At 41.9% G+C, this 72089-nt stretch overlaps 1 protein-coding gene across 1 annotated transcript; it reads left to right on the plus strand.

Annotated features, from left to right (window-relative positions):
- Positions 1–17399: 17399 nt before the first annotated feature.
- Positions 17400–59796, plus strand: LOC124596829 (putative inorganic phosphate cotransporter). Its single transcript, XM_047135898.1, has 9 exons — positions 17400–17486; positions 20141–20371; positions 34789–34876; positions 37700–37923; positions 38051–38200; positions 43727–43859; positions 57202–57446; positions 58956–59091; positions 59183–59796. Exons 1-9 carry the CDS (start codon positions 17400–17402, stop codon positions 59215–59217), a joined length of 1329 nt encoding a protein of 442 aa, XP_046991854.1. The 3' UTR covers positions 59218–59796.
- The last annotated feature ends 12293 nt before the right edge of the window (positions 59797–72089 follow it).

Below are 72089 nucleotides of genomic sequence, written 5' to 3' on the forward strand. Positions count from 1 at the left end.
ATCGTAAAGCTACAAATGATCATAGTTCTGTACTACTGAATCCTGTCGAAACAAACGTAGATCAAAATAAGATCCTTTGCCCCATTGCAAGCTTCGGAAATTTTACATTCAAGAAAATATATTTACTTGATCCATTTTATCATCGAAACTTACCCAACCCCCTTACAATGAACTCGTTTCTTTTATTTTCGTTTGAGATCGTTACTGCAAATGTGAACTAATTTACATGTGTAAATGTCCAACTGTTGCCAGTCATTAGTTTATAGTAGTTTTCAACGAAAGGTATTCTAAACAAGAAACAATATAGCTTCATACATCGAAAATACTGCTCAGCTTAAACTTTTTTAAACACGCACATTAGAAAAGATAAATTCCCCTCTTGCAACTGAAAGGAGAAACTTTGTAAGATAAAAAAATTTTATTTGATAAAACAAGTACCTCTTTTGCCTCTTCTTCTGTCCCCCACCCCCTCCCCCAACGTGTACAATTGCAAGATATTTTATTAACATTCAGTGCTCCTTACCCCATAGTCAACCAAGATACCTAAAGATCATCACCAATATGTTCAGTTTCTTGTAAAAGCAACCCAGTACAAACGTAACTTCCTCAGATTTACAAATAAGGTAAAGAAGCACGAATTCTGTTGCTGCTGGACCATGAAGTTGTTTTTGTATACCAATCCTTAACAGGTGGAAATTTAAGTTCAGGAGTACACTATTTGTTAAGAAGTGTAATGAACTGATTGCAGAAATCTCTCAGAACAATGTGTGTTGGTCAACTACCGCAAATAGTTTCACATTTTCCTGTGTCAGAGGGAGACACCACCATTATGCGTATGCCTGCAACAGACCTGGCGTTCGCCGTGCCTAGCTGACGTGACGTCACGAACAAGCTCCGAGACCTTCCTTTGAGTCGGTGTTGGCCAGATGCCGCCCCAAGATCATAATATCTGTTCTTCTGCAAGAAAGTTTGACACTATTCTAAAAGACTGCCGTAGGAACTCTTCCGCCATAACTAAAAAGACACTGTTTGAATGGAGACACACTCGTCGACAGCACTCGAAGGGACTCGTCTCTGTCCCTGGACGAGGACCCAACAGTCAGTCAGTAAACGTACTGCTTGTATAAGATACATGCTAATATTCCCGCAGGAGTTGCTCCGAGTGAATACAAGCGTTACTCATCGTTAGAGCTAGTAAATGTATTTTAACTGCGGATGTTACGAAAAGTGACGTCTGGCGTTAGAGACTGTAAACTTCTCACAAAGAGGTGTAGTGTATCATGTTTCAGGCAGATCGCGACGGGGTTGACTGAGCGCAGACAGTAGCTGGAGGCGATCCAACCTCTTTGGCACACTAAGATGAATTGATAGATCATCTGATGCTGCAGAGTCAAATGTCTACCAGTACGTCACTTCCTGTGCGGTTTTATAAGTTCACCGGCCGGAGTGGCCGAGCGGTTCTAGGCGCTACAGACCGGAACCGCGCGACCGCTACGGTCGCAGGTTCGAATCCTGCCTCGGGCATGGATGTATGTGATGTCCTTAGGTTCGTTAGGTTTAAGTAGTTCTAAGTTATAGGGGACTGATGACCTCAGAAGGTAAGTCCCATAGTGCTCAGAGCCATTTGAACCGTTTTACAAGTTATATTTTGAATGGTGACAATACATACAGACTTAGACATCTTCAGCGCAGATGAACAAAGCTTATGTCGATCTCCTGGGTCATGTCTCACCTGCACTAGCATGTAGAGCAATGCTCGTTGTCTTGTGCAATGTATTCTGTGTTGTAGATAATTTGCAGATACATTATGGTCGCGACTGAATTGGAAAACGTAATAGTAGAGAACCATCTTACTGTGAACGGTACTCCACAGTATTTTAAATATACTGGCGTTTGGTATACGAAGTCCCACGTGGCAGAATATTTTGTTCAGACTTCACTGTGTGTGTGTGGGGGGGGGGGGGGGGGGGGGGCGCGGCGGCATAATGATTTCCTGTTCGGTTATCTCCCACTGGCGAAAATTGTTCGCAGAGTACGATGAGCAGACGAATTCCCGAAATTACTGGCTGCTTCGAAGTCTCATCGAATTCTGGTGGGGCATACACGTACCATTGATTCTAAATGGTACTTACGTATACCAACTTAATTGGAGGACATACAGCCTCAGAAATACAGTCCGTTTCCGCCAGACGTTTTGTGTGCTGATTTTCTGGCCTACGAACTCTTCCCTGGCCTATCATTTCATGCAAAGTATACTCATGTGCCACCAGTGGGAGTGCAGCGTCAGAATTGGGGCGGTGAAGGAGGCAGGTGGGATTTGCAGGTCACAGCATCGTTGATGTATGTAGACTTCCACAAACAAACAGGTGTGCCTTAGTGTGTGATTGTGGGTGCCTGCAGTGTGGAGACTTCATTTGTAGTGACGCTGGGGGGTGCTGCGCTTTCCACCTACCTTGTAGAATTCGATGCAGTATTAAGAGGGGTCATTAACTTCCTTCAGGGGCTTGTGCTTATCTACCCTCGAGATTCGTTAACCTTTAAACGAAGACCACCCCTCAGTAGAGTTTTCTAACGGTCACCCCTCGGGGTCACGTCGTCAGTGGGTTTAGATGGTGGACAGGTCAGGCGGTGACGCGACGAGCGTCATACGCCGAGCTCCATGTGCTGGTGACTTTCACTCCGACACCCTATAACGGATCTTCACTTTCGGATAATTGAAATAATTAATTAATCAATGTTTCTAATGTCACTGTCCGAGGAAAAAGCATCAGTTCCGAAGAACACAAAAATAAAAAAATGTAGAGTCAATTACAACAATCATTACTGCGCGAGTACTGCTACGCAATAAGGAGCGAAAGAATTCTGACAAATAATAAAAACAGCAAATTAGTTACTGAAATTTCAGATAATGAAGTTAAATACTTTTTTAGTTCCGACTGCAATGGTTATAGAAGACTGTCACCTGCTCACGGTGTGAGCTAGCGATATTGTAAAGTTCTTAATCAATTTGGAAAAATTTTTACTTAATAATTAATGCAAGACAATCAGCAGGGAACGGCCACAACAACACGGATTCAAAAGCACAGCTAGCAACCTCAAATTTAATCGTGAAATATGTAAAGCATATTGCGCTAAGTATAGGCACCTGGCTGCTAAAAGTTAGGCACTTACCTTATATATTAATAGCTTAACACAGCATACCATAATGCCTACTATTAAAATTACTGTTATTGTGTTTTTAAATAAATTTTTTCTGATGGACAAAACAGGTCTTAGAGGATAACTTTCACTAAATAGCTAATAATCAACTACTGCCAAACAGTTACGTATTTTGGTAATGAGAGAAGTTGATCACAAAAATGACACTCAGATTTACAATAATCTTTAAAAACTAAATTGAATTTTTCGTAATTACTGAATATTAATACTGAGCAACAATCCATTATCTTTAACTGCCAGTCTGAATTATTTTTTACTTTTTCATAATATTCACTTTTGTAAACAAATTATCAAAATTAAATCATCTCAGCAGTTTGTCTTACCATCAACAGTGACACTCGGTTTTAATTAATAACTACAGGAGAGGACCCTACTTCAAAATTTTTCAGGTTTAAGCACCTGTAACACAGCGTTAATGTTAAGTTGGTAATTATTGTCAAAATGGAACTACTACGTTGGCTAGCCATAAACCTACAAATATTAAAATTGGTCTCGTATTACTTTAGTGAATGAATGGCTCCTGGTGCTGCGTTAGGTAATGAGCGCCGACAATGCATGGCAACAGGCTCTTCGTAGTTAGTCAGTAACTTAGTAACCGTTTCCATATATAATTTTGCTCGATAGATCGTATGGATGTGGAGCGAGTCGTCGTCACATTCACATCACACATTAATTTGTATACACGGTTACATGAATCATGGGCCTTACCGTTGGTAAGGAAGCTTCTACATCTACATCCATACTCCGCAAGCCACCTGACGGTGTGTGGCGGAGGGTACTTTGAGCACCTCTATCGGTTCTCCCTTCTATTTCAGTCTCCTATTGTTCGTGGAAAGAGATTGTCGGTGTGCCTCTGTGTGGGCTCTAATCTCTCTGATTTTATCCTCATGGTCTCTTCGCGAGATACACGTAGGAGGGAGCAATATACTGCTTGACTCCTCGGTGAAAGTATGTTCTCGAAACTTCACCAAAAGCCCGTACCGAGCTACTGAGCATCTCTCCTGCAGAGTCTTCCACTGGAGTTTATCGATGATCTCCGTAACGCTTTCGCGATAACTAAATGATCCTGTAACGAAGCGCGCTGCTCTCCGTTGGATCTTCTCTCTCTCTTCTATCAACCCTATCTGGTCCGGATCCCACACTGCTGAGCAGTATTCAAGCAGTGGGCGAATAAGCGTACTGTAACCTACTTCCTTTGTTTTCGGATTGAATTTCCTTACGATTCTTCCAATGAATTTGTCTGGCATCTGCTTTACCGACGATGAACTTTGTGATCATTCCATTTTAAATCACTCTTAATGCCTACTCCCAGATAATTTATGGAATTAACTGTTTCCATTTGCTGACCTGCTATATTGTAGCTAAATGATAAAGGATCTTTCTTTCTATGTATTCGCAGCACATTACACTTGTTTACATTGAGACTCAATTGCCGTTCCCTGCACCATGCGTCAATTCGTTGCAGATCCTCCTGCATTTAAGTACAATTTTCCATTGTTACAACCTCTCGATATACCACAGCATCATCTGCAAAAAGCCTCAGTGAACTTCCGATGTCATCCACAGGTCATCTATGTATATTGTGAATAGAAACGGTTCTACGACACTCCTCTGCGGCACACCTGAAATCGCTCTTACTTCGGAAGACCGTGGTTATTGTGGGAGGGCCAGGGAACAGCATCGACGGAGATCCTGGGTACAGTATAGAGTGTGACCTGGTAAAGATTGCGTCGGCATCGAGACACACCAATGTTGAATTTGTATCTGTCCTGAGACGCCATGACCGACCTCATTTGAACTCTTCTGTTGGGAGAGTTAATTTGGAGTTGGAACGGCTGCTTGGGTCAGGTGCGGGGGCTCATATTGGTGTGGTTCCTGTTGATTATCTCAGTAGGTGGGACTATACCAGGCACGGCCTACGTCTAAACAGGAAAGAGAAGCGGAAACTGGCTGGGGTAATAGCACGAAATTTAAGGGGGGGAGGCACTGCCATGAATGGTAAAATACCAGTGGTTACAGGTGTTGGAGCAGCACCTTTTTTAGGATAGGTAAGACAGAAAGATGTCAAGTTCTACGAGAGGTCAGGATTGAAACAAATCGTCAGTTTAGGAAAGAAATTAAACAGCACAATTCTAGCACATTTGATCACCAATCACAGCTATCAATTATAAATTTTCACCAATCACCAGAAATTTTATCTCCACCAAGTTGTATCTCAGTCCTAGGTAAGTGCATTGATGAATTAGTCACCCAACCCAGTTGACATAATCTGCCTCTCTGAACACCATGTGACCACTGACATAGGAACTAGGCCTAAGCACAATGAGAAACTCAGACAGGAGAGTACTGCAAATGTTAGAATAAGGAAAGGTTCTCATAAAAGTATAATTAAAAATAATGTAAGTATATTTCATCAAAATATTGGGAGTTTAAAGAATAAAGTAGATGACATTCTGGTTTGTTCAGATGATTTAGAAGCTGAGAATGAAATAGATATACTATGCCTGTCTGAGCATCACATTGTTACTGATACGGATAAGGTAAATGTAAGTGGTTATAAGCTCTCTGCACATGTAATGAGAGAAAATATGGACAAAGGCGGAGTTGCCATATATGTCAAAAGTTATCATTGTGCAAAAAGTATAGAAACAAAAAAGTTTTGTGTAGAGAAACATATAGAAGCATGTGCCTGTGAGCTTAATTTAAATAAAGGCACATTTATAATTGTAACTGTATATAGGTCCCCATCAGGAAATTTTCATCTATTTCTGAAAAATTTGGACTCCTTGTTGTGCTACCTGTCAGACAGGGGGAAGCAAATTATTATTTGTGGGGACTTCAATGTAGATTCTCTGAAAGAGGGTAATAGGAAAAATGACCTTGAAGTATTACTCGGTTCTTTCAATTTGACACCCGTTATTGATTTTCCTACTCGGGTGGTAAAGGATAGCAGCTCACTGATAGATAACTTCTTTATAGACCAAGATAAGTTTAACCAGATAAATGCTCAGCCTGTTGAGAATGGTCTTTCTGATCATGGTGCACAGCTAGTTACAATATATGACATAGCTCCATTCAGCAATACTAAACAGTCCTCCAAAGTAGTATGTTCAGTCAACGATTTAACAATTGCAAATTTCAGGAAAAGCCTACAGCAGTTAGACTGGGATGAGGTGTACCGTGAACCTGATGCCAATTTAAAATATAATTTATTTCATGACATTTTTGTAAATGCATTTGAAAACTGCTTCCCCAAGAAAATAGATAAATATACTCGTAAGAAACCTTGTAACAAACCATGGCTTACTAAGGGTATAAAAATATCTTGTAACCGGAAAAGGGAAATGTATCTGACAGCAAGAAAGAGTAGTGACCCAGAAACTATCAAAAATTATAAAAACTACTGTGTTATATTAAGAAAAGTTATTAAAAAATCCAGGAGTATGTGTATCATGTCTGAAATCAGCAACTCTGATAATAAAATCAAAACAATTTGGAATATTATTAAAAGAGAAACAGGTCAACCAAGAGCAGAGGAAGACAATATTACCATCAAATTGAATGAAAACTTTACGAACAAAAAGTCAGAAGTTGAAAATATTTTTAATAATCATTTTCTAAATGTTGTGGATATAGTAGGATCCAGGTGTTCATTAGAAGATGCTAGGCTGTTAATGGAAGAGGCCATGCCTATGCAATATGATACAATTGAAATCTCACCCACTTCTCCCTCTGAAATTAGGAAAATAATAAACTTGCTTAAAAGCAAAAACTCACATGGAATTGATGGCATTTCCAGCAAAATACAAAAAGCTTGTTCTCAACAGATAAGTAAGATTCTCAGCCACCTGTGTAATAGCTCTCTGGAACAGGGCATTTTCCCTGATAGACTGAAATATGCTATTGTTATACCTTTGCATAAAAAGGGGATAGTCTGATGTCAACAATTGCCGTCCAATCTCCCTTCTAACAGCTTTATCCAAAATCTTTGAGAAAGTAATGTATTCAAGAGTAGCTTCACATATCTGTAAAAATGAAGTACTAACAAAATGTCAGTTTGGTTTCCAGAAAGGTTTTTCAACAGAAAATGCCATATATGCTTTCACCAGTCAAATTTTGAATGATCTGAATAACTGAACACCACCCATTGGGATTTTTTGTGATCTCTCAAAGGCTTTTGATTGTGTAAATCATGAAATTCTGCTAGACAAGCTCAAGTATTGTGGCATGGGTGGGACAGTGAACAAATGGTTTAATTCGTACCTAACTGGAAGAGTGCAGAAAGTTGAAATAAGTAGTTCTCGTAACATGCAAAGATCAGCACATTCCTCAAACTGGGGAACTATCAAGAATGGGGTTCCACAAGGGTCAGTCTTCGGTCCTTTGTTGTTCTTATTATATATTAATGACTTGCCATTCTATATTCATGAAGAGGCAAAGTTAGTTCTCTTTGCTGATGATACAAGTATAGTAATCACACCTGAGAAACAAGAATTAACTGATGAAATTGTCAATACTGTGTTTCAGAAAATTACTAAGTGGTTCCTTGTAAACGGACTCTAACTGAATTTTGATAAGACACAGTACATACAGTTCCGTACAGTGAATGGTATGATGCCATTAATAAATATAGACCTTAATCAGAAGCATATAGCTAAGGTAGAATATTCCAAATTTTTAGGTATGTCCATTGATGAGAGATTAAATTGGAAGAAACACATTGATGATCTGCTGAAACGTTTGAGTTCAGCTACTTATGCAATAAGGGTCCTTGCAAGTTTTGGTGATAAACATCTTTGTAAATTAGCTTACTACGCCTATTTTCACTCATTGCTTTCATATGGCATCATATTTTGGGGTAATTCATCACTGAGGAATAAAGTATTTATTGCACAAAAGCGTGTAATCAGAATAATAGCTGGAGTCCACCCAAGATCATCCTGCAGACGTTTAAGGATCGAGGGATATTCACAGTAGCTTCTCGGTATATATACTCTCTTATGAAATTTGTTATTAACAACCAAACCCAATTCAAAAGTAATAGCAGTGTGCATAACTACAATACTAGGAGAAAGGACGATCTTCACTATTCAAGATTAAATCTAACTTTGGCACAGAAAGGGGTGAATTATACTGGCACTAAAGTCTTTGGTCACTTACCAAATAGTATCAAAAGTCTGACAGATAACCAACAAGTATTTAAGAAGAAATTAAAAGAATTTCTGAATGACAACTCCTTCTACTCCATAGAGGAATTTTTAGAAATAAATTAAGAAAAAAAAGAAAAAAAAACCAAAACAAAAATATTAAAAAAATAAAAAAGAATAAAAATAAAAAATAAAGAAAAACAAAAAAACACAAAAAATAAAGTTGTTATATTAACTTAAGTATGTTGTTAAATTAACCTAATTATGTCATGTATAGGAAAATTCGACTCGTTCCACATCATTACGAAATATCGTATTCATGATCCATGGAACTAGTATTAAACTAATCTAATCTAATCGCCATTGAGAATGACATGCTGCGTTCTGTTATCTAGGAACTCTTCAATCCAATCACACAATTGGTCTGATAGTCCATATGCTCTTACTTTGTTCATTAAACGACTGTGGGGAACTGTATCGAACGCCTTGCGGAAGTCAAGAAACACGGCATTTACCTGTGAACCCGTGTCTATGGCTCTCTGAGTCTCGTGGACGAATAGCGCGAGGTGGGTTGCACGCGATCGTCTTTTTCGAAACCCTTGCTGATTCCTACAGAGTAGATTTCTAGTCTCCAGAAAGTCATTATACTCGAACATAATACGTGTTCCAAAATTCTACAACTGATCGACGTTAGAGATATAGGTCTATAGTTCTGCACATCTGTTCGACGTCCCTTCTTGAAAACGGGGATGACCTGTGCGCTTTTCCAATCCTTTGGAACGCTACGCTCTTCTAGAGAGCTACGGTACACCGCTGCAAGAAGGGGGGCAAGTTCCCTCGCGTACTCTGTGTAAAATCGAACTGGTATCCCATCAGGTCCAGCGGCCTCTCCTCTTTTGAGCGATTTCAATTGTTTCTCTATCCCTCTGTCGTCTATTTCGATATCTACCATTTTGTCATCTGTGCGACAATCTAGGGAAGGAACTACAGTGCAGTCTTCCTCTGTGAAACAGCTTTGGAAAAGACATTTAGTATTTCGGCCTTTAGTCTGTCAAACTCTGTTTCAGTACCAATTTGGTCACAGTGTGTCTGGACATTTTGTTTTGATCCACCTACCACTTTGACCAAAATTTCTTGGGATTCTCTGCCAAGTCAGTACATAGAAATTTACTTCCGAATTCATTGAACGCCTGTCACATAGCCCTCCTCACACTACATTTCGCTTCGCGTAATTTTTGTTTGTCTGCAAGACTTCGGCTATGTTTATGTTTACTGTGAAGTTCCCTTTGCTTCCGCAGCAGTTTTCTAACTCGGTTGTTGTACCACGTTGGCTCTTTTCCATCTCTTAATATCTTGCTTGGCACATACTCATCTGATGCATATTGTACGATGGTTTTGAACTTTGTCCACTGATCGCCAACACTATTTGTACTTCAGACAAAACTTTTGTGTTGAGCCGTCAAGTACCCTGAAATCTGCTTTTTGTCACTTTTGCTAAACAGAAAAATCTTCCAGCAGGAATTCGATAGTACGAAAAGGAAGAGAAGGAAAAGTAGCTGGTGAATACGGAATGAAAGAGGAAGCCGCCTGGTGGAATTCTGCACAGAGCATAATTTAATCATGGCTAACACTTAGTTTAAAAATCATGAAATAAGGCTGTATATGTGGAAGAGGCCTGGGGCCACGGGAAGGTTTCAGATAGGATACATAATGGTAAGACAGGCATTTAGGAACCAGGTTTTAAACTGTAAGACATTTACAGGGGCATATGTGGACAAAAACCACAATCTGTTGGTTATGAGCGTTGGATTAAAACTGAAGAAACTGCAAAAAGATGGAAATTTAAGGAGATGGGACATTGATGAACTGAAAGAACCAGAGGTTGCAGTGTTTTTCAGAGAGAGCATAAGGCAACGATTGACAAATACGGGGGAAAGAAATACAACAGAAGAACAATGGGTAGCTTTGAGAGATGAAATATGGGAGGCAGCAGAGGAACAAGTAGGTAAAAAGACGAATGCTAGTAGAAATCCTTGGGTAACAGCAGAAATACTGAATTTAATTGATGAAAGGGGAAAACATAAAAATGCAGTAAATGAAACAGGCAAAAAGGAGTACAAACATCGCAAAAATGAGATCGACGGAAGTGCAAAATGGCTAAGCAAGGATGGGTAGAGAACACATCTATAAGAATGTAGAGCCTTATATCACTAGGAGTAAGATAGATACTGCCTACAGGAAAATTACACATTTGAAAAAAGAACCACTTCCATGAACATAAAGAGCTCAAATAGAAAACCAGTTCTAACCAAAGAAGGGAAAGGTGGAAGGGGCCTATATAAGGGCGATGTACTTGAGGACAACATAATGGAAATTGAAGAGGACGAATATGAAATGGAAGATTCGATACTGCGTGATGAGTTTGACAGCACTGAAAGACCGAAGACAAAACAAGGCCCTGGGAGTAGACAACATTCCATCAGAACTACTGATAGCCTTGGGAGAAACAGCCATGACAAAACTCTACCATCTGGTGAGCAAGATGTATGAGACAGGCGAAATACCCTCAGACTTCAAGAATAATATAATAATTACAATCCCAAAGAAAGCAGGTGCTGACAGATGTGAAAATTACCGAACTATCAGTTTAATCAGCCACGGCTGCAAAATACTAACGCGAACTGGTAGAAGCCGACCTCGGGGAAGATCACTTTGGATTCCTCAGAAATGTTGGAACATGTGAGGCAATACTGACCCTACGACTTCTCTTAGAAGCTAGATTAAGGAAAGGCAAATCTACGTTTCTAGCATTTGTAAACTTAGAGAGAGCTGTTGACAATGTTGACTGGAATACTCTTTCAAATTCTGAAGGTGGCAGGGGTAAAATACAGGGAGCGAAAGGCTATTTACAATTTGTACAGAAACCAGATGGCAGTTATAAGAGTCGAGGGACATGACAGGGAAGCTATGGTTGGGAAGGGAGTGAGACAGGGTTGTAGCCTCTCCCCAGTGTTATTCAATCTGTATATTGAACAAGTAGTAAAGGAAACAAAAGAAAAATATGGAGTAGGAATTAAAATCCATGGAGAAGAAATAAAAACTGTGAGGTTTGCCGATGACATTGTAATTCTATCAGAGACAGCAAAGGACCTGGAAGAGCGGCTGAACGGAATGGACAGTGTCTTGAAAGGAGGATGTAAGATGGAAAATCAACAAAAGCAAAACGAGGATAATGGAATGTAGTCGAATTAAATCAGGTAATGCTGAGGGAATTAGGTTAGGAAATGACACACTTACAATAGATGAGTTTTGCGATTTGGGCAGCAAAATATCTGATGGTATTCGATGTAGAGAGTATATAAAATGTAGATTAGCAATGGCAAGGAAAGCGTTTCTGAGGAAGAGAAATTTGATAACATTGAGTGTAGATTTGTCAGGAAGTCTTCCTGAAGATATTTGTGTGAGGTGTAGCTCTGTATGGAAGTGACACGTGGGCGATAAATAGTTTAGACAAGAAGAGAATGTAAGCTTTCGAATGCTGTGCTTCAGATGAGTAGATCACCTAACTAATGAGGAGGTACTGAATAGAATTGGGGAGAAGAGAAACTTGTTCACAACTTGACTAGAAGGGATCGGTTGGTTGGACATGTTCTGAGGCATCAAGGGATCATCAATTTAGTATTGTAGGGCACTGTGGAGGGTAAAAATCGTAGAGGGAGACTAAGAGATGAATAAATTAAACAGATTCAGAAGGATGTAGGTTGCAGTAGTTAGTTGGACATGAAGCTTGCACAGGATAGATTAGCATGGAGAGCTTCATCAAACCAGTGTCTGGACTAAGGACCACAACAACACGGTTACATTCTGAACGTTTCTATTTTTTTTACCAAAAAGTATATACAGCTGAGAGTTATTAATTTCTACCCACCACTCCTTACACATCGTAATAATAGAAATTCTTCTACGGAGAAGTAATTGTGAAGGAGAACCTTTCTCAGTTTGCTATCAAATTCTATTTCACTGTCAGGCATTTGATATCAGTGGGTAAATGATAATAAAATTTTCTTGCAGCATTATGCACCCCCTTTTAGTGCTAAAGACAACCTTAATGAGTAGTAACGAATGTCATTTTTCCCTTCTGATGTAGTAATTACGTACCTCACTGTTCCTCTTCAACGGTAGTGGACTATTCACAAGAAGCTTCACGAGGGAGTAAATATACTGTGAAGCAGTTGTCAGAATGCACAACTCCTTACAGATGTCTACAAGATGATCGTGAGTGAGCACAACATATTATTCTCACAGCACTTTTATTCACAATGAAGACTTTTTCTTAAAAATGAGTTACCCCAGAACTTTATTTCATGACATGGTTGAATGAAAATATGCAAAATATTTAAACTTACTGATTTGTCTTTACCCAAGACTTTCAATAATTCTAAGCGCATTTGTAGATGAACTGTTGTTTTAGGAGTTAAAAAATGATTTTTTTCCAATTTAAATTCTTATCAGTAGGGATCCCTAAGAATTTGGAGTTTCCACTCATTATTTCCTCACAAAGTGTTAAACTATCATTGGTGTTGATCCTTCTTAAATTTGAGGGCGAGCCCACTAGCGGAACGCCAGACAAAAATACTTTTAAGAACTTCGTTTACGATTTCTTCTGTTTCTGTATGCACCGTCACTTTCTAATAATCAATTTTGGGGCGCACAGTGCTCTTCCTTGAAATGAATTACTCTTGATGATTTTTACACTTTGACGTGTGGCAGAACAGACAAACCTTTTTCTAAACTATTACGTTTGTATTTAAGTTCGTAGCGTTTTAGTTTATGTCGATATCCCTGGTGCTATTAGTTTAACGATTGTCATTTTATTTGTAGCTCACAGCTGCGATTTGACTTCACATACTGTCATTTGGGGATACTGAGTAGAGCTGTGGACACTAGAAAATACAATGCGAAGTGGAAAATCGGAGCATTTCCGACATACTCTTCTGTTTGAGTTCAGTACAGGGGGATAGCAGCGGAGGCATGCAGAAACATTTGCGCCGTGTATGAGGATAATGCCAGTGTCCAGAGGACGGTAAGAAAATGGTTTAATCGTTCGAAGGATGACCGTTTCGACATTAGTGGCTCTCCGCGTTTAGGTACACCTTCAGAGTTTGAAGGTCATTTAAACGCATTTCTCCACAATGATCCACGTCAGTGTACTTTAGAACAGGGAAATGTGATGAACTGTAATCATTCCACCCCCGTGGGACATTTGGATGCAACGGGGAAGATTCAAAAACCCAAAAATCTGTGGAGGCCGTATGTGCATCTCTGCTTCCTCGTCTTCAATTGGCTCATGAACAACAGCGACCATTCCGGTCTTGTTCCGTTACTATATAGTGACGGTCTAAATGGTAACACAAGGAAAAGAAAGGAATGGTTGAGCCCAAAAAAAAGCAGCAACTTCCCGAACAATGACGTGCGTGCATTAACAGAAGATGTTATGCGTTTGGTGGAACACCAACGGTTCGATGGAATACGAATTGCTTTCCCAGGTGCAATCACCACTGCTGAGAATTATCAACAACTGAGACATCTTGCAGATGCAACCCAAGAGCAACGATCAGGAAGACTGCGTAAAGTAATGCTACTCCACGATAAGGCCTGCCGCAGCTGCTAGACTGCAAAAGGAAAGAAAAGAAAAAAAAGTTTTGGTTTGGAAGTCATTTCCCACCCACCTGATTAATCTTATCTTGCTGTCTCACATTTTCACCTTTACCGCGCTCTGTCGAACAGTCTGCAAGGAACTTCGTTTTTAGATGAAAATACGCTCCGAACATGACTCGGCGAGTTCTTCGCCTCAAACCCGAGTGATTTCTACAGTCACGGAATGCGAAAGTTACCCCAGACTGTTGTAAATAGTGAACACATTATTGATGACTAAAATCTAATCTCTCTCTCTCTCTCTCTCTCTCTCTCTCTCTCTCTCTCTCTCTCTCTCTCTCATGGGAAAACGATACGAACTTACGCACCAACCTAATAACTTTTATTCCGTATTAGCTGCTGATCTGGGTACTGTTTCCTTTGCGAGAGTCGGTGTCCCTTTAGAAATTTGACCATTCGTACTTGATAGCTAAAAAGTCAACACCAGCAGGCAGCTCTAACATCGCTCCAGACGTAATTCAATGCAGGTGCCAAAGTAACGACATTGGATGGCCTATGCCAGCCATTCTATCTCAAAGCACATTTGGGGATTATATTGAATAACGAGCCTACGGCCTTAGCCGTGTAGTGTGGGGTCACGAAACAACGCTAAAAGCCTCGTTTATCTGCTTACAAATTTCCTTGTTATGAAAATATAAGGAACTGCGTTTCTTCTCGTGAAACAGACTAAAAGAAGTGGTGCACGGTTGCAGGCGGCGCTGGTCTGGGGATCAGACACCTGCAGGTGGTGCTCATGTGTGGCGGCATCACGCTGGCCTTCATGCTGCGGGTGGACCTGTCCGTGGGCATCGTCGTCATGGCCAACAACACCGGCTCCAACCCGGACATCAAGGTGAGTGTCCACTCAGGGGCGCAAGTGTAGAATGCACCCGGCCTTCAGAAGCAAGGGCATTACAAAATTTTCTCATCTCTTGTAAGAAACTTCTTTCCTTGTACAGGATACCGTGGGGAAGAAAGTGTGGCCCAGCCTAACTTACTCGTCAGTATAGCAAGACGCTCTGTAATTGGTCCACATGGCCGTATGGTTTTGATTGCGAGAGCAAGCGCTCCCTCGTGACACACACATCCAGTACTCTCACATGGCGTTACTTTCATTGTGCAGTGAGAGATGCAGCGCCTGTAAATTAAAAAAATTATTATAACAACCTGTTGCAAATCGTCCATAATCATCGTGGACAGTTTCCAGCCGCTGACCGGGTCTGTATGGAACATAGGCCTCTCCACCTTCTTCCGTCTTGCCACCATCTCTCCGTCTTCTCCTTGGTCCACTCTTCTCCTCTCTTCTGGACGCATTTCTCTACTGCTTTCAGCCATCTGTCTCTCGGTCTACCTCTTTGTCTCTTGCCTTCCAGTTTCATTTCGTGTATCCTCCTGGGTATCCTCTTCTCCTCCATTCTCTTAACGTGTCCATATCATCTCAGCCTTGATTTCTCTATCTCCTTCTGTAATGGTTCCACCTTCATTAACTCACTGATCCTCTCATTTCTTAACCTGTCTTTGGCACTCCAATACTTTTTCTCCAGAATTTCATCTCAGTAGCTTGTACTTCGTTTTCTCTCTTCCTTTCATAACCCAGGATTCTGATGCATATGTCATGATCGGGACATAGTATGACTGGTATATAACCTTTTTACTTATTTGGGTTACATCCTTGCTTCGTATCAGGCTTCTGACACTTCCGAAATGCTTCTGCTTTTCTGCCCCGCTCGTTTATTTCTCTGTCGTTTCTTCCATCTTCCCGTATTAGGCTTCCTAGGTACTTGAAACTCTCCACTCTTCTCAATCGCTCCCCACCAATTTTTATTCCGGTTGTTCCTCTCTCCTTCTTTCTTGTTGTGATAATCATCTCACTCTTACTTACACTAAATTTCATCCCATAGTCTTGTACTGTTCGTTCCCATACGTCCAACTGCTCTTGTACTTCCTCCTCCTTATTCCCCAAATTATCAGATCTGCAAACACCATAGCTTTCATCTTCGTTTCACCTGTTACTTGTGCTACTGTACTCATTTATCATCCATCATTACAATGAAGAGTAATGGTGAAAGTGCACTTCCCTGCCTCAAGCCATTCCTCTGTTCAATCCAAGCTGATCTCTCTCCTCCCACTTTCACACAGCTCACACTTCCAAGGTACATTTCCCTTATCCTCCAAATCTATTTTGCTACTCCTCTGTTCTCCAAGGCTTTGCACACTTCGCTTCTACGTACACTATCATAGGCTTTATCAATGTCCAGAAGGTCATTAGTAGATCTATTCCATATCCATGGTGCTGTTCCTGTAGTTGTCTTACAGCAAAAATTAGATCCACAGTGGATCTTCCTGTTCTAAAACAATGTTGCTTCTCTTTCTTCCTTCTAATTTTGTCCGAATTCGTGCTTCAAAAATTTCTCAAAAATATTTGCACAATAACTCATCAATGTTATTCCCCGATAGTTATTGCACTCTTTTCTATTTCCCTTCTTCCAGTCATCTGGGATCACCTCTCTCCACACAATTTTCATTACTCGATATAGCCATTGTATCTCCACCATTCCTGCTGCTCTCAGCCAACTGCACTGCTTGACAATTGTCAGGTACCAGAAACATTGTTTTACGGGAATAATCACAGGCAATGATGGATGACATGAAACTGAGTACATACGTAATATAAATGGCGTGGTACATTTGTAACGAAAAAGTCGTACAGATTTCACCATAAGTAAAGCACGATAACAAACATAAACGCTCACGTTTGACATAGGTCAGACTAACAACGTAAAGCTCGATGTCAGACTCTCGGCAAAGAATGTGTCCTCCTTGGGCATTAATGTACATTTGGCAACTGTTGTTCACGTTGGCTACCAAACTGTTGATATCCTCGGTCGTAATGTCCCACTCCTCTCTCAAGGCAATTCTCAATGCTTGCACTGTTCGGGGAGGGTTTGTTCGTTGAGAAACACGTCTGCCAATAGCTTCTCCAGCGTGCTCTGCAGAGTTTAGGTCCGGGGAAATGAAGTCTGAACAGTCTTTATATGTTCGTTAAATAATCCAACCATTTCTAGTTCCCGTTCTCTAGGAGGCTGCGCGTTTGATACACGCCTGTAAGTAGGACCGTCAGATGCTTCATAGACCACACGGTATAGCATAACCTTCTTTGGGTTCCACTTGTTAGAGGCAGTGGTGGGAGGGGGGGGGGGCTGGCAGGTATGGTGTACCACCACACTGACATATAACATCAAATGTACCCTCAGAAAGCCGTCATGACTCTTGTTCGTCCACAGAAAAAGAGTAAACGACGGTTGTGATTAAGTTGTTGAGTCCCTGTGGGAATCGCGGATGGATGCCGGCAACATATGTTGCTGCCATGTATTTGTACCCCCTGGTGAAAGAGGAAAGGGAGTTGTCCCAGCAATTGTCGCCGGAGTCTGTGCTGGGTGTTAAAACGTTGCCAACTTTTGCTCTAAACGTGTTTCCCATACTGATAACTTTCAAACATGAGCACTTATTAGCTAAAAATTCATGCAGCTACTATTCTAAAGCTTTAAAATTATTTTAAGACATGTACGTTTTAAAAACAAGAAAATGCTACCTGTGTATCCTTTATCATGCAAAAAGAAAGTAGATACTGAGGAGACATGCCTGCCAATACTAATAATATTAATAAATACATCACCTGTTTGCAGCTGAGGGTTTAGATTATCATTTCTTTCTAGAGAAGCTGAATGGTCAAGGGTTGGTATCTGTTCTTTCGGAACAGTTACTCTCTTCACAATATTAATAAATAATACGTTATTAACTCAGTCGGGAGCTGAATTTCGATCCTGGGGACTTTTGAGTGCCAGAAGACGTACATCAAAAATTTTTGCTTCACTCTTTCAGCCTTCTATTACAACAGTTCAGTATAGCATTGACTGAACTGTAAAAAGTTACTGCACTTGATACGAACTACAGGGAGTAGGCAGAAAACATGAACAGTAGTAGTAATCGGATGGTTGTCAACACAGGTAAGGCACGTCTCGCGCTGAACTGTGCGTGTTCAGTACGGACTAGGCTTCAGTGCAGGTTTTTTTCCGAGTAGTGCAGACTTCGTACCTGGATTCAGAGGCCGAGGTCGACGTGTAACGAAAGACCTAACAGAGTTGCAAAGAGGGCAGATTGTGAGGGCCCCATTAGCTGGAGCATCAGTAACCAAGACAGCCAATTTAGTGAATGTTCGAAGAGCAACTGTTTAAAGTCATGACAACCTACACAAAACACGGAAAGACATTTTTGTAAGCCAAGTGACTTAAGTAAAAATCTACACTCCGTATCGGATCGTTCTCTAATCGGAAATTGTAGTTACAATCCCGCATCGGTGGCTGTAGCGCAGTGTGGACCCGCCCCTTCTCTGCAGCTCGATAAGGATTGTTATGAGCAAGCGACGAGAACAGCTGAGGACCATTTCAGGAATGGTCTGTAAATGTTCGCGTCCTCTGACAACAGAACGCTGCCGAAACCGCCGCTGCACCATGGAAAAATTATTACTCTCCGTGAACAGCGTGAGTTGCGTAGCGGCTGCTAAGTCCAAAAGGTATCTTCGCACTCAGCATTTCTAAATCTGCGATTTTCTGCAATCACAGAATACCGAAATAAATGAAGTCTATTCTCTAATGTAATGGAAGCAGGGTATTTAGCCCAAAATATCTACTGGTGGAGTAGATTGAGTATACAACACGAAGTCAATTATAATAAATTACACAATAATTACCGAGCTACAAACAGCATAACAAGTAATAGGCAATGAAAAGTTAATATAAGAATAGCTAACACGATATTTACTAAAAACTGAATTTCTGCAGCAAAACGTATGAAAACACTATTTTCAACCTTAAACACCCGTAATATAGTTTCTGATAATTAGACGTAACAGGATGTTATTAAGACAAGAATATTTAAAAACAGATACAAATACTTTTATCAAACTTTAATAAAACTAACTTAATTTAGCTTTTTTATCGAACAAACCATAATTAAGGAACAGACTGATCTTTCGACCCAGGTTAGGGCCCAGTAGATGAAAACGTTTGACAGCATCATTTACAGAAATACAGAAGTCTATAATGAATATAAAACAATGCTTCCCTTCTGCTGCAGCAGCATGCCTAAAGTGCTGCCACTATCCTGTCCTGTCGGCAACATGTGTATATAACGTGTTTTCCTTTTACAGAAGCTGCATTACACGGAATTAATCAGCACAGGCGGTGCCCTAATACACACAGGACGTACAAACTGGTTTCGTTAACCTGCAACAGGCGTATGTTACACACTAGGAACTACGTTTCATCAGCTCAACAAATACTCGGAATAAACAGCTGTAACGATGTCAGTAGCGTCAGACTGCTACAAAAACTGTGTCTTAGACACTAGTTATTACTTTGGCGCCTTATAAAGATACCTTTACTATTCTTACCACTGACGCATTGCAAAGGATTGACTAACATTAAATTAAACACCTTGTCTCCGAACCACAAATAGAACTCCGTGTTTCACAAGAGAGGCCATGGCAGATAGCAATGAACGTTTCAGAGGCTTCCTCAGTAAACTGTCGGCACAGGACAATCGTACCTTAATTCAAACGTTTGCTTCGTATGTGCTTACATCTCCACGAATGCAGTTATCACGTTTTCCGAATCGAGCTTTGAGAGTAACACCTTGAGCAGGGCACCGAGCATACCACGTGTTCCCGGCTAATTCTCTCGACCCATCAGCCACGACTCGTCAGCCACACTTTTGGCTTGCCGTACTCCATTCAACAACCATCTCTCTCGCGGCCGATGACCGCACCAGAGAACCTTCGGCACTTTCCAGACCCAAGAGAGGTCACAGGTCACTGCTCTTTGGTGCGACCATCGACAACCGGTGACATGGCACACCGGACAGCAGGACGGAGCAACTGTCCCCTCTTGACCTGTCCTTGTTCTGGCTCTCCTGATACACTGGGACAAATAATTTGCAATGTGAGAGAGTCTCACTCTTCCGTTATGGTAACTTGTTGTGAAGTAGGAACTGGTGAAGTAAAGTGTGTTCTGTGCCGGCAGGATTACGGGTGGGACGCGACGGAGACGAGCACGATCCTGAGCTCGTTCTTCTGGGGCTACATCACGACGCAGGTGCCCGCGGGCTGGCTGTCGGGCCGCTACGGCGCCAAGAACTTCCTGGCGGCGGCCCTCTTCCTGTCCGGGGCGCTCACCGCCCTCACCGAGCTGGCCGCAGACCTGGGCGGCGTCGTCCTCATGTGCGCGCTCCGCATCCTCATCGGAATGGTCCAGGTACGTACTCACTACACTCTGGCCGCTTACTGCGGTACTGTTACTTTCAGAGGCGTGAAACAAGGGCGTGGATCCAAGGTTTGCTATGTGGGAGAGGTCAGTTTTTCACTCCCATTGCCCCCCCTCCCCCTCTTTCCCCCTTGCAAAGTCAGATTTGCCGTCATTGTTTCATTTAACAAGCCGCAAATTCATAAGATTTAAGACGACTAGCTCAGTACCCGGTAGTGCTTCGGTACGTATTTATTACACTCTTCTTCTAGTCCACTTCTCCTTCGCCTCTCACGTGTTTACTGCGTAATTGACGGCCATGGCCACCTATCGGGCCCTCTGTTTTATTCACCCCAGTTTCGTTATGTATGGACTAAATAAGTGGCCTTCAGGCTGTCGCTTACTGCTTTTCCCGCCACCCCTTCTCGCTGATCTTGGTGTTGCTAATCATCTGGCTAGGTGGAGGGGGGCGACCATCTCCTTCCCCCACTCCCCCCCCCCCTCCTGGGTGACCCCTCTGGGGGTGGATTTATGGCTTTAGATCAAATCCCCTATTGCTCAATCTTGGGCTGATTCTTCAGAGATAACCTCCAAGTCATCAAGGACACTCCCGCCACTTGCCTTTCATACCTCTGCCTCTCCTGGTGGTAATCTACAATCCTCTGCTGTCCTAGTTTTGGGTCTTGCTGGGTTGACCCACGGTCTTTTTGCTCCGCAGTAACCCCCTCCACCATTTTGTAGTTGTGGGGCTCCACACACGGTGATCCATATTTTGCTGGATTTCCCCTGCCTTTTGGCCTTTCGCACTAAATATGCCCTCCCCCCTCCTTTGCCCCGGGTGTTGGCGGACGAACCTTGCACGGTTACCTCTGTTTTAGGTTTCCTTCGTGAAATTGGTTTGTACTCTCAGGTGCAAGGCCTTGAATCTTCCTCTGAGTTAGTCCCTCAGCATAGGTGCTGCCGCTGGAGTCATGTGGTACGTTGCTCCTTGTCACTGCGAACCTTCTTGTGAGCATCATTTCAGTATTGTGTTTTTGATTTTTGGCGTCGAGGGTCAAGACCCCCTGAGCCCCCCCCCCCCCCCCCTTTCCCTTCAATTCATGCCTGAGGTTGACGGATTTAATTGCTATAACATCTGTAAAACGTCATTCATCTCCACGAAATCATGAAGGATCATAATTTGTAACACCCACTAGTTAAAAATTGTAATTATCAGAATCGAGTGTCAGAAAATTTTAGATCGCTAGTACATATTTACCTTACTTGTGTAGACGTTTCATCTCTGAGGGGCTTTCCCTTAAATTCAAGGGTGAGTGGTGGTTGATAGCATACTCTAATAAGTTCCTATCCACTCATCATACTGAGTTTTGCCCAACCAATTTCTCATGCCGCTTAAATTCCTGACTCTGATTTGAGGTAGTCTACTGCTACAACTACACCATCTCAATTTACCAATTAACCTATCCCAGAGATATAGCGTTATGTACCCTAGACATCTCCCTGTTATAAATTTCGGGTTTTCACTAGCTTTCTGTATGTAGGATTATTTTTTAGGAGTGCTTCAAACTTTAGCACTTTGATGTGAATGCTTTGGCACCTTAATACTCTCGTCTTAGAGGACATTTCTTTGGGTCTTACACAAATACTGTGGGGTCTCGTGAACGGGTCATTAACATGGATGCAGAGTCGCCTGTTACAAAGATTCTTCTGTGCAGCCTCGCATATCTAGTGCACACATCACTTATTTGGGGGGAATCTAGTGTTAGATCATGTGGTGCAAGTCTAGAAAGTAACAGCCTGGCTTGTCATGAAACCTTTGAAGTCGCTGACCAGTGTCTTCCATCTGACTCAGAAAGCGGCAACTACGATCAGTTCTGGAGGACACGGTGTAGAATGTGACTTTCTTGGAAATTTCGTGAGGGAGGCTGCTGTCCTCAGCCTTCTCTACCAGTTGATGGTATGAGCCAAGTATGACCTTGCAGTCCAAACGACAATCATTGTTTGTTCCAGTCTACGCCATAATCTGCAGCTGGTTGCACCCTGTCATCTCACTGTTTTTTGGAACAGTCTGCCAAAACGTGTTAAATGACTCCTTCAGGCATAAAAATCTTTCCCTCACGCTTCGGCCTTTGTGATGGTCCCCTGTAGGGTTTGACCCACATTTTTTCCCCACACGCGAACATCGATGTGCTGGTTGAGCACGTGACTACAACAATCATTTGCGGCAGAAAACACGATCCCTCGCACTTTAGGGTGCCCCCCGATGAAAGACAGTCCCTTGGTGGTCGCCGAAAGTCGCTGAAGCAATTAAGGAGCGTCGGAAATCTCTACAGCGACATAAGCTGCACCCTTCCCTGGAGCACCTCAAAGCCTTTAAACAGCTCCGTGCTCGCGTTCGCCAACTTATCAAATGAGCGCTGTGCTCGAGCGCTGTGCATCGGAGAATTACCCCAGCCTTTTGCACTCTCAAACGGCGGCTGGAAGGGAAAGTCATCTCGTTCATTACTTGCCACAGTGAATCCTATAACGCCCCATTTAAGGAGTTGGAGCTCCTCAGCGCACTTGCACATTACCCCGACAAAACTCCTGGGCCAGATCGGATCCACAGCCAGATGATGAAACATCTCTCCTCTGACTACAAGCGACATCACATCATCTTCAACCGGATCTGGTGCGATGGCGTTTTTCCATCGCAATGGCGGGAGAGCACTATCATTCTGGTGCTCAAACCCGGTAAAAGCCCACTTGATGTGGATAGTTATCGGCCCATCAGCCTCACCAACGTTCTTTGTAAGTAGCTGGAACGTACGGTATGGGGGCCGTTGGATTGGGTCTTGGAGTCACGTGGGCTACTGGCTCCATGTCAGGGCGGCTTCCGCCAGGGTCGCTCTACCACTAATAATGTCTCCCTAGAGCCTACCATCCGAGCAGCTTTTTCCAGGCGCCAACACCTGGTTGCCGTCTTTTTGATTTACGAAAAGCGTATGACACGACCTGGCGACATCATATACTTGCACATTATACGAATGGTGTCTCTGAGGCTCACTCCCGATTTTTATACAGAATTTCCTGTCGCTTCATACTTTCCGTGTCAAAGATCGTGCCTCCCATAGTTCCACGTCCCCCCCCCCCTCCCCCGCCCCATACAAAGGAGAATGGGGCCTCGCAGGGCTCTGTATTGAGTGTGTCTCTATTTTCAGTAGCCATTAATGGTCTAGCAGCAGCTGTAGGGCCGTCAGTCTCACCTTCTCTGTATGCAGACGACTTCTGGGTTTCGTACTGCTTCACCAATACTGGTGTTGCTGAGCGGGTCCTACAGGGAGCCATCCACAAGGTACAGTCATGGGCTCTAGCCCACGGTTTCCAGTTTTCGGCCGCAGAGTCGTGTGTTACGCACTTCTGTCGGCGTCGTACCGTTCATCCAGAACCATAACTTTACCTCAACGGCGATCCACTCACTATAGTGGAGACTTATCGATTCTTAGGACTGGTTTTCGACACCTAATTGATTTGGCTTCCTTACCTTCGTCGGCTTAACCGGAGGTGCTGGCAGCACCTCAATAACCTCCGGTGCCTGAGAAACACCAACTGGGGTGAAGATAGCTCTATGCTGCTGCAGCTCTACAGAGCCCTTGTTCAATCCTGCCTTGACTTCGGGAGTGTGGTTTATGGTTCGGTGGCGCCCTCAGCGTTGCGTTACTTGACCCAGTGCACCACTGTGGCGTTCGATTAGCGACAGGGGCTTTTAGGGAGAGTCCGGTGACCAGTGTCGTTGTGGGAGCTGGAGTGCCTCCACTGCAGGATAGACGTGCACAACTGCTGGCCAGTTACGTAGCACACATTTGTAGTTCTCCTGCACATCCGAATCACTGTCTCCTTTTCCCACCTGCAGCGGTTCATGTCCCACGTCGGCGGCCCAGGTCAGGGCTTCCAATTGCAGTTACTGTCTGATTCTTTCTTTGTGGAGTGCTTGACTTTACAACATATACTTGAGGTTCATTCACGTACACCTCCATGGTGTACACCAAGGCCGCAGCTTCGCCTGGACTTTTCACATGGCCCTAAGGACTCAGTTAACCCTGCAGCTCTCTGCTGACACTTCCTCTCAATTCTTGACTAGTACCGAGGCTACGAAGTGGTTTACACCAACAGCTCGATGGCTGATGCTCACGTCGGCTTTGTGTATGTCCATGGAGGACATATTGGACAGCATTCCTTGCCCGATGGCTGCAGTGTTAGCACTTCTGTGCTAGTGGCTATATCTTGTGCTCTTGACCACATCCGTTCCTGCCCCAAGGAATCGTTTGTTGTGTGTAATGATTCCTTGAGCAGCCTACAAGCTATCGACCAGTGCTACCCTCGCAATCCTTTGGTGACGTCCATCCACGAGTCCATCAATGCCCTGGACCAGTCCCGTTATTCAGTGGTGTTTGTGTGGACCCCCAGTACACGTCGGCATCCCAGGCAACGAACTTGCCGACAGGCTACGTGGAAACCGCTTCTGGAGATGGGCATCTCTGAGCCTGACCTGCGTTCCGACTTACGGTGCAGGTTTTTCGGCTTTGGAAGACGGACTGGCGTATGCACAACAAACAGTGTGCCATTAAGGAGACTATGAATGTGTGGAAGTCTACCATGTGGGCCTCTCGCAGGGAATCAGTTGTATTCTGCCGGCTCCGCATTGGCCACGCTTGGACGACCCACGGTTACCTCTTGCACTGTGAAGACCCGCCTCAGTGTCGGTGTGGCGCCCGGTTGACGGTGACCCATATTCTGGTGCACTGTCCCACTTTGACTGCCCAGCGACGAAATCTTGCGTTACCGGACTCGTTGCCGCTTATTTTATCTGACAACGCCTCATTGGCTGATTTAGTTTTATTCGTGAGGGTGGCTTTTATCATTTGATCCAAGTTTTAGCGCATGTCCTTTGTCCCTCTGTGTCCTCCACCGTAGTTCTTTTAGGCTGGAGGTTTAATGTGTTGCACAGTGGCTGGCTTTTCCTTTTTATTCTCGTTGTCAGCTAGCCACTGTAATCAGCTTTCTTGATTTACTCTCTTCTGTTTCTGGCTTCTGTTGTTTTCTTGTCCTCTTTTGTTCCTTTTAGTGTTCCTTGCCTTTCCTTCGTTCTTGTGGTTTTTCCTCTCTTTCCGTTTTGTGTTATATGTCTCATCTGTTTTATTGTAACACTAGTGGCATTGTTTTATTAGGAACAAGGGACCGATGACCCCGTAGTTTGGTCCCTTCCCCCCCCCCCCCCCCCCACCCCCCCCCCCCTCTCTCTCTCTCTCTCTCTCTCTCTCTCTCTCTCTCTCTCTCTCTCTCTCTCTCTCTCTCTCTCTCTCTTTTACACAAACCAACCAACCGTTATCACAAGCCAGCAGCCACTGTCGCTGGCAGAGTTCTCACAGAGCCCTACCCTCCTCCCTTCCCTCCCTGGAGGAGAAGATAGCCAGGGAGCGTCACTACTGCAATTATCTTCTTGCCTCTGCGCATGGCCAACCGCGCTGTGCCAGTTGCAAAGCATTTCTTGTTGAACAGACGTCGATCCCACTCGGTGGCGCACACATGGTATTTGTTGAGGTGAGGTGGAGCTAGAGGTTGGTCGTAACGAGAATGATCGACAGTGATCGTTGACAGTGCTTGTCTACAGTGTGGGCGTGGTGAAGTGGCTTTGGCATTGATGTCAGGATCCACAGGATGGGTTGCAGGCCTTTGTGAAGCTCTAAGGACCGTGATGAGGGAGCCTTTGGGCGATAGCCATGATATAATTGGGGCTGCATCCACGTCACTCGGAATTTTTTAACTAGATGTGAAAAGTAGAGTAATTCGTCAGTTTTCGACCTGACGTTCTTCACGCCGCCCCTCAGTCACAAAAATTGTCGGCTAGTTTGATACGAATGTCGTCCAGCAGAAACTGCAGAATGTCTAATTGGAACATGGTGTTTTATGTTCACGCCAGGTGACATGTTTGTCTGAGGAGGGACTGGAGAACCCACCTGGGTCAGAGTGGGTGATGTAGCATGAGGTCCAAGCTAATTTTAAGTGGTTGACCACCACGGTGATAGACTTACCACAAAACAATATGTTGACTGCAATAGTGCCTCATCTGACGCGTCTGTGAGGGCCAATGTATGGAAGATGTAGCGCAGGCAGATAGTGTTATCCAAGAACATGTCAGTCTGTTACTGTCTTCTGTACGAAGATTTTTGGAGAAATGTGATCTGTGGAGGTGGTATCCTGAGTCATGCAATCTGTTGTTTGACACTCGTGAGTCCTGAGGCTGCTGTTGGTGGTACTTCTAGCACGAAGTCTGCAGGCTGAGTTCGTCTTTGCGAGTGTTGCTTACACTTAATAGCACCTTAGATACTGCTTCTGTGCAATGACTGCCATGGTACAAAAGGGTGACTTTTAGTGTAGGGTGTCAGTTCCAGGAGACCATTGCTTTGTGGATGGTAGGCCTTCGTGGTAACATCATGCATTGCAGAGATAGCGTAATTCATGAAATAAGACCAATTCAAACTGTTGTCCTTGGTCAGTGGTTAAGAAATCGGACGTCCTAAACATGACACGTATCGATAGCTCTGTCATCCCTGCCGTAATGTGAAAGAGTGGAATGGCTTCTAGCACGTCATGCGGTCGATGGTGAGAGTATATAACGATAGCTTTCAGAGCCAAGAAGAGGTCATACGAGGTAGAGGTGAACCTACTGAAATAGACTTTTTGTAATATCAACAGTGGTACCTGCAGATGACAATGCACTTTGCAGCACTGGCTAGTATGCACACACATGTTCAGTCTTCACTATTTTTTTGTGACATTATGGCATACAAACTAGTGTATCTCGATGGTCGCATACCAGGTTGCGACAATGCGCAGTTCGTTGAATGTGATCTTAATCATTGACTTGGGTGTGAGTGGTCAAATCCGATTTTGCAAAACATGGCGTTTATTGGTCGATCCAGGGATTGGACAACGTTCTATGCACAAGTTGTTTGTAGAACCTCGAGGGAGGTCTATAATTTGTCGTTCGTGCAGCTGCACTTCTGCTATTTTGCCATAGTCGACATATGTAGAGTGTTCATTATCGAAAGACTGTGATGGAACTGTTGAGGGCGGGAATCTGTCGAAGGGTTGCATAACGAGCCTGCCAAAGGTCAGCGGTCTTGCAAATGAGGGGTGTGCCCTATACATCATATTTAAACTGGGAGACCACCAATAGTTCCTGGTTGTAGGTGGGCCACTAACACCGAGAATGTCAGTTTACAAGGAAAAACACAAAGTGGCTGTGTGCTCACTTCTGTTCCAGAACAGTCCCAATGGCAAAGTCACTAAGTGTGAAGCAATTGTCAATTGCGTGTTAGGTAGTAAGTGCACTAGTCGTGGCATGTATGAGACAGTCCAATTTTGTCAGTCATGTCGCATACCTGTAGTCCATTTCACCTTGCACTTAAGTCATGCTGCGTCCAGCTAAAACTTCCACGAACAGTGCCTGCATGGCAACAGCATTAGAGAGGTGCTGACAATAGAAGTTAATCATGCCAAGAAAATGGCATATTTCATGGAAATCTTGCAGTAGAGATGTTTAATGGACTTCGCTCATTGTTGCATACGGCAGGTACCAGCAGCGTTGACTAGGTGACAAAGGAAGACTACTTCAGCATGACAAAGCGGACACCAGTCTTTGTTGACGACACCATTGTCGGTAAGTGGATCAAGAATTTATGAAATGCAGCTTGTGTTCTTCCCATGATGTGGAAAATATCAGCATGTCATCGAAATATGTGTAGCAAAACCGAAGTGGAACAAGATACACTCCTGGAAATGGAAAAAAGAACACATTGACACCGGTGTGTCAGACCCACCATACTTGCTTCGGACACTGCGAGAGGGCTGTACAAGCAATGATAACACGCACGGCACAGCGGACACACCAGGAACCGCGGTGTTGGCCGTCGAATGGCGCTAGCTGCGCAGCATTTGTGCACCGCCGCCGTCAGTGTCAGCCAGTTTCCCGTGGCATACGGAGCTCCATCGCAGTCTTTAACACTGGTAGCATGCCGCGACAGCGTGGACGTGAACCGTATGTGCAGTTGACGGACTTTGAGCGAGGGCGTATAGTGGGCATGCGGGAGGCCGGGTGGACGTACCACCGAATTGCTCAACACGTGGGGCGTGAGGTCTCCACAGTACATCGATGTTGTCGCCAGTGGTCGGCGGAAGGTGCACGTGCCCGTCGACCTGGGACCGGACCGCAGCGACGCACGGATGCACGCCAAGACCGTAGGATCCTACGCAGTGCCGTAGGGGACCGCACCGCCACTTCCCAGGAAATTAGGGACCCTGTTGCTCCTGGGCTATCGGCGAGGACCATTCGCAACCGTCTCCATGAAGCTGGGCTACGGTCCCGCACACCGTTAGGCCGTCTTCCACTCACGCCCCAACATCGTGCAGCCCGCCTCCAGTGGTGTCGCGACAGGCGTGAATGGAGGGACGAATGGAGACGTGTCGTCTTCAGCGATGAGAGTCGCTTCTGCCTTGGTGCAAACGATGGTCGTATGCGTGTTTGGCTCCGTGCAGGTGAGCGCCACAATCAGGACTGCATACGACCGAGGCACACAGGGCCAACACCCGGCATCATGGTGTGGGGAGCGATCTCCTACACTGGCCGTACACCACTGGTGATCGTCGAGGGGACACTGAATAGTGCACGGTACATCCAAACCGTCATCGAACCCATCGTTCTACCATTCCTAGACCGGCAAGGGAACTTGCTGTTCCAACAGGACAATGCACGTCCGCATGTATCCCGTGCCACCCAACGTGCTCTAGAAGGTGTAAGTCAACTACCCTGGCCAGCAAGATCTCCGGATCTGTCCCCCATTGAGCATGTTTGGGACTGGATGAAGCGTCGTCTCACGCGGTCTGCACGTCCAGCACGAACGCTGGTCCAACTGAGGCGCCAGGTGGAAATGGCATGGCAAGCCGTTCCACAGGACTACATCCAGCATCTCTACGATCGTCTCCATGGGAGAATAGCAGCCTGCATTGCTGCGAAAGGTGGATATACACTGTACTAGTGCCGACATTGTGCATGCTCTGTTGCCTGTGCCTATGTGCCTGTGGTTCTGTCAGTGTGATCATGTGATGTATCTGACCCCAGGAATGTGTCAATAAAGTTTCCCCTTCCTGGGACAATGAATTCACGGTGTTCTTATTTCAATTTCCAGGAGTGTATTAATAACTCATAGCTAGGGCTGAGGTGCGTTTTCAAGGCTTTAATGTACGTGCAGAAATTTGCGTAAAGTGAAGGATATGATGACGCCATCTTCTGAATATCGTCATCACTCTTCAGACTCTGCAGGTATGCCTTTCTGTAATCTGAGGCATCAGAGGGGTTGTGGATGAAGCCTCGAATATTGGGATCATGTACCTATCAATGAGTCTGTGGGCATTTAAGGCCGAGCAGTCTCACAGCCTAACTGTACCATCTTTCTTCGGCACTAATTTGGCGGGGGAAGCCCATGAACTACCGGAAAGTTGCAGTATTCTGACTTTCAGTAGCTGGTTAACAGCCGTTTTCGAACCCATGTCGTCAAGAAAATATCTATGCAGTCAAAGATGTAGTCTGCCACTACGCTGAAAAGGCGACGTGTAAGATGTTTTGTTGATATGTTGCACAGTGAGGCGACTTAAAATTGTCATCGCAGTCTCATACACCTATTATGCATTATGCTCGTTTGCTTTCTGGTGATTACACAGTGGCTGACAGTTGAGCGCCATTGCCAAACTGCATATCAAACCAACAGAGTTGCTCCCCTACATGAATGTCAGTGCACAAGGTATGGTTGCCAGTTGTGTGAACATAATGTTGTGGTCAGCTGAAGGTCACCATCCTCTCCGGTGTTGTCACACTCAGCGTTGGTTGGTTTGGGTTCGTCTGGTTTGACTTCACCTGGGCAGTTGTCATGGCATAGCAGCTGTGTCACGCTCACATTATCTGTGGTGTGTATACATTCTTGTTGTTATTTTTATTGTTCCAAAACAACAAAATTCCTGCCTACCAATATTAATTTGCTCCAACGATTTGAATCCATGCGAAATCAAGGCAGGGAATGTAAATGTTCAAATGACCCAACATGCAGTTGTTGGGGGTTACCAATGCGGATTTTACTGTGGGACATGATAAAGGTAACATGTATTAATGACACAGCAACCTATAAAATATACTTTATTCCATAATCGGTAAACAATTAATACACATCTAATTGTAAGTTCAAGGCAGACATAAAGCACACCAAATCACAGTTCTTCATATATTGTAAACCAGACTGATGTTAAGTCACTGTTCACTATTACGCGCACGCGCACACAATTCGAAAAAGGTGGAAATTAGTGACAAATTGAGGCAATGCCTGTACACAACTATTTCAGAGCAAAAAGAAACATATACAATTCGTGCAAACACAATATGATACACTTCATAAGAGTTACGTCACAATTCTGAACTATCAAACTGGTCAACTGGTGGGGAAGGGTAGAAATATTGCACTAATTTCATAAGTACTTGCCTGTGGGAGAGAATTTCGTGAACTAGATATTGTTGCCCTAACTGGCTGAATGTAAAACTTTAGTTCAGAACGGTTGATTTACTACAAATTAAATTATGCTCAAAATCGCGAAACATTTGCATTTAATGCCATGTACATAAACTAAAATTGGAAGGAACAGTTGTCTGAACAAGGTACAAAATAGATTTTCACAGCATTTGTGATATAACATCATTCATTATATATTTCCAAACTTTAACAAGTTACAATACAACTAGTGAAAGGTAATGGAAAATGAACATTTGTACATAAAACTTCAGACTGTAGAACTTCAAAATGAATTTGATGCACTGACAACCAAAAGAGCTGCACCTGGAACCAGTTAGATTGCTGTTGTTGTTGTTGTTGTTGTTGTAGGCAGGCAGGCAGGTGGATAGTACCACACATATTAAATAATTAAACTTTAAACTTCGAAGGGCCAATATTTTTTGCCATTTGGCCATTGCTCTCCACACCAGTCTTGTGGAACCTGTGGTGGGAAACCACAAACCATTGTCTGTTCTCTTTCCCACTGTGCTTCCAGACATAAATCCAGTGGTAATTGCTCATGAGGCAGAAGCAGAACACATCACTAAGGATGACACACTGCCAATCTAGTGTCCCATGTCCACTTGCCCTGGAGCAAGGTAAACGGGTGTGCTTCTGTGTGGGTACAGGTAGCAGGCCTTGTGATTGTTCACATTAAGTGAGCATCATGCAACTGGCTGCCAATGGTACTAGCATTTCTGGGATTTTGTGTACAACACAAGACAGTTCACTGAAAGCCCCGAATGCTGCCATTAATTCTTTTCCCGAGGGCATGCAGCTTTACTGTTTGGGTAAATGACGATAATGTCCTCTTTGGTAAAATATTCCGGAGGTAATACATTCCCCCATTCAGATCTCCAGGTGGGGACTACGCAGGAGGACATTATCAGGAGAAAGAAAACTGGTGTTCTACAGACTGGAGTGTGGAATGTCAGATCCCTTAATTGGGCAGGTAGGTTAGAAAATTTAAAAAGGGAAATGGATAGGTTAAAGTTAGATATAGTGGGGAATTAGTGAAGTTCAGTGGCAGGAGGAACAAGACTTCTGGTCAGTTGAATACAGGGTTATAAATACAAAATCAAATAGGGGTAATGCAGGAGATGGTTTAATAATGAATAAAAAAAGAGGCGTGCAGGTAAGCTACTACAAACAGAATAGTGAATTCATTATTGTGGCAGAGATAGATATGAAGCCCACGCCTACCACATTAGTAAAAGTTCATATGCCAACTAGCTCCACATATGGTAAAGAGATTGATGAAATGTATGATGAGATAAAAGCAATTATTCAGATGGTGAAGGGAGATAAAAATTTAATAGTCATGGGTGACTGGAATTCGATAGTAGGAAAAGGAAGAGAAGGAAACATGTTAGATGAATATGGAATGATGGTAAGAAATGAAAGAGAAAGCCGCCTGGTAGAATTTTGCACAGAGGATAACTTAATCATAGCTAACACATGCTTCAAGATCGTGAAAGAAGGTTGTAGACATGGAAGAAGTCTGGAAACACTGGAAGGTTTCAGACAGATTAGCCGGCCGGGGTGGCCGAGTGGTTCTAGGCGCTACAGTCTGGAACCGCGCGATCGCTACAGGCGCACGTTAGAATCCTGCCTCAGGCATGGATGTGTGTGATGTTCTTCAGTTAGTTAGGTTTAAGTAGTTCTTAGTTCTAGGGGACTGATGACCACAGATGTTAAGTCCCATAGTGCTCAGAGCCAATTTCAGACAGATTATATAATGGTAAGATAGAGATTTAGGGGCAGATGTGGACTCTGACCACAATCTATTGCTTATGAACTGTATATTAAAACTGAAGGAACTGCAAAAAGGTAGGAATTTAAGGAGATGGTACCTGAATAAACTGACAGAACCAGAGGTTGTAGAGTGTTTCAGGGAGTGCATTAGGGAGTGATTGACAAGAATGGGGGAAAGAAATACAGAAGAATGAGAATGGGTAGCTTTGAGAGATGAAATAGTGAAAGCAGCAGAGGATCAAGTAGGTAAAAAGGCGAGGGCTAGTAGATATCCTTGGGCAACAGAAGAGATACTGAACTTAATTGACGAAAGGAGAAAATACAAAAATGCTGTAAATGAAGCAGGCAAAAAGGAATACAAAATCTCGAAAATGAGATCAACAGGAAGTGCAAAACGGCTAAGCAGGGATGGCTAGGATGTAGAGGCATATATCACTAGGATGTAGAGGCATATATCACTAGGGGTAAGATCGATACTGCCTACGGGAAAATTAGAGAGACCTTTGGAGAAAAGAGAACCACTTGCATGAATATCAAGAGCTCAGATGGAAACCCAGTTCTAAGCAAAGAAGGGAAAGCAGAAAGGTGGAAGGAATATATAGAGGGTCTATACAAGGGCAGTGTTTTCGAGGACAATATTATGTAAATGGAAGAGGGTGTAGATGAAGATGAAACGGGATATATGATACTGCATGAACAGTTTGACAGAGCACTGAAAGACCCAAGTCGAAACAATGCACTGGGCGTAAACAACATTCCATTAGAACTACTGACAGCCTTGGGAGAGCCAGTCCTGATGAAACTCTAACATCTGGTGAGCAAAATGTATGAGACAGGTGAAATATTCTCAGACTTCAAGAAGAATATAATAATTCCAATCTCAAAGAAAGCAGGGGTTGACAGTTGTGAAAATTACTGAACTATCAGTTTAATAAGCTACAGCTGCAAAATACTAACATGAATTCTTTACAGGCAAATGGAAAAACTGGTAGAAGCTGACCTTGGGGAAGATCAGTTTGCGTTCCATAGAAATGTTGGACTATGTGAGGCATACTGACCCTACAACTTATCTTAGAGAATAGATTAAGGAAAGGCAAGCTACATTTCTAGCATTTGTAGACTTAAAGAAAGCTTTTGACAATGTTGACTGGAATACTCTTTCAAATTCTGAAGGTGGCAGGGGTATAATACAGGGAGCAAAAGGCTATTTACAAGTTCTAGAGAAACCAGATGGCAGTTATGAGTCTAGGGGCATGATAGGGAAGCAGTGGTTGGGAAGGGAGTGAGACAGGTTTGTAGCCTATCCCCGATGTTATTCAATCTGTATATTGAGCAAGCAGTAAAGGAAACAAAAGAAAAATTTGGAGTACGAATTAAAATCCATGGAAAAAAAATTAAAACTTTGAGGTTCGCCGATGACATCGTAATTCTGTCAGAGACAGCAAAGGAGCTGCAAGAGCAGCTGAACAGAATGGAAAGTGTCTTGAAAGGAGGATATAAGATGAACATCAACAAAAGCAAAACTAGGCTAATGAAATGTAGTCGAATTAAGACAGGTGATGCTGAGGAATGAGTTTAAGAAATGAAACACTTAAAGTAGTTAAGGAGATTTGCTATTTGGGGAGCAAAATAACTGATGGTCAAAGTAGAGGATATAAAATGTAGACTGGCAATGGCAAGGAAAGCGTTTCTGAAGAAGAGAAATTTGTTAACATCGAGTACAGATTTAAGTGTCAGGAAGTCTTTTCTTAAAGTATTTGTATGGTGTGTAGCTATGTACGGAAGTGAAACATGGACGATAAATAGTTTGGACAAGAAGGGAATAGAAGCTTTCGAAATGTGTTGCTACAGAAGAATGCTGAAAATGAGATGGGTAGAGCATGTAACTAATGAGGAGGTATTGAATAGAATTGGGGAGAAGAACAATTTGTGGCACAACTTGACTAGAAGAGGGGATCGGTTGGTAGTTTGTGACTGGTTATAGATCTCTGAAAGGTGCTGAATCGCATCTGGTTTCATAATGTTACGCTTTCTTTTCAGGGTTTTATATATCCATCGACTAACACCTACCTAGCAAAATGGATTCCTCCTGAAGAAAAGGGAAGAATGGGAACTCTAGTATATGCAGGTAAGTAGTACGAGTAAAAATCATAAATTTACATAAAAAATCTACATGTGGAGTCGAATATAACTTTTAAGTTCTATCATATTGGTTTTATTTATCCAGAAGCAGCTTTGATCCTCTTAATAATATGCATACTGTATATATACATAACATAGTTAACTGAAAATTCACTAAAAACTACTATTTTCCTATTACATTGAGCAGTTTAAACTAGCTCCTGCAGCTCACTTAACTGCTATAGTGTTTTATGATTTTCGAATTCTTCTTTCGGTGTCTGAGGCTCATCTTTAAGTGAAGTATTCTTCTGGTGGTGTCACTCGACTCTTGTGGCAAGCGTCCAATAGAAATTCTGCACTTCATATGAGGTTCAACTAGGTCTCTTGCTAGAGTCTTCATGAAGCTCAATCTCGACATTAGCTCTGCCTTTGGATAAGCTTGATGTACCACACAATAATTTAGACCACAAGCAACATCCACTAATGTGAAGAAAATGACCAAAGGCCATCTTCTTGTTCGTTGACTTGACGAATAAGCTGCACACCTTTGGTCGAGACAGTCCTCACCACCTTTTGTTGTGTTATAAAACAGGATCATCTCAGGTTTTTTCCTGATTCAGGATCATTGTTTACTGAATGGTGCATAGAAGAGATCAGTATTGCAGGTTTGGACTTCTTGGACATGAAGGAAACAAGAGTCATGTCTTCTGTAAAGCCATTAACAGATGTCGTCACACAACATTTATTATTAGGTAAGAAGTTCTGTGGGATCTCCTTTTTGTTCTTTTCCAGCATACCAACATATGTGAGACCTTTTTTTGGAAGTTCATTGACTAGTTCTACTGATGAGTACCAGTTGTCACCTGTTAAATTTCTCTTTGTGTGTTCAATGGGTTTCACCAATCGAAGAACAGCCTGTGTGGGAACACTGTGTCCTTTCTCATGGCTGGGATGGGTGTGACTGTCGCTGCCTTTTCCAGAATAAATATATGCATTGTACAAGTAATTTGTAAGAGTGTCAGTCAAACACTGAACTTTCAGGCCATACTTTGCTGGTTTGTTTGGAATGTACATTCTAAACCCACACCTTCCATGAAAAGGAACAAGCATTTCATTGACACACACACACTGTTGCACCTACAGAGTAGCAAAGTTGACTGTTTTCGATGAAATGCAAAAAGATTTGTGAAATTACTGCCGATTTGTCTATTTTCTTTCTCTCCACCCAGTCATCTGGATCATCAAATCTTAATGCACACAATAAAAACAGAAATCTTTCTTTGCTAACAGTGCATCTACCTGTTCCATTGGTTGCAAAGGAGCTGTAAACAGACTCATTCCCCGACTTGAAAATGGCTGAATACACTAATAGACCAATTAGAGCCTTCAATTCAATAACATCATCATCTTGTAGATAGGATAAGCGATCGTTAGCAGACTGTGCTCTAAGCTTAGGTATTTTCAGATTTATCCATCGAACAATTTCGTCTAGAATGTCTGGTGTAAAGAACAGTTTCCATACCTCCAAAACAGCAGGGTTTTCTCAAAGATTTTTCGCCATCTGTCACAGTCCAGGAAGCTACAAGACGATGTTGTGTTGCCTTGTTCTTAAGTTAGCTGGTGGCTGACTCTTTTTCTCCATCGAAATCGTCTATTCTTACTGAAGAAGTAAGCTCCATCGTCATCAGCTGTCACATCTTCATCACTTTCAGTTTCCTGCTCTGAATTAGTGTCGTGATCACTAAATATATCAAAATCAGGGTCATTATCGCTGTCATCAAAGTCTTCATCCAAAGTTTCAATGGGGAGATCTTGAACATCCACATCTGCCTCACATAACACACATTGCATAGAAGGCCCAGCTTTCCCCACCATGGAGAAACAGTAGCATGCAGCAAAAACGTGGCACGCAAACACTATGGTACATCTGAGAGACCTTTCAAGGCTAATAATTATGAAACAGAGCAACAACAATGCAACAATGCAGGCACGTGTAGCTTGACAGCCAATAGGAAGGTACACAGAAGAGTCAATTTGGCTTTGCAGGGGTGTGAGAAATATCTCAACACAAAAATTATTAGCGGTCTGAGGGACGGTCTATAGTAGTTAAGGGTTAAGTTTGGCAGATAGATAAAAAGCTTGGAGTAACATGCATCCCAATGGATGTCATTTCTCCCCTCATATCAAAATTATCCTTAATCTTTCTCATCTCATCCTCACATCAGATAAGTTCCTGACTCACTTCTGAGTAATGTGCCCTGCTTTGTGACCTTATAAAACTTGTTTTTTTCTTCCTCTCTGATAAAGAAACTAACAAATATGTGAGTTTTCTGCTACTTCCATTGTGTGTTGGCAGCCTTAGAATTTAGTCTCAAAAAAGGTAAATGATTGGCCAGCTGTATTATCTCCTTGTAACTTCCAAATATTCTCAACTGAATTGCTCTTCAGATATACAGTCATATTTTCTTTAGTTTTGAGGTGGATGTAAATATTGTATTGGAAGTGGTAGACCCTCAAGCCTATGACCTGATGTTTTATTTACTAGCCTCAAATGATTCTATCTAGTGCTTCTGAAATTACCGATGTGAATAATGCTGCTGCAGATTTTGTATGTTTCCAGTCCAGTCCTAATTATTCCTAATGGATGTTTGGTTTCTTAAGCAACTTAGAGGCATGTGTATGAAGTATTTTTTATTCTAAAAAGAAATAACAATAAAAATGGATCACAATTTGAAAGATTTTTCAGCATTTTCATGCAGAGAAAAGGAGGCAGGATCCTTTCTTGAATTACAATGATGTTTTACATTCAATTTTTTCTTCATTTTTTAAGGTGCTCAGTTGGGAACAATAGTAGCAATGGCTGTATCTGGAGTGTTAGCAAATAGTGCTGCAGGCTGGCCATCCATCTTCTACACATTTGGTGGTATCTCAGTTCTGTGGGGTATTCTTATTTTCTTCCTTGGTGCAGATAGACCATCTAGTCACAAATACATATCAAAAGAGGAGCAGGTCTATATTGAAGACAGTTTGAATAAAGTTTCACATGAGGCAGAGGTAAGCATACAGTCTTTTGACTGAAGAAAATGTATCCATTAATGTACTATGACTATTATTGGTCCCTGAAATGATGTTGCAGTGATAAAAGAAAATGTTTAAATGCTTTTCTAAAAATATCTTTCAGAGGATGCCTACACCATGGATTTCAATACTGTCTTCAATGCCATTTATTGCTCTTGCAATTGTTCACTGTGGTCAGAACTGGGGCTTCTACACATTGCTAACTGAAATGCCAACCTATTTCAGCAGTGTTCTTGGATTTGATATTCAGTCAGTAAGTATAAGGAACATGCAGTTATGATAAAAGAAAATAGGCAAGTGCAATGCATAGTGGCTAAAGTATTCTTGGTTCTAATAATTTTCATAAATTTAGTTTCTTTTTTCACAGTGATATAAACAGAAGCAGTTTAATTACAATTTAATCTGCCTTTTCCCACAAAGTCCATCATGGTATGATAGTAGTCAGTGTTAGGCTGTAATGTGGAAGGGCATGGGTTTGGTTCCCAGTACTAAAGTATTGTTTTCCTTGGTGAGAGGACTAGTTAGTGTGCTTAGTTTGTAAGAGCTGCTGAGTAGCTTCTTGAATAAATAGTAACAGCATAAAGAAAGTTGGCATTGGTTCAGAGAGAAGTGTGCTAGTTGCATGTTCTTTATTGCCACATAGTGGTGCCATTGGCAATAGATGATGTTGCTACCAAATGGCATCCTGTCATCCTCTGGGTCTGATCAGTGTTTTTCAGTTCACAAAGATTATAGAGAAATTACATGTGAATAGTAAAAAAATGACTTTACATCTATGGCAATTTGGTAATATTTTGTTTAAATCAGTTTATAGGGGCTTCCCATAAATTAGCTTCTGACTCTCTCTCTCTCTCTCTCTCTCTCTCTCTCTCTCTCTCTCTCTCTCTCTCTCTCTCTCTCTTTACAAACTCTCAGAGCCATTGGCTCCTTCTGACAGAAAGAGTTAAAGGGGAGGGAAAAGGAGAGGGGTGAAGGAAAAGGGCTGGGGAGATTTAGGGAAAGGGGCACAGTTCATAAAAGTAACCCAGAATCCTGGGTCAGAGGAAACTTATTGGATGGGATGAGGAGGATCAGTCTCTTTCCTTCTCATCTCATCTGGTAAGTCTTCCCTGACCTGGTGTTCTGGGTTATTTTTATGAACTGTACCCTTTTCCCTAAACCTCTCCATTCCTTTCAATTCACCCCTCTTTCTTCCCCTTCAACTCTTATGCCAGGAGGAGGAGCCGCTGACTCCAAAAGTTTGTAAAAGCTAAACCCTTTTGTGTTTGTGTGTTCCACTGATGTCCCTTGATGGACAGATTTTTATCTGTCCATTTACATTATATTATCAATAATTGATTGTTTGTATTGATTTATATGGTCTTTGCTCAACTGTTGATATTAGTTCTACACATAATTGATACCCAAGTTAAAACACTTCTTGTACTGTTACACCAGCTTCTTTATCATTCCATCAAAGAATGGTGCCACCTGGTGTTTGTCAGTTGACGGACAGTGGAACTCAGTCAGTTGTGAAGTACTAATTAACCAGCCAGGCTTCTGTATTTGGGAAGAGAGAAGAGGTCAGTGTCGCTGGGTGCCAATTCCAAGAGGGAAGATGTTGAAAATTCTCCCAGCAAAAAAGTCTGTAGTTCTTTTGTTAGATTTGCAGTATCAGGTCACACATTTTTGTGACAATGTTTCCTTCAGTAATATTTGCATGCCGTTTATTCTGGACTGATCAGAGTTTTAACAATCTAACAATAAATCTATAGTGTCACAGTAATCTCGTGCATTACTCTCATGAGACCTACTCCCATGTGTTGTTCCCAGGCATTATTATGTTAAAACTTGGTCTCTCTCTTTACGGTAGCACTGAACCTGTTTTTACAGTTCTGTGAACACTGGTTAAACATGTTAATGACCACCATTCACAAAACTTATAACAACCTGACCCCTCTATGATAATGTTAAAGAAATTTTGACAGCAGAGACAAATACATACTCCCTAAATATGGTTGTCCTTGAAATCTGAGACACACATTAAAGTTTGGAAATTGTGAATTAACGGTTCAACTCGGTTTTGTTAAACATGTTTCACAAGTTAGTCACATCTTAATGGCTTCCTTGAGCACTTTCGTCTTGCACACTTGTAAGACTAGCCTCGAATTTTCTGCACCACTCCCTCATAGCTGATCCCAATGCACAACACAACTGAAGATAAATCTCTGTGGTGTTTCTTACTCCAGCTTGCAGGAAGCAAATGACAGAATGTATCTCTCAGTTGATGAGAGATGCAGAAACATTGTCCATTTTTATTAGCCTTCTGCTTACACATTGATGAACACAACAGAGTGCTGAATTATGCAAAGCCACCTCCTCCAGCCATGCAAGCACCATGAAGCCACAAGCATTTGTTTAGTCTTAATTACCATTCAACAGTCAATTTATGAGAAACCCTCATATGTTGAAACATTTTAACATAATCTTAATGGACACTACACGCATAGATGTGAATCTGTGAAGTGTCTTGTACTGCATGTTAACAATAATTTCACATAAAGGACTGAGAGAGGTGGTGCAGTTGTTGGCACACTGGACTTGGATTTTAGAGAACAATGGCTCAAACAACATCCAGCCATCCTGATTTAGATCTTCAATTATTTCCCTAAATTGCCTCAGGCAAATGCTGAGATGGTTCCTTTGAAAGGGCATGGCTGACTTCCTTCCCTAATCTGATGGGACCAATGCCCTCATTGTTTGGCCCCCTCCCCCAAATCAACCATCCAACTAATCCAAACAAAGGGGATGAATCAGTAGTACTAGCTGAAGTTAGTTAATAGTGTGTAATACAAATAGAACAAATGGAAATATCTCTTCCATAATGTCTTTCACTATTGTAAGCTCTGCTCCACTGACAAATATTATGGTGGGCGTGATATAATTACCTTATTTGAATACGTTCACTCATGCTTAACAAAATTCTGCATTGTATAGGTAGGTAGTGAGATTGTGACCAATATCGTCCTTAGGCCACAATTTTTAATCTAATTAGGTGACAGAACTGTAAAAAAACTTACTTCAAATTACATTGCAAAAGAGAGGATTATGTTTCACTTTTGAGTTGAAATGGACTAAACTAGGAACCATAAAACCTGTAATACCCTCAAAGCATAACAAAAGATTTTTAAAATATGAACACTCTTAAGAACACATTGAGCATGTGAGAATTAACTATCCTATTCGTTTTCAAACTATCATCTTTTTGTCGTCATACTGGTACTTCTTTGGTCAGCTGAAAACTGATTTGCAGCTATCAGCACTAGTTGGTTTTCTGAAAGGGCCTACATCTGTGTAACAACTGTAATTGCTTACTGCAGTTCGGGTTATATGTCCCTTAAAATTTCTACCCCCTCCACAAATATGCATACCTCCCCATTACCAAACTAATATCCTTTGATGTCTCAGGAGTTAAAGTAAATTAATAGGAAATTGATAATGTTTTATTCACAAATCAGACTGAAGTTTAAAGATTAGATGCTGTTTCCATTTATCTCATTATCTATAGAGAACTTTTTGGGTATAAGTTCTGCCTTTGATGCAAGACTCTGTTCTTCATACCACCCAAACACGCTTCAGCAGTTCTGCGCCATCATATATGGTGTTTTCTTTTGTTCAAATCTATGAAATGTGAACATATTTCATGTGATAAATAATGTACAAAAATTAGGCATAAATATAGTTTGTCATTATCTTATTCTTACATTATAAGGTTATAAAGAACCCTTTGTACATTATCATGCGCTGGTACCTTGTCACCTGCAATGAATTTGGTTTCCTGAACTTTTAAAAAAGTTACCAATTTCTGCAGTGCTTCAAAATCTGGAGAGGTCCATTCAGTCCATTTTTTTATCTATTATTTCATTATAGATAACTGCATCACCAACAGAGAGTCTGAAGTTACTGTTAATACAATGTGCCATGTTGTTAATACAATCTAAACAGCAAGAGCCACAATACACTTCTCTCGAGGATATCTGAAGTTACTAGTACATCTGCCAATGATTCCTGTTGGAGGTAACATGCTGCAACCGTCGAAATTTTTAGCAGAGTTAAAATTTCATTTGGTAGTCTGAATGATTGCACATTTTAAAATAATTTTTGGTTAAGTACTAATCAGAGTTCTTGAAATCAATAGATACTACAAACATCCAAGTTTTGGCATGTTATGCGATAAGAGCCCAAGTTGAATCTTGCATGACATGTGTTATTGGAAGCCTTGCTGGTTGGTGATGGGGTGGTCATCACATCTGATACTTAAAGGCAATATGATGTACCGGTCTCCCAACAGTTTGCATTTTAGGACAAACTGCAAAGACCAAAACTAAAGAATTGCAAAATTAAAGATCAAAAAGAAAAAAAAAAGCTATCAATACTTTATAAAAATTAGATAATGAATATATCTAATATTTTAAGAATTATACTATTGTTAAAGTTTATATTTTCAGCCAGTCATTGACATCTTGCTTAGACCAAACACTTGATTTTTCAGTGTAAGGGACATTAACTTTTACTTGATAGTGTAGGAAGTGGTGCTACTTTCGTTTATACCCTTCCCTCTGCCCCCCTCCTCCCTCCCCCCTTTTACTAAAGAGTGTTATTTAGCAGACCATTCCAGCATCCCTCTATTCCATGTAGCTAACTGCAGGTCCTTCTTCATCAGCCGGAAGTTCCTGGTCAATACCTGGATTCTGTTCTCCATTTTAACTCCCTTTTCTTAAACACTTAATTCTGATGTAATGTCAGATACAATGATGTATGAGATGTTTTGGTTTATACATCGATGGTGTGACATAGGTTATCAGATTTTAATTTCATTTTTTTAAAGATATGGTGAATCCTCACCATCAGTGGAGACTACAGCTTCTGCTGGATGTCTCTTACTTCTGCTTTGGCTTCCGTGCCCCCCACCCCTGCCCCCCCCCCCTTCTCTGCCCCCCCCCCCCTTCTCTGCCCCCTGTCCGCCCTCTTTCATTATTTCTTGCAGCAGGCATACCACCCTCATCATATACCATTCGCTCAGAACCTCTTACTATGTATTATTGCTTCAATTAACGTCTTTATAAGAGAGAGCAAAGTAACCTTGGGAATTCATTATTCTAAGATTAAAGTCATATCTTTAAATACCCTAAATTCTTTTCCACTTTTTAATTATAAGAGAAATGCTAAGGTTTGTTATCAAAATGAAAACTTATTATTGCTGCAGGCAATAAATGATTGCTTGACAGATCTTTCACTTACCTTCAGGATCATGTATCTGAAATTCTCATATGCTTTTCTGTGTGTGTCTTCAGAAGTATTTGGCCATCAGTTTGTACCTTTCGAACTGAAACTGCCAGATGGTTCAGCATTTCAAAAGCTTCCATTAACATTGTGCCTTTAGTTTTTGTTCTTGTGTTGGTGACTTGTGTCAAAAACTACTAAAAGTATAGAAACTACTAAAAGTATAGAAACTACTAACATTTATTTGAACATTAACCATCCAACAGTGATATACGTAAAAGTGTTAAACTCAACTCTATTCAGTAGATAGTAAGTAGTATGCACCTCAGCTCAGATCCTGAATGCCCTTTTGTACAGTAATTTGAGATAAAGAAAAATCAGTGTAATAGTGTCACTGAATCACCTAAAATTCGATGGGGAATGGATTTATTTTTTGAGGAATAACATTAACAAATTGGTAACTGTTTACTTTGTTAAAAACTATCATGCAAAATCATAATACCTGAATTTTTTTCAGGATGGATTGTTATCTGCATTGCCGTATTTAGTAATGTGGTGCCTAAGTTTTATATTCAGCTGGATTGGGCACCTAATTGAGAGAAAGAACTGGATGACAACTGGCACGATCAGGAAAGTTTTTAACTCTATTGGTAAGATAGTCTTCAAAGACTGCATTTATTTATTATTTAATTACTAATATAACAGCTCCTTCATTGTGCCTATCTGCAACTCAACATGTCATCTTTACGATGAGTAGCAGTCTATCCCTTTCATAAATGTTGTTTTTCTAACCTAGATTTTCCACTGTTGAAAAATGAGTTTTGTTGTTTAAATTAATTCACCCATGCATCTGTGTTCTTAAAAACATTTTATAAATGTTTTAATAATGTTGAATTTTGTCTGGGACCCATCCCAAATAGTAGTGACAAAGAGTACTGAATGCATACAAAGAAGGCAGCAGTGATGCATATGGGATACTCTTATAAAGTAATAGAAATGTTGAACTTGAACCAACTCAGCCTTGAAGACATACGTAAAAGTTCATAAATACTAACTTACAGATTTCTGAGATACATATATCCCATTTTCAGGCACCTGTAAATATAATAGTGCAATTTAGAGTGACTTAAAAGAAAATCCACAAAAACTCACATAACTAAAAATATTACTGTATTCTATTAATGGTCAATAAATGTGAAAGCAAAACACAATGTAAAATTGATTCTGTATGTCATAATGTGAAGGTACATTTTAATAAATGGCTTTCATGAGTTTCACTTTTGGCTGGTGTTAATACAGATGGTTTTGATTATTTTACATGAAGACAAGGTTTTAAAGATCCAGTTTTACAAAGAGTTCAGTTTTCTGTACATTGACAGTGTAGCATGTACTCATGATTTCAGATGTGTAGGGTTCTGTTGTATGTTGGTTGGTTGTCATACCTTTGATGCTGTGGTGGGGTATGAGTATAGAGTATACCAAAACACATTGCACATGAGTTAATTAGAAGTTTCAAAGAAGACAACTGCATAGACCAACGAGTTTGAGAGAATATGGTATAGTTGTAGGTAAACAACTAGAACTCTCTCATATACAGATCTATTCACACTTAGCGTCTACACAGATACAAGTCCGGAGGCTAACTGCCGTTAGCGTCCAACATGCTCTCCCAAAGCCCTCTCCTCGAAGATAGTATGGAGTACGTCCCTGTGAATGGGGGGGGGGGGGGGGGGGGGGGGAGGGGTGAGAAGTTGGGAAGGTAATGCACAGTTCTTCTGCGTCAGGCGGGAAGCGGTCGACTGGTAGGAGACCGAGGGGTGAAGCCCGGTACGTTGACGGTGAAGTCAGCAAGCGACGCCGGCGGCTGAAGATGACGTCCCATCCTGGAGTGAAGGTGTAGCACTTAGTCAGCCAGCAGGCGGAGAATCACCTTGCCAGAAGGCCTAACAAAGGCATGCAAATTGCCACACGCAGCACTTCTGCTCAATTTAAAGCGGCGCACCACACGAGATTCTGCACTTCCTCCCTCAATATTGTCACACGCGAGTACCACACACACTGTATCGCCATCTACGACAACAGATAATTTATGTATGTCATCAGGGTGCACATGTGTTGTGAATTCTTGGATGGCACCTGTACGAGCAATGGTAGGGAGGCAGGGAGGTGTGGGAAAGCCATAGCAGGGGGAAGCATCTGCTAAGAGGGGGGGTGGCAGGTGCAGGAGACAACCTTGGACGATCAGCTGACAGACGAGGGAGCGTGACCGAAGGCAACGAGGAGCCAGCGTGGGTTGAACGGTGTGACAAAGAGCTGCCACATGAAGATGGTAACACAATGGTAGAATCAGAGTGGTTGGCTGTTCGACTGCGAGGGCTGCGAGGAGTGAAGCCCCGAAAAGATTGGCCACTCGAATTAGATGAACGCGGAGAAGGAGCAGTGCTCGGCAGAGAAACACGCTGTGGAAAATAAATACCCAAATGCATGGTGCAGGAAGATGGATGGCCGCTCGAAGCAGGAGTGGGAGAAATAGGGGCAGAATCAGGGAGGTTCACCTGAGGCTCAATGAAAGCCGGTTTCACTCGGTTGAGTGAGACCGTGGTTACAGAGACTTTTATGAGGAGATCCATGTTATTCTCAGAGCATTTGACGACCTTGTAAGGACCTGTGTAGGGCGACTGAAGTGGGGCTTTAACTGAGTCGTCTCTGAGAAACACGTACTCACAAGAGTCTAGCGTGCGCGGTACGTACACGCGCGGAGGTGTATGAGCAGCCGGAGGTGGCGGCTGAATTTTGCTGCAGTGCAAGCGCACCTGCTCGAGAAGTGAAGGGAGTTCAGAGGGCCGTGGAAGTGGGGTGGGAGTGTCTAATTCTCCAGGCAAAACCAGAGGTTGCCATATACAAACTCTGCTACGGACCCCTTGAGGTCTTCCTTGAAAGTCGCACAAAGGCCAAGAAGCACGAAGGGCAGTGCCTCTGTCCATAGTGAGTCATGGCAACGCAGGGCAGACTTCAGGGTGCAATGCCATCGCTCAACAAGCCCATTCCTTTGGGGGTGGTATGCAGAAGTATGAATTTTGACAATACCACACATTTTACATAAGTCAGAGAAAACTGAAGACTCAAATTGTTGCCCCTGGTCAGTGGTGAGGTAAACAGGTGAGCCAAATCTAGAGATCCACGAATCTAAGAATGCTCGACTTACTGTCTCGGAGGTAATGTTCGGAATAGGCACAGCCTGAGCCCACCGAGTCATCCTGTCAATAGCTGTAAACAAGTAACGGAAACCCTCGGAGGGGGGCAAAGGGCCTACGAGGTCGACATGAACATGGTGAAACCGGCCTGGAGGTTGGGCAAAACAGCCACGGGATGGAGAAGTGTGCCTGGAAACTTTGTTCTGTTGACACACCATGCATGCCCTTGCCCAAGACTGACAGTCACGGCACATGTTTCTCCAGACAAACCGTTCAGCTACCAGACGGGTGGAGGCTTTGACACCGGGGTGTGCTAATGTGTGTAGTTTGTCAAAGACCTGGTGTTGAAGGGGCTTAGGAATGAATGGCCGCAACATACCAGTTGATTCATCACACCACACATAAGTCAGATATGCCAGGGAAAGTAGAGCGTACCGGTTGGAGAGAGAAGCTGTGGTCTGAAATTAACTGCATGGTATCGGGGTCTGCCGATTGCAACCGAGGTAGGTGCGTTAAGTCAATTAAGGTTGTGACAGCACCAACACGCGAGAGAAAATCAGCGACCACATTGTCCGCTCCTCGGATGTAGTGAATGTCATTTGTAAATTGCAAGATGTAATCGATGTGACAAAAGCGTCGTGGGGGCGGATCAGCCGCAGGATTTTTTATGGCAGGAACCAACGGCTTGTGATCAGTGAGACATAGAAATCTCGTCCCTCAACATCAGTTCTGAAGTGTCTTATGGCCTTGTAAACTGCAAGTAGTTCTCTGTCGAATGCTGAGTATTTCTTCTGCGCGTTGTTTAGCTTTTTTGAGAAAAACTGCAGGGGGGTCGTAACATCATTGTATGTCTGAGTCAGTACTGTGCCGATAGCATTGTCACTAGCGTCAGTAGTGATAAACATTGTGGTGTCCGCCCGTGGGTGAGCAATAGTGACAGCGGAGGCCAACAGCTGTTTGAGTTCATTAAATGCCGTGTCCATGTCTGGTGTCCATGGTACCTGGCGGGTGCCAGAAGTTTGTGGGCCAGCAAGAGCATCTGTGAGAGGAGCCTGCACCGCAGAAGCAGCTGGCAAATGTTTCCGGTAATAATTAACTGTTCCGATTAACCTGCGTAATTCCCTGTAGGTCTGAGGGCGTAGCATCTCGAGAACAGGCTTGATCTTGTCCTGTGGTGGTGTCAGACCGTCCGATGACACAACATAACTTATGAATGTGACGGATGACTGGTGCAATTGAGTCTTTTTATTGTTCAGTTCAATACCAGCGGCTGCTAAAATATCTGTCATGACTTGAACACGCTCTTCACTCTGTTCTAAAGTAGAAGCAAAAACCAATATGTCGTCCACATATACGAAACAAAAACTAGATGGGATAAAGTTTGGTTGATGAAACGCTGCCACGTTTGGGGTGCATTTTTCAACCCAAACGGCATAAATTTGTATTGGAACAGGCCGAAGGGAGTGGTTATGGCAGTCTTTTCAATGTCCTCCGGAGCCATAGGAATCTGATCAAATGTGTGCTTACAGTCCAAAACAGAGAAGTTCTTTGCACCTGCGAGCGCATGATTGAAGTCTGCAATGTATGGGACCGGATATTTATCAATGATGGTGCGGTCATTTAAACGCCTATAGTCTCCGACCATACGCCAAGTACCGTCTTTCTTTTGGTCAAACAGGATAGGACTAGCCCAGCAACCGGAAGAAGGTTCAATTATTCCCTTTTGTAACAGATCGTCCAATTGTTCTTTTGCAATTTTCATAAATTCCGGCTTGAGGCGGCGTGGACGTTGCGATATGGGCGGCCCATCAGTTAGACGTAACCGATGAACTGTGCCGTTAGTGACTACTGCAATACATGGTGCGGCACGATAGTCAGATGTCCGTGAAGTGGAGCAGGCAGTGGCGGACGGGCCAAGCTGTGGCGCTGAGGGCACGGAAGTACAGGTGTGCCACCCACTCGTAGGCTGCGTAAAGGCCGCGCACGTGTTAACATGGGCGAGGTTGGTACACTGGTTCTTGGTAGCGGGCCGTGCCGCTACGAGCGCTGTAGGCATGAGTGGGCGTGGCTGGAGAGCAGATGGCCGTAGTTCATTGCCACAAGCTTGGCAAGTTAATTTTCCATTCGGAACGCAAGGAGCATGAGCACTCGGGCATACCCTATCATTACAAAAGGGGGTGCTGACACAGTTTACAGAGTTCACAACATTGTCATTAACGTGCGCGGGCATGGGAACACCAGATTGGCATGGACTGACCTTAGCTGTAGCCGACGAGTAGTCTGCTTGTAGTGCCGCGAGGCGTTGTTGTGTGGAGGCCAACTCGTGGTGTATGTCACGGAGATGCAGCAGCGTTTCCATACGTTCCATCCGCAACTTAGAAGACTTGGCGCACTCCACTAGCCACTTGTTTGTCCAAGATTGCAGCTCCAAGGATAGGTTTACACACTTCTTAGCACAGCACACATGTTTGGTGTTAGCCGAACTGTCACTCGGCGAAGTGAAAGGAATATGTTTGTTAAGGGAGGGGTAAAACACAGTATTTTGCACAAAATCTAGTGACAACTGATAGTGCTTGAGGAAATCAATTCCGAGAATAGGTTCTTCAATTGTTGACACTAGAAACGTCCACTCCAGCTTGCACTCGAGCGAAAGTTTCACTGTATACAAAGTGGAACCCGAACACTGTACGGTAGACAAGTTCACTGCACGAAGTACTGTTTTGTGTGGTTGCACTTTATTGGTTGCTAGGTGAACCGGCAGCAAAGAATGCTGAAAGGCCATTGTCTGGAGCTGAACAAAGGCCCTCGCGATCGCGGAGAAACCAGACGCGGTAGGCACGTAAATAACCTTCAGGCGGTAACTCGGACGCGTATTACACTAAAACGGGGTCACCAGTGAGAGAATATGGTACAGTTGTAGGTAAACAACTAGAATTCTCTCATATACAGACTTATTCACGCTTAGCGTCTACACAGATACAAGTCCGGAGGCTAACTGCTGTTAGCATCCAACATGCTCTCCCAAAGCCCTCTCCTCGAAGATAGCACACCTACGCACAGAACAAATATTGATTTTTTATGGCGCTCTCCGCCACAAGTTTATTAAACAGGAGACAAGTTTTAAAACTGAGCTGCTTCTCGATTATGCTATAGTCTGCAGTACTATGTAGAACTGTATCCATGATAATGATGGTTGATCTCTGATGATTGCTGCATTTGTCAAACTGATTTACATAAGTTTTAAGATTTGTAAACAAGCTGCCAGCAGTCTTAAGAGTTAGTTTACACTAACATGAATTGAAACACAGTTAAACAAACTAAATTTTGATGCTGCTGTTGAGTATTTTCTAATGAGTGAGTAGGATTAAACAATTAAGATACTAATGTTTATATATAATTGGGGAACAGATATTAAAGTTCCAGAGGAAAGAGCAAAGTCTGTCCTCTGGGATATTGACCATGAACATGCCACTAATAAATACAAACCAGAAAAGCTGTTTTAAGTCTTCAAATGATACTGAAAAGCAGTTATCCATGGCAGTTTGTGGCCTACCTGATTTACATATCCACATGTTCTCAATAGCTGGTGATTCCTTTGAAAACTGGTTGAAAAATTGGTTGTGAAAGTAGGCAATTGTCAATGTAATCCATGTGAGACTAAAAGTTGAAATACTTCCAGACAACATCAAAGCCATGTTAAATACTGTTCATGGTCAATTCAGTCTCGATATATGGGTAGCTACATACTACACCAGGCAGTTGTTCTGTAGTTGCAGTCAAAGTGCACTAATGTAACACCAACATGCTAGTTAACTATTGTTTAAGTGTGGAAAATAACTTACCAATAAAAGTAAGAAAAATTAATCACTTAGGATGAAGTCTGGCAATTTAGAATAGATATTGCAATGTTAGTTAAAGTGAATGTAGACACACAAATTTACCCCAAGTGCACAGAAAGACTTAATTGTCAATAATCAACATTGTCATTACAAGTCACTGTTATAATTTGGTGCACTCAATAACCTCACATATACATTTATCACAGAAGTGAGTTAAGAGTCTGCCACTACACAATTACTAGGCAAACTCACGGACATGAAATTAGAACTGAATGTTGTAAGACATGAAATTAGAACTGAATGTTGTAAGACATGAAATTAGAACTGAATGTTGTAAGACATGAAATTAGAACTGAATGTTGTAAATCTTTTGACTTCTATTTTTACTAGACTGGATGTGGTACATTCCTCCATATTGGTGGATATGAGGGGTGTTCAATAAGTAATACAAAATTAGATTTTCACTCTGCAGTGGAGTGTGCACTGATATGAAACTTCCTGGCAGATTGAAACTGTGTGCCCGACCGAGACTCAAACTCGGGACCTTTGCCTTTCACGGGCAAGTGCTCTACCATCTGAGCTACCGAAGCACGACTCACGCCCGGTCTCACAGCTTTACTTCTGCCAGTATCTCGTCTCCTACCTTCCAAATTTTACAGAAGCTCTCCTGCGAACCTTGCAGAACTAGCATTCCTGAAAGAAAGGGTATTGCGGAGACATGGCTTAGCCACAGCCTGGGGGATGTTTCCAGAATGAGATTTTCACTCTGCAGCGGAGTGTGCACTGATATGACTACTTTGTCTAAAAAAATTCAGAACTTGTGAGACAGTTCAGAATTTTCCTGCTTCAGCCCCCTACAGTCTTATGAAGTTCTGAGAGATGGTGGTGCCATACATAGCCTTCAAAATGGTGTCTGTAATGGAAGTGTGTTCCAAGCAAAGAGCTGTCACTGAGTTTCTTTCAGTGGAAAACTGAGGCATGACAAATATTCATAAGTGCTTGCAGAATGTCCATAGGGGTCTGGGAGTGAACAAAGGCATGGTCAGTCATTGAGAACAGCATCTGTCATCATAAAAAGGTCATGCTAATCACCAGATCACCTGTGTGGTGGCCAGCCATAAATGGCAGTGATGGAACTTGAGGATTCCCTCATTTGAGGTGACAAATGGATCACAAGCAAACACCATTCTGTACAACTGGACATTTGTTGGTAGTGCTGACACTCATCCACCAGTTGGGGGTTCCCATCCATCTTACAACCCAGATATCGAACCTTCTCAGTTCCATCCACTTGGCCCAATAAAGGGTGCATGCCATGAGAATCTGTACATGTACAATAGGGAGGTAATTGATCCAGTAAGACACTGGCTCTGATGTCACCCGGTAGAGTGGCACCATGTGGACATACAGGTCCTCTCAGTAAGATGGCATAAGGCAGTTGCATTGAATGGAAATAGTTGAAGAATAGGATTTTGTAGCCAAAAGAGTGATAAATATATAGTGTACTGGAATCCTGAAGAAAACCAACCTGCTTTCAGAAAAACTATATATTGCATTATGTACTGAACACCTCTCATAGATCTTGCTGTGTTGAATACTCACTGCAGATGACTCTTTCCTAGTAGAGATGGGTCTTACAAAGAGTAGCATAACAAACAGTAGCTTTGAAAAACTACATAGTGCTTTAAAGTTTGTCAGGGTTGGAAATTGTTGTTTTGATGAACATAAAAGTTGCTGGTTACAAACTTAAAAAAATATATAGACAATACTTTTCTTCACCAATGTGAATTCAGTCATTTACATGTATGAGTGTGGTATTGCAAATTACAGAAAATTTCATTAAGTTATCAGTTAATGTATTAATTATTCAATCATGTATGTCATACAAACAGAAAAGTTAAGAAATGTATGTGATCAAAATCAGTCTTACAGTAGTTATGACAGGATTTATAATGCAGAGTGGCAGCTTTTCTGAACTTCAAATTCAGTTAACATGCAAGATTATTTTCAGAAAAAATAAAATGTTACTGTAAAGTTAGAATATTGCACTATTTAATAGTACAGGTCGTTACACTGTCATACGTCTCCTAGCTCACCCCAAATCTGCAAAAATGTACTGCATGAATATTTTCAACTAATGAAATTCTGTAATGAAGATTTTGTCTAGCCAAACTAATTATACCAATGGATGGAGAAAAATTTGATAAATGATTAGAGTAATAAAGTTATATTGATATATGGATGACTGTGAAGCTGATATTCATGAGAATGCCCATTTTAGAACTCTAAAGAATTTGAGAAAAAATTGTCAATAATTGGGGGATGGACTGTAACAGATTCAGGTGCCCAACGTGCTACGTCTAAAGTTCCACAGATTTGTTTGTACGTCTTGCCTCTGAAGCTATAAAATTATGGATCAGGATGTGGTTGGCTAATGTAATAAGAAAGTGGGTTTTGTACCAAGAAATCACTTGCAAAAGTGATGATTAATGTTAGCAAGGCTATTGTAATATACATGAGCTAATGTGCTCACTGATAAACAGTGTCATATTTGGATGAGAACTATGTTGGCAGTAGAATAAATGATTACTTTCTTGGGTGTAGGATGATAGACTGCAAACAACTGGTAAAACTGGCCCACATAAAGAAAAAAATCTTTGTGGGAGTATTGCAACCAGTGGGAGAGCAGTAGGGAGATACTAAAGCTGTTGTTGGAACATGGGAGCAGGTAAAATGGAGATGGTTTCAGGTGATAGGTACTGAGATACACCTAGAGTATTTAAGCATTGTTACTAAAGTTTCCTTTAGTTACTTAGAATATGGTATTACATGCAAATAAAGCCAGACATATTAGACAGAGAGAAACTACACAAAAGCATAAAATAATTACAAATTTTTGCAAATTACGTTAAACATCATAATGTTCAGTCCATTCTAGCACTGATGCAGATGACTTTAAAACATCACTCTAGTTTCCCTTATAAGAGTGAAAATGATATCAACAGTCACAGTTGGGAATGTTACTTTTCAAATTTATGTAATGAATCTGTGCATCTGCTACACCCATATATACCCGGTTTGTCAGCTGTCTTCAGTTTTACTGGACAGTAGAGGTTGTAGCTTTGAAACCATTGCTGTAATCCATTGGTCTCTAACAGCTGGTTTCCAGGTAGTCCCACAGAGTTTATGAATTAAGTTATTTCAACTTGATACTATCACTGCAGTATTCTCAAGGTGTTTCTTGTATGTAACAGTGTTGTAAAGTGCCTCATCTAGACACTTTGAGATGTTAAAGCTTCATGACATCATCTCCAAGCTATATGTTTATTCTTAATTTTGCTAATTTAGTATTTATATAGAATGTAGATACTTTGGTTTTATATGGATTAGGTTCAAGTCTCAAATTCTTGATGATGGATGTATGCAGTACAGGAAGATTAAGAATTACTACTGTGGCAGTATGAGAATTGGGTCTGGTGGCAAAAACTACATTGCCTGCATAACAAATATCTTTCTCCGTCCATGACTGGGCAATAGTCTATATATAGCTTCCAAGACTGAACTTTGCAGTACTTCATTGTAAATAATCCAGGTGTTGCTTGCATTCCCATCAAATATGCCTTGAAAACATCTGTGATGGACTAAATTTTGTATTGTGTGTATAATTGTTTGATAGGGTATGACTCTTAGCAGGTTATAGATGACTCCCTCCCTCCCTCCCTCCCTGCCTCCCTCCCTCCATACCATGTCTTATACTGATGTGAGAGTCAGACTAACAAAGAATTTCAGGTTCTATTTAAAACTGGCTTCTATATAAGACATCAGTGTCGGCTTCTGGTAAGAGCAGCTGTTGCCTGTTCTGAAGCCTACTTCATTCTGGTGAAAGCTGTTTTATGATAGCATCAGAGATTATGTAAACAGACCCTCACATGCTCAATATTTATTGCACAATAATATTGTCAATATATTGCATGAAATTGCAAAGTCAAAAACAGTACAATATTTATGCCCAACACATGACTGTTAGAGCTCTAATAAAGGACAATGGAATTTTCCACTTTTGTAGTTTTAATTCCATTTGTTCAGCTAGTTTCAGCCTTCTAGGACATTCTCAAGTGGAGAATGCCACCTTCTATTAAAACATTCATTATTGAAGTACCCACTACAAAGAAAGTGTTTAAACTCCGCCCTCATAGCAAGCATATTCGCAGTAGAGGGTTTAGAGTTAATATGTATTGTGATTAAGTTGCTTTTCCTGCAAAACACAAGCAGAAATTATACAGATCAGATGAAAAGAGGCTGAAAAGATTTGAGTAAACATTTCAATGGATCACAGCCTCACTCACAGCCTCACTCACTGCAGCATATAGATTGGTAAATGAGTGTACTACCAATTAGAAATTAAACAAGTGAGCTGTGTAATTCATCATGTAAATGTGCTTCTTTAAAAAAAAAATTGTAAGGTTTTAAGTAGCTGAACTGCTAAGGTCATCAGTCCCTAACCTTACATACTACTTCATCTAATTTAAACCAACTTACGATAAGGGGGCACACGCGATGGGGGAGACCTGCGCGAACCATGACAAGGCACCTTAGACTGTGCGGCTATCTCATGCGGCCATGCTATTTTCAACGTATTCCTGTACTATAGCTGTTGCAAACAAAATAAAACAATTATTTACCAAGTACAGTTGGAAGCTTAAATGATCTTTCATCCATAGTGTGACAACTGTTGCAAGAAAAGAAACAATGAATTATTATGCCTAGTCTGTGCTGGCTATGTGAGAAGTTAATAAAAATTTCCTTCTAGTAGGGTGGTCTATTACAGCCAGTTCTTATGAAGCATAGATGGGGATTATAATTCCTTCTCAATGCAGTCAAATGACTAATGACCCTGTCATTAATATCAAAGATAAGATACAAATTGTTTGACTATTCCATCAGTATCTCAACACATCAATTACTTGTGGTATAATGCCACAGTTTGTGATGGCTTTTAAAGTGTCCAGCAAACAATGTTCAGTGTTGGATAGGGAGAACATTTAACCAGTTGGTTTGGCAGTTTAGAAACATTTATTATATTGGTCACCAGTTTTGATATTTACCATATGTATGTTGCTTTAGGTGTTAGTAGAAATGAGAAATTTTTGATATTGCTGCAGATGTATGGTGATGGCACAGACTTGGTGATTAGATTCCCCAATCGGCTTCTAGCTATCCTCTGTGGCAGTATGGATTTCCTGGAGAAGCACACACACCAATATTATTGTCAAGGAATAACTTTGATAGATATTTAGATTTGGAGCTACCAGTTCCTTCAATATTTGGCAGATGTGAACTGAAGAGCAGTATTTAGTACATAAGATTCTTGCATGTGTTGTTTACCAAGAGATTTTACAGCTCCTTTGTCAGCCAAATTTGCAAACTTTCAATGTGGTATTTCATATTAAGTTGCCTGGGATGCACCATGTGGCAGCTGGTCCAGTTCAAACCCCTGTGAAGGTAATGTAAGACATCTGAGATCAGACAGTAGGGGTAAAGTTTATAAGAAATGTCAGTTAGTAAACACTCCCATCTACAGCCACAGTCACTGTCATTCATGATTACTGTAGTAGTGGTAAGACTGACAGAATGACAGGCTTGTTTTTAAGATGTCTACCTTTATAACCATTAGGTATGACCATGTGCTCATATGCGAAGAATTTATAGTAGTGTAGGAAGATGTCATTGTACCTTTGAACCTTTTCTTCTCAGGCGGGTCGTGTTTCTTTGTCAGTTTTCTTAGAAGTTTCTGTGTCTCATTTTCTGCATCCACGTAATTTTTGAGCTTTATTTATTGATGCACCCAGATAGCTTAGTTGCAAATTGTGGTAGTGAAACCTGGGCCTAGCATTAAACTGAATGGATGTGTTATGTGGTGCTTAGAGCTGTATTAAGAGTAGTTCATTTAAATAGTATGTTTATCTGCATGAAGTGTGTGTGCACTGTAAATGTTTCACTGGAATGCTGGAAACTTATTTGGCTGAAATAAATGTAGTTCATAATTTGTTTTATTCATAATTAATCCTGATTTGATGATAGTAATCACTGTACAGAGTAAAAAAAACAGAGCAGACTATGGTCAGTAAAATTATTTGTACAGTGAAAAATCCATATTTAACCACAATAAAAGTATTTCATTCTCGACCACCATGATTTATAAGTTAAACAAGGAAAGTGAATCTAGATTGGATGTAAAGAATTTTTCCAAGGATATCAGTTGGATATGGCTGGAAGTAGTTCATAATTGGTGTAGTGTTTTATGGCATTCAGGAGCAGGTTCATATTATGGGGAAGAAGGGGTGACAAGGCATTTTGGGGATGGGGAACACAGAGTAGATGAGCAATGCAGTGCCTGATGGTTGAGTGTTTGACTATTTGTTGGCAGGAAGTGAAAAGTTCTTTTGAATAGAGATAAAACACAAAGGAATGAGATAAAAGTAGCTGATGTGTTTCCTTCCTCTCATATTATTGGGAACAATGTTCCAGCTTTGGAGTCATCATTTCTTTCTGAAATGGGATGCAGAAAATCCCTGTTAAATAGTAAAAGAATGTTGTGACAGGAACAGACAAGGTTAATTAGGGCTAAAAAAAAGTTTGAGAGAATAAGAAATGGAAATATGCTTGACAAGATCTATCAGCCTACACAATTCATGTGTTGAGATTTGTATTATAGTGTGTTGCTTATGATGTTTTTAGCAAGTTTATCAATCCATATTCACAGAAGGAAACTCAGGTTTGTCAAAAGACTGTAACAAGACATGTAGAAGTTTGCAAACTCAAAGATAAAAGTGGTAAAATTTAGAGCTGCTGCTGCTGCTGCTGCTGCTGCTGCTGCTGCTACTACTACTACTACCACTACTACTACTACTACTGCTACTGCTAATCATTCTTAAAATGTTTATGCTTTATTCACACAGGTCATTGGGGCCCTGGTTTAGCATTGCTCATACTAAGCTTTATAGAGCTTGAAGATCCCACTGTTGCTGTTGCACTTCTGACCCTCACTGTTGGGCTTAATAGTGGGATTTATTTGGGCTATCAGATCAATCACATTGATCTTTCACCCAATTTCTCTGGTGTGCTGATGGGCATGACAAATGGTCTAGCAGCTCTAACATCAATTATAGCTCCCCTTATTGTGGGTGCTGTTGTGAAGAACAATGTAAGTATTCCTGTGGAAGACATCCAACCTTTGTAGAGAATTACTAAAATAAATAATTTGATCAAAAATAAACATGGATGCTAATGTTATAAAGCTGGTTTGAAAGTTAGGTGGTGGTTCAGTTTTCCATGAATCATATTTAAACTGTTTACTACATCTGTATTCTAAATCACTGAAAAGAATGTATTCTTAACTTACTATAGGTAAGTTTAATGTTTTTTGTGGCTGTTGTGGTTTTATGCTCTACTTTGCTTCCACCAACTGATAGTTTATAAGCTTGCTAAGACAATATCATTTACAATTTTGCTGATGAGCATGAAGTGACATAATCATCTGATCAGGAAAGAGCAGTGAGGTTGAGTAAGGGCACCAAGGATTGGCTGATAATGTCTTAGTAATGTTGAGGATGCTTACAAGACAAACATTTTTTCATGCAACTTGGAATGTGTATGGAATGAGGAATTAACTGTGTAACCAAATTTTGTTTGTGCTCAAAGCATCTGAAACTGTAAACCAGACCCTGTATTTGTGACACAAATATGGAATATCCTGACATGTGTATATGCGGGAAGAAACTAGCAGATACTTTCCTACTTAGGAGGAGGAGGAGGAGGAGGAGGAGGAGGCGGTGGCATGGATGGATCACATTCATACAGTAATTTGAAGTAAAAGAAAAATGATAAATGTCTTAAGCCCATTTCTATCAAGTCCTGTAAAATGCACATATGCTTCTTAACAATAATGGCTACAATATTGTAGAACCTAACACCACCCATAAAAACGTGCAAGAAATGCAAATTGTTTCCCGGAATACAAATTTAAGCCAGGAAAATACTTCAGTGCATGGAACATGTAGAATAGAACTTACAGATCTCTTTCCAGTGTTCTCCCCCTAATTTGTCTTTAAACACCAGTGTAATCTGGATACAATAATTACATGACCTTGATCAGTACTATCCATCAGAAAATCATAATCAGTCTCCACAAATAAAGATTATCCAGTTAGGTCTGCATAAACTTACTAAAACTGTCTCTAGGTGGTGATAATAGTAGCAGCCCTCTTCCTAAGTTGGTGATTAGTTCATCCTTTCTGTTAATAAGGATTCTGATGAAAGATTCTCAGTGAATATCCTTTAAAATCCATAGCTTTCTCCAAGCTGCAGTATTTCCAGTTCATAGCAACTGTTTCAAATGTGTACTTCAATCTTCTGGATTGACGTACTCTAAAACATGACTGGGGTAGTTGAGTAACACATCAATAGATAGTTTCTTATTACGTGTAGTGCACAATTTTCTTTAACTATGTAATGACTCAAATGTAATGTTAAAATAAAAGTTTGAATGATTTATTATAGGCAGTCATTTGCTATTTATTGAAATCGACAGATATGTAGCTCTACCTACAAGTAGGGTTGCATGTTATCATAGTTACTAGGTGTTGGATAAAAAGTGAAATGCACTGAAAAAATTAGTTGTTGCCTAATGCATTTTCTTTCTTTCTCGTCTTAGGCACCTGAAGAATGGCGAACAATATTCCTCATTGCTGCTGGTTTCTATTTTATTGGAAATCTGATATTTATCATATTTGGTAAGGGTGAAGTCCAACCATGGAATGAGCCAATTCGTTTAACCAAAGAAAATGAAGGTAATGTTACATCCTTATCTGGAGCAGACATTAAATAACTATTCATTATATACTGTAATGTATGCAACATCTAACATTTTGATGATTGCAGCAAATTATGGAACAGCAGCACCACCTAGCGCATGAGGAGCAGTGCCTTAAGTTTTAAGCAGGGACTTTTTCAATGGCAGCTAATATAAAAATGTGATTTGTACATTCTTGAATGAAATAAGATAACATGAATTTTGTTAAATGTTCAGATTTCACTTCTAATTAATATAGCTGAAGTCCAGTTTTAATTTGTTGTTAAATTTTAAAGAATGTAATGTACATGCTCCAATGCATGTATTCACTGCACAGTTTTTAATTCACTCATTTTGCTCCATAGATAATTATCATAAAAAGTTCAACTATTGTCAAATTTTTTGTAGATTCTTAAATTGCCAAAAATTACAACAAATACATGAAATACATGTTTTTAGCACAGCAGGTGCCTATTAAACATACCACTATCTGGAGGAGAGGAATTACTATTTGAAGAAATTAGTAATGTTATATGCAAATGAAAATCTCCAAATGGAGATTACAAGAGTACAAATGTTAATATTTTATGTAATTTGTGTACTGAACACACAATGCAAAGTGTCTTCTAGTCAATAGGACTTTTAATTAAAATGAAACTGTATTTTATCTACTTTTATTGTTACTATAGCACTTTGTTTCTGAAAAAATAAATAATTCCAAAAAAAGTGACATTTTCTATATCTACAAAACTTGAAAAACCAGGAAGCAGTATCATAACACAAATGCTCACTATTGCTGCCCACTTATTCACTGTCTCTGTTGAATGAGGATACACATACTGAAATGTATACTACTGTTAATACAGGCCAAGTCACCTAAACCAGTCTTACATATTTTGTCTATATGTTAAAGTTAAAAACAAAAATTTTGCAAATAAGATAGTAACAAGTTACATACATTTACCCATATATTAAAAAAGTTGAAACTCCAGGTGGATATCAAAAATATTAGGAAAAGGATAGATTGCTACTCACCATAAAGATGACCACTGAGTGGCAGACAGGCACAAAAAAAAGAATGTTACATGTTACAGGTTTTGGCCAAAGCTTTTTTTCAGCATGTAAAACACTAAACAGGTCATTGTTGTGGTGAACAGCAATCCACCCTTTCCTTAACTTGCTGTATGTGTTGGTTATGAAGTTATTTAATTACTCTTGATGTAAGTAATTGTGAAATCACCACCTACTGAATAACAGAAGCACTGAGTTGTCACTAAGCATACAAAAAAAATCATCCTGGTCTCAACCCCCTATTAACTTAACGTCTTCACAGCCTCCACACAAGTTTCCTCTTTCCTGTCCCATCCCTCCTGACTCAGGTCTACATGTCACCTTCATTGTGTGATGTTCTCAATCACTCCATCTCCCATTGTGTTCCCAGGCTGTGCACCTTTTGCATCTCTAAACCACATTTCTAATCAGCAAAAGCATTTAAGCACGTGGTTCACTTGCCCTGACCTATGTGGTTGTGCATCACCTTAAGATGTGCTGTTGAAACAATACTGGCCATTAAAACACACTATTCTACAAACCACTTGTCCATCACATCAGCCATAACACACTTTCAGTAACTAACCACTACATTTCATTTCCAAATCCACCCACCACTTCCCACACATTGTTCACATCAGAATTTTACACCTTTCCTTTCTGTTTTCCACACATGATGTAACTTACACATGATCAAATATCCTCACATCACTAAACAAACTTACTGCCCTCAGCACAATTCCTTCTGGCCTTTTCACTCCCCGCATCTAGTTACACATACTTGGTGTTACAAACACGTAATGTTTTCCTTTGTCCACTTCCCATGCCATATCATGTTTTCCTAGAAACATCACATCCATTTCAGTGTAGAAAAGCATCACTATTCTTAGAAATGCAGTGACCCATCCTATTCCTTAAATGCCGCCTAAGCCATAGAATCCCCTTGAAAGGTGACATGACCTTCTGGCCCTTCCAGTCTTGGTGGAAGACCAATCAGGACCTTTCCCACTCACTTTTTTCTATTAAGTCAACATGCAAATAGGACATAAGTTACATGTTGCTTCATTTCTGTTGTGGAACATGAGGCACAAATCAGTGATTAAGCTCACAGTACTGGATGCCTGGGAAGTTCATCAGTGTGGGGATGGATTTGTTCTCTTAGTACTATGTTTAGCCCTCCGTAAATGGTGGCTGCATTCAGCTGAGACAAGGTGCCCAGGGCTTGTGTCAATGTGATGAGTCAGTGACCTTCCCAGAGTCAATTGAAGACAATGTGGGAAAGCAGTGAAAGGCCTTACTGTACAATCCACCTTTTAAGTTGCCACCATGTTGCCCTGGCCAAATTGCATTACTACTCACTCCGTGTTAAAAGCCTTCTTGTGTGGTCTTATGGCAGTGCTGGGTTGCAGTGCCTGCACTGCTTGGGGTGCACTTGCCCGCGAAAGGCAAAGGTCCCAAGTTCGAGTCTCGGTCTGGCACACAGTTTCAATGTGCCAGGAAGTTTCATATCGGCGCACACTCCGCTGCAGAGTGAAAATCTCATTTTGGTGCTTCACTCAGTTCACAGACCACTGGCTGTAACTGAGATAGGAACACAGATGAGTATTGTTAGCAAAGCAGCACGAAATCTTGCTTCTGTTCATGATTTTTGGACAATCTGCCACTAATATTCTTTGTCAAGATCAAAGTATTAGATTTGTTCTCGAGGAAATCTATTTGTTCCAGCTTAGCACATGGTCTCACTGGCAGTCCCTGTACCACACAAACCTGGTACTGCATAAACACATGTCCATGTTACAGATGCAGCAAAAAATTGACAGAGCAGCAGAAATGGCAGAAAAATGGTTTAAAGGTACCTGTCTAGTTGTCGATGAAAAGAAAACTGTATGGATGAACTTCAACCATATAAGTAACAAAAAGAGTACCAATGTAAAACCCACATTATTAAATAGTCATATTCAGCAAAAGAATCACATAAAATATTTTGGATTATGGGTGGATGAGCACTTAATACGGGAAAAACATGTAGAAATGCTTATGAAAAATTAAGCAAGTACTGTTACATATTAAGAGTGCTTAAAGTGTTAAGTACTTACTATGCATACATGCATAGTCTACTGAAGTATAGTATAGTATTCTGGGGAAATACCTCTTTTCCAAAGCAGTCTTTTGAGTTTCAAAAGAAAGCTGTGACATTAACAAGTGATGTTGCTCACAGAGCACTATGTAGAGGTTACCTTTAAGGAACTAAAAATAGTGACCTTACCATCAATATTTATATCTAAAAGCATCTGCATCATTAAAGACCACAAAGTCTCAGATCAGAATAGTGAGATCCACAATTACAAAACAAGGAACAGTGGTGACTATTACAGGGATGTGCACAGAAAATCAATATATCAGGACAGTGCCGTATACAAACTAAAAATTCTATGCAGTGCACTGCCAGACAGCAAAAAAAATATACATTTAAAAAAGAGCTAAAAAATTACTAACAAACAGCATCTACAGCATTAATGAATACCTGGAATTTTGCTCAAATCTGTAGGTCTGCTTCATAACTGTCTAAACAAAAATTCATAATTACCAACCATTCGTAGACAAAACCAAACCTCTTCCAGCCATGTATGTATCTAATTATGCACCTAGCTTTTGTGCTGCATGTTGCTATGCTTAGTTAACTAACAATACTGATACTTCATAGTTTTAGTAAAATCAACCAAGGGGTTTCGCTAATTTTTATTCTATCTTTATGTAGGTATATAATTTTATAATGTAATTAAGCAGAAAGTTTTTGTTGTAACATGATGTAATATTTTATACTCTTCTGTACTTTAAGTCCAGTATCATGAATGTGACAATATGGGCACTAAATAAGTATGAGGGAGAAGTTCGGGTTGGTTACACCAAACAATACTCCCATTTTACAGTAGTTCATTTATTCACATCTTTCCACAAGCAAGGCTTACGCAGAACTGGATGGCGGAATTACACAAAGAGAATGTTTTGCTTGGTTCAAAGATGATGCTCAGATCAATATTGGTGTCGACCTCATTGGCGCCACATAGTGCCCCCCCCCCCCCCCCCCTCTGCCCCCTCCTGCGCTACGGAGTACTCCTGAGAGGCCGGAGGAGGGGTGACTATGGCGTCGGCAGGCATGGTCCGCAGGAGCTGGACCACGGTAAGCTCAACAGTGTCATCGGGGAGCTGTGTGGGTAGATGTCGTGAAGGAAGGTCCAGCCACCAAACCTGGAAGCTGTTGAAGTGTGCTGGGCATCGTACTGGGTGTGCTGGTCATGTGGCGACAGGTAGGCTGGTGGTTTGTGAGAGGAACGGAGCGATGACTATGATGTCTCCAGTGGGAATGGTGAACACACAAAGCATGTCCAGGTCGATGTCGGGTGAGACGGGAACACATTTTACCAGGTGGCAGGGAATGGCGGAGGTTGTATCATGAGCACCGGATGAAGGGAAACACACGACGAACAATGTGTCATTGCATAGTATTATAGAGATGTTGTGGATTATATCTGGGGGGACAGGCACAAACGCCTCGAGCGTTTGCGTGAGAAACCTCGACAGGGCAAGGCAGGCGATGGGGAGAGGTCGAAGGGACCGGAGAAGGGCCCAGTGGTGAGGGCATAATCATAGGTAAGCTCGACATGGGGAGCATGTGATCACTCGACAGAGTGCGTGAGACCGAGTAGAGGGTGAGGTCATGTTGTTTGCAGGAGGTGTTTGGGAAGTAGCAGGGCGGTCTGCAGTTCAGTGCCGCCTCACCAAACCGTGTGTGGAAGTAACGGAATGGTCGGCACAATGCGGCCCCGGCAGAGTCCGGCCACAGGACAATGAGCCTGAACCTGAGACTTGTCATTCTTTGCTTGACAGGTTCAGGAGGCCTCTGAGCCAGAGCAAAACGGATGTGAGGAAATAGTTTCTGACCAGATGGCGAGGAGAGCTGTGTCTGAGAGTAGATCGGCACTGACCTGGGTGCGTAGCCGTCTCCAGAGCTGGGAAGGACTGTCATTGCCTAGTTGCTTGATGTGGAGCACTTGCCGTATTGCTGCCACAGTTGAGTGTGCAAGCCGATGTATAACTGTCTCTTTGTGTAGAGTGTACCGGGTATATGAGTCCGGGGTGTCGACCAGGTCAGGAATCAAGTCGTCCTGGTCATGCAGGTGGGTGGTGAGGCACACAAACATGGCTGACTCATCGAGTTTGTAATGGTTGAACACTTAGTCCACAATTTTGAACCAGGTTGTTGCTCTGTCTGGATGAAATGGCGGCAGCATCGGTAAGCGTTGTAGAATGTTCGGAAGAACTGGTAAAGTGGAATTTGTCAGGAAACTGCCTGAAACAAGCTGCTGTTGCTGTAGTATTCCAGGAGAGTGTGCCTCCGGGGGGTGCGGCGATGACGGCTGGTCGGGTGGCAGCGTGAAGGTGACGTGTTGTGGTTGAGCGCGGTCTGTCGCGACACGGAAGACCAACGCGGATGAGACACCATAATGTTTAGATTGTGGTTGCGGAAGCTCAACACATTATGGTTGTGTTCAGATTGACATGTCGCGGAAGACTGACATGGATGGGATGTGCCAAGAACGATAGCGGAAGCTTGACTGGTGCCGGCTGTCCAGAAGCACAGTGTGGGAAATGATGTTGAACGTAGGACGGAATCTGCGAATCTTCACTGTTCCTAGTCACTCCACTCAAAACGGTGTGCAGATAAGGTGAATGTCATGGCACAAAACACTGAGGTAAATCATTAGGATGGAGATGGTCAGTCACAGATAACAGGTATCGAAGCAGGAAGGCATGTGCTGATGCTTAACCGAGGCAGACACGGGAGTGGTCGGTTGCTGAGGAGGTTGACCTGTGAACAAAGCAGTTCCGGCCACATGGCAGGAATCCGCATGGTACTGCATGGATTGCAGCGTGGCAAATTGTTGTCCTGGCAGTGGTAGGTTGTCCAACGAACCATTTGCAGAAATCTGCATTGGTCCTGCACTGTGCAGAGATCCGTAAGAGGTAACTGCACCATCGATGAGGGAGGGCACATGTGATGGGAACAAAGGCATCAGATAGGAGTCATGCACACTCCTAACCTCACTTATTGTTGCAGGCTCGAAAATGTCTGGCGAAATCAATGTAATCGTGAAGTGAGAGGCATTGTGTTGCAGTCCTGGCGGGTGTACATCGCCCGCAACATGATGCATGTCGATCACAAAACCCAGAGTTAGGTGTTGGGCTGAAGGCATTGTTCGAATGCTGTGTCGATGTAATACACGCAAATACAACTGACACGGAGGCCATAGACACAGTAAAATGGTGAAAACATAAGACGTTACAACTCGGGGTCACCAGTGAGGGAGAAGTTCGGGTCGGTTACACCAAACAATACTCCCATTTTACAGTAGTTCATTTATTCACACCTTTACACATGCAAGGCATACACAGAACTGGATGGTGGAACTACACAAAGATAATGTTTTGCTTAGTTCAAAGATGATGCTCACATTGGTACTGGTGTCGACCTCATTGGCGCCACAAGTAAAATAAATAAATATGTAAATGCAATTGTACACCAATGCTTCGAGATTGTCAGTTAAAATGAAGCGTTCTTCAGCATGTCTTTCAATATGCATTAATTATTTCACAAAATGGTGGCAGCTGCATCCTTTATAGAGCACAGTGAATGACAGCCATCTTTACTTTTGACATGCTTCAACTGTTAGCATCAATGCCAAGGGCATAACTTGGTTTATTTATATTTGTACAGACTTCTAAAAAGTAAAGTTTCAATTATGCTGAAGATATTACCCACACTGACTGCTTTCTAGTTATGACATCAGTAGCTCTGTCACACTACAAATTTAGATGGTTGTATTTAATGTTATCATAGACACACTGAAATGGTCAGCTGCGCGTGCATGTGTTGTGGACAGGTGCCAATGAATCTGGTTTGTTGACAGTCAATAGAAAACAAACTTGCAAACAATTAACTTAGGCAGTTGAGGAAACAATTTCAGGCTATCTAGAACTATCTTTGATACCAGAAAGATGTTTGTGATAAGAGTTGACATTGTATATTATTCAAATTAAGTTCAGTCCAGTCTTGGGAAATGCTCTTAAACAGACTGTTTCTTGAGAGGCATTATGCATGTAGAGTCTGTTACATTATTTAGTGCAAAAGTAACCTGTTACTTACAATTGCCTCAGATAAATTTCTGTGGTTTTTGTGTGTCAGCAGACTCGTGTGGTGATAGTTGTTTCATATTATTATGGTGTTCGGTAAGTGATGTTTAGATTCTGCTGTCTTTGATGCAAACTTTAATACTAGACTGCCTCTTGGAAAATGTTTGTTGTAATATACTATTTACTGATTTTCAGATTGAAGTAATAAAAAGATCAGGTGCCATACAATATTTTGAACTTCCTTTAATGTACTGTTAAAATATTCCCACATATCATGAACAGGTTTCATACAAAAAATGACACAAGTTGTCTATTGGAATGAAATTTGTGTTTACTTTATGCACATTACTCACTTGATGTCTTCAATATACATTTACTTCACTTTAAATTTTATTCAGTAAGAATTAATACATGTAAACACAGCTCACAAAGCTATTAAATAAAATAATAAACAGTATCAAACATTTTATTTAAAATTGATGGATAATTCTTGATCAAATTTCCAGCATTGCGCAATTCTATTGCTCAACAGTAAACAATTTGTATTAAATAAGCAAACAGTAAATCAATTTTTTTTTTTTTTTTTTTTACAAAGCAGGCTGAAAGTATCTCACAGCTTAAATCCACCATTAATCAATCTGTTACTAGGTTGATTACTTTTATTATAAAACTCTACTTAAGAAACATACAAATGAATGGGCATATATATACACACACACACACACACACACACACACACACACACACACACACACACACACACACACAAAATCCCGCCATGAAGAAAAATGATCCTAATCCTACTCCTAATGATCAAACTCCCCAAGACACTATCTAAATTGAACCCTGCCTGGAACAGTTCCATCCTCCGTCACAGTGGGACCCACCTCCCCTTCCTCAAAATCACCCTCTCCAAACCTTCCAGGAATTTCTGACTTCCAGCCTTGCCTCTCAATCCTTCTTAAAAAAACTTAATCCTACTCCCAACATCACCACTGCTGAAGCCCAAGCTATCCATGATCTGAATGCTGACCGATCCATTGTCATTCTTCCGGCGGACAAGGGTTCCACGACCGTGGTACTTGATCATCGGGAATATGTGGCTGAGGGACTGCGTCAGCTTTCAGACAACACTACATACAAAGTTTGCCAAGGTAATCCCATTCCTGATGTCCAGGTGGAGCTTTAAGGAATCCTCAGAACCTTAGGCCCCCTACAAACCCTTTCACCTGACTCCATCAACCTCCTGACCCCACCGAAACCCCGCACCCCTACCTTATACCTTCTTCCTAAAATTCACAAACCCAATCATCCCAGCCGCCCCATTGTAGCTGGTTACCAAGCTCCCACAGAACGTATCTCTGCATATGTAGATCAACACCTTCAACCCATTACATGCAGTCTCCCATCCTTCATCAAAGACACTAACCACTTTCTCGAACGCCTGGAATCCTTACCCAATCTGTTACCCCTGGAAACCATCCTTGTATCCATTGATGCCACTTCCTTATACACAAATATTCCGCACGTCCAGGGCCTCACTGCGATGGAGCGCTTCCTTTCACGCCGATCACCTGCCACCCTACCTAAAACCTCTTTCCCCATTACCTTAGCCAGCTTCGTCCTGATCCACAACTTCACTTTCGAAGGCCAGACATACCAACAATTAAAGGGAACAGCCATGGGTACCACGATGGCCCCCTCATACGCCAACCTATTCATGGGTCGCTTAGAGGAAGCCTTCTTGGTTACCCAGGCCTGCCAACCCAAAGTTTAGTACAGATTTATTGATGACATCTTCATGATCTGGACTCACAGTGAAGAACAAATCTAGAATTTCCTCTCCAACCTCAACTCCTTTGGTTCCATCAGATTCACCTGGTCCTACTCAAAATTCCATGCCACTTTCCTCGACGTTGACCTCCATCTGTCCAATGGCCAGCTTCACACACCCGTCGACATCAAACCCACCGACAAGCAACAGTATCTCCATTATGACGGCTGCCACTCATTCCACATCAAACAGTCCCTTCCCTACAGCCTAGGTCTTCATGACAAACGAATCTGCTCCAGTCCAGAATCCCTGAACCATTACACCAACCACCTGAAAACAGCTTTCGCATCCCGCATCTACCCTCCCGACCTGGTACAGAAGCAGATAACCAGAGCCACTTCCTCATCCCCTCAAACCCAGAACCTCCCACAGAAGAACCCCAGAAGTGCCCCACTTGTGACAGGATACTTTCCAGGACTGGATCAGACTTTGAATGTGGCTCTCCAGCAGGGATAAGACTTCCTCAGATCCTGCCCTGAAATGAGATCCATCCTTCATGAAATCCTCCCCACTCCACCAAGAGTGTCTTTCCGCTGTCCACCTAACCTTCGTAACCTCTTAGTTCATCCCTATGAAATCCCCAAACCACCTTCCCTACCCTCTGGCTCCTACCCTTGTAACTGCCCCGGGTGTAAAATCTGTCCCATGCACCCTCCCCCCACCACCTACTCCAGTCCTGTAACCCGGAAGGTGTACACGATCAAAGGCAGAGCCACGTGTGAAAGCACCCACGTAATTTACCAACTGACCTGCCTACACTGTGAAGCTTTCTATGTGGGAATGACCAACAACAAATTGTCCATTCGCATGAATGGACACAGGCAGACAGTATTTGTTGGTAATGATGATCACTCTGTGGCTAAACTTGCCTTGGTGCACGGCCAGCACATCTTGGCACAGTGTTACACCGTCCAGGTTATCTGGATACTTCCTACTAAAACCACCCTGTCAGAACCCCGGAGATGGGAACTAGCCCTTCAGTTATCCTCTCTTCTCATTATCCGCCAGGCCTCAACCTCCGCTAATTGTAAGTTGCCGCCACTCATACCTCACCTGTCTTTCAACAACATCTTTGCCTCTGTACTTCCGCCTCGACTAACATCTCTGCGAGACTCGAACTCGAGTTCGAGTCTCGGTCGGGCACACAGTTTTAATCTGCCAGGAAGTTTCACATCATCTTTGTTTTTAAATATATTTTTCCCACGTGGGATGTTTCCCTCTATTGTATTTATATAAGTGAAAGCAATGTAATGAAAGCCCTACAGGTACAGAACACGAACTGAAAACCGACGAGGTTGAAGGCTCATTCGCTTTTTCAAACACATGGCCCAAGTGACTCAGTCAGACCAAGAAAGAAATATAAAAATTCTGAAAAGTTGGGTAATCCGTGAGGAAGAATTATTAAAGTAAATTACCATGAAATAAACGAAATTTGATAAAGATTCCAAGAACCTTGAAGGGTCTCCAAACCACCAAAGAACACACAGAATTGCACAAAATTGAACAAATGACATACTTGCTAACGGGTGGAAATTGGAGAATAGAATTGAAACTCGCGAAACAAAGGAGTTAATCATAAGAAATGCATGCACATGCATGAATAAAAATTCAACATGACTTTAAAGGCCGGAAGTTGCAAAAGGGACTGAGTAAGACTCTGCCCATGATGAAACTTGCACAAATTCAGTGACCATACTCAGTACTGCAATCGAGCTCCCATAAGCAACCTCTTGCTCTTCAAAATCTCAGGAAAGAGTGAAGAATACTCCCAAATTGGCGTCCACACAAGTGGAAAATAGAGAAAGTCCTTTCTGCACCCTGCCTGCTAAAGCACAACAGCGCTTCAGCCAGGAGGAATGAAACATAATTGCCTCACTCTAATCCTGCGAAAGAGTTGGCTAAACTGCCACGGCAGTAGAGAAGTACCGGTAATTTACCTCCACCAGACACATTGAAAACCCAATATACAGACACATTCATTCATTCATTATTGCCATTCAAAGAGGGTAGGAACGGGAAAGGAGGACAGAAGTAAAATAGTAAAACATAGTATAGCGTGGGGAAGGTGGAGGAAATACAGATACTTAGAAAATTAACAAACATCCATGTAAAACAGATATAAAACAAACATGAATTCATAGAATTCAATAAATCAAGTTGTATGTGATAATGATGTGCGGAGCTGCTCATTCATTCTCTCAGCATAACTAAGTACACCCAAAGTATGAAGTGTTAGAAATGGGAATTCTCGTTAAATTTCGAGGAAACATTATGAAATGGCTCTACAGAGACCTCTCAGCTATTCCAGAGTCATTGTTCAATTAATGCATGTCAGGGTCTGCGGCAGATGGAGAAGAAATACAGTGGGGACCACGAGCCAACTTTAGAAGACAAGGGACAAAATGCTAGTGCTTTCTCACGAAATACGAGGGCATTCGATAAGTAATGCAAAACATTTTTTTCCTAGGAACCAGGCTCGTTTTATTCAGGATTCCAACACACCAATTATTACCCACTCTTTTGGCTGCAAAATCCAATTCTTGAACATAATCCCAATTCAATTCGATGGCATTACGGCACCTTACGCCCATTTGCTCACATCTTGCCTCTCTGCTGGTTGGCATCAGAGCCAACGTCTTGCAGCATCGTAACGTCCCCGTCATCCACGTAGTGCTTTTGCCTAGTTCATTGGACCAGACAGATGGATGTTGAAAGGAACAAGAGACCTGTGCTGTAGGGTGGATCAGGAAGAACATTACAGTGAAGTTTTGTGAGCTGCTCTTGGGTGCGCAGTCTTGGGTGGAGTCTTGGGTGGAGTCTTGCATTGTCATGGAGAAGGAGAAGCTCGTTTGCATTGTTTGTGGCGACGAACATGCTGAAGTGGTTTCTTTAGTTTCCAGAGTCGAGCATTGCACCATGAGGCAGGTCATCAAACAGAATAACCTCTTCAGAGCCCCAGAAGGCCATCACCATGACTTTAAAAGTGGAGAGGATGGGTCTGAACCTTTCTTCAGACTTCAGGTAGTGTGGTGTAGCTCCATGGATTGCCATTTTGTTTCTGGTTCGGAGTGATGAACCTATATTTAATCGCCTGTGACGATGTTCGCAGAAAAATTGTCACAGACTCGTAACACGCAAGCAATTTTGCGTAGGTGGTCCATCGTTGCTCTTTCTGGTCTTCTGTTAGGTAGTGGGAGGCCGAGTGGGCACACATCTGAGTAGCCTGACTGGTTGAAGAGTGCCAGGACTACCAACAGAGACGCCCAGTTGTGCATAGAGGCGTCTGTGATCCGTCGATCACCCTGAATGAGTGTGTCAGCACATCGAACATGGGAGGAGTCATGGCTGTGTGCAGCCGGCCAGCAAACTGGAGATTAAACTGGTTTGCGCAATCTCGTTGGGTTGATGGCAGACACCTCGCCCAACGACTCCCCTTGCTTTTGTTCACTTTCAGGTCTCCGTAGACATTCTGCAGGAGCCTTTGAATATGTGCGACGCTCTGGTTTTACGCTAAAAGAATTTCAATGACAGCTCCCTGCTTGGAACACATCTCTGTTACAGACGCAATTTCGAAGGCTACGTATAGCACGCCACCTATGGAATTCTATGAAACTATAGGGCTGAAGCGGGAATATTAGAAAAGATATCTGAATGGTGTGAAAAGTGGCAGTTGACCCTAAATACCGAAAAGTGTGAGGTCATCCACATTTGTGCTAAAAGGAACTCGTTAAACTTTGGTTACACGATAAATCAGTCTAATCTAAAAGCTGTAAATTCAACTAATACAGTGAAGTAATTGACACTGGTTTCTTGGATCACAAGGGTATCAAATTGAGTTTAAATGTCACATCTTATAAGGACCCTGTTATCAATAACAATTACAGAGAAAGGAGATTTATAAATGATGACAGCATAAGAAT

Source organism: Schistocerca americana, chromosome 1 (genome assembly GCF_021461395.2).
Source record: "Schistocerca americana isolate TAMUIC-IGC-003095 chromosome 1, iqSchAmer2.1, whole genome shotgun sequence".
NCBI classification, from domain to species: Eukaryota; Metazoa; Arthropoda; class Insecta; order Orthoptera; family Acrididae; genus Schistocerca; species Schistocerca americana.

Excerpts from the sequence above, each read along its gene's own strand:
- LOC124596829 (XM_047135898.1), top strand. The coding sequence starts at position 17,400 with ATGGATGCCGGCAACATATGTTGCTGCCATGTATTTGTACCCCCTGGT. Across the intron at positions 17,487-20,140 it reads TCCCAGCAATTGTCGCCGGA|GATTACGGGTGGGACGCGAC; the intron begins GTCTGTGCTGGG and ends CTGTGCCGGCAG. Across the intron at positions 38,201-43,726 it reads TTGGATTTGATATTCAGTCA|GATGGATTGTTATCTGCATT; the intron begins GTAAGTATAAGG and ends AATTTTTTTCAG.